The sequence below is a fragment of the Phaseolus vulgaris genome, chromosome 8 (assembly GCF_051622355.1).
Source record: "Phaseolus vulgaris cultivar YP4 chromosome 8, ASM5162235v1, whole genome shotgun sequence".
NCBI lineage: Eukaryota > Viridiplantae > Streptophyta > Magnoliopsida > Fabales > Fabaceae > Phaseolus > Phaseolus vulgaris.
The window spans coordinates 15916290-15988378 of NC_143505.1; the positions used below are offsets into that span (position 1 = coordinate 15916290).

Here is a 72089-nt window from a genome sequence, read left to right on the forward strand (position 1 = left end):
GATCTCCATGAAGAGGTATACATGACCCCCCCACCTGGCCTCTCTCTTCCTTCTCCCCAGCATGTCTGCAAGCTTCAACGGTCTTTGTATGGTTTTCGTCAAGCTGGTCGTCAATGGTACGCAAAACTTTCTACTTTTCTTTTATCAAATAAGTACTCTATCTCTGTTGCTGACCACCCAAAATATATAGTCCCACGCACGAGTTGGCAGTCTCGGCGTGAGGGGGGTGTGTTGGAGATCCCACATCGACTAGAGATTAGAGCCTTTCATTGTATATAAGTGGGTGCAAACCTCACCTTATCGAGCCGGTTTTATGGGGTTGAGTTAGGCTTAAAGTCCACTTTCGTAACATGGTATCAGAGCCATTTCGAGCTTATCCTAGCGAGTGTTTGTGTTGGGCCTATCATGTCACCCGCTATCGGGCCGCTATCGGACCACCCATAATATATAGTCTCACGCACGAGCTTCTATCTATCACTCTCGGCGTGAGGGGGGTGTGTTGGAGATCCCACATCGACTAGAGATGAGAGCCTTTCATAGTATATAAGTGGGTGCAAACCTCAACCCTATGAACCGGTTTTATGGGGTTGAGTTAGGCTTAAAGTCCACTTTCTAACATCGTTTGTAATATAGAGATTATTGTATTCTAGTTTCTGTAAAATATTTCATTATTGGCCATTACAATAAACTTTCATTTTAAATTAGGCCTTTGAAAAGTGTTTTAAGGTAGAACTTGTTACGGAAACTAAACTAAAAAAATAAAATCTCAAAAAGAATTGTAAAGATAAAAACAAATCACTATCATATATTAATATCATCACATTAAAAAAAAAACAAAAATACATCTTAATATGAATCTGCAAATTGCAAGCCTATAATTTAAACACGAATCTGCAAATTGCAAGTATATTTAAATGTTTATATCTGTAACCAGTCTAAAATATGAAATTAAACAAATCAAGCTGAATTAGTTCGTGTAACCAAGCTTCCTTTCATCCTTATACTAGATTATAGTAAAGAATTAAATAAATGCACGTTATCGAATGTTAGTGATAATAGTTCTCTTTTTGTTTTTGTATGCTTTAAAATATACAGAATAAGACTCATTTGGCCACTTATGGAAAACTTTAACCCCTATGAATTATTTACAATAATTTATCTTCAAAAAATGTTCTAACAATTTTTGTCAAATCGAACATGTCACGTATAAAAATAGCATGATGCTAGCATGCCTAAATTGCATGAAATGGAATTCATTCTAGTTATCACTATTTGTTTTTCTAGATGCGTAGAGAAACTAAGTTTCTAGAATTGTAACTTTTTCTCAAAAACTTGGAAACAGTAAAAAATGTGATAACGTGTGTTAAACGTTGGCCAAACTTTCTACAAATTTGCAACAGATATGGTTGAGTCAAAGTGGAGGGAGGGTTGGTGAAAAAAAAAATGAAGCTACATATAGGCAAAATCATTAGCCATAACATGATTTGTAACTGTGCTTAAAACCATGCAGCGGTGCTCTCCTTTTAATTAATGCAAGTTTCTACCGTTACCAACAACTAATCACTCTACCACGATTAATTAGCCACCAAATCTGAAAACTTCAAAAAAACAAAATCATCATTTCAATGATTCTCCTTCTTTGGTTTATTAGATTAATTATGTTTTCTAGGTTGAAATAGTTAATTAGTCTGGAACAGTAAGATTATATAATTGTTGAAAAATTAAACTAAATAAATTATTACAAAAAAATTATTAAATAAAATTTATTTTGACCGACAAAACTACATGAAAATCATTGAACAGAAATCAATTTTAGAGACAAAAACTAATTAATTAGTTGCTCATTAAATTAGAGATCATCTTAGATACTAAAATAATTTTTTTTTTCTAAATTAGTTTCTATTATTATTAAATAGTTTCTAAATAGGTATAGCTACAAAAGTTTTAACTACCAATAATTTAGATTATATATTTGGTAGCAAAGATCTTGGTAGCTAATTAGATACCAATTTAGAAACTATTTAATAATAATAAAAACTAATTTAGAAACCAAAAATTGCTTTAGTCTCTAAAATGGTCTCTAATTTAGTCAATCTGATAACTAATTATTTTTTATCTCTAAAATTAGTTTCTATTTAATGATTTTCTTGTAGTGTAATAAATAATTAATTATCTGAAATAATTTCTATTATTAGTAAATAATTTTTAAATTGGTATCTAATTAGTTATAAATATTTTAACTACTAATTATTTTATATTTTAAAACTTGTATCTAAAATTTTGGTAGTTAATTAAACATAAATTTAAATACTAATAAAAACTATTTTAAATATTAATAATTATTTTAGTTTATAAAATTGTTTTTAATTTAATTAAATAATAATTAATTATTTTAGTTTTTAAAATTAGTTTTTTTAATGATTTTTTTACAGTGATTTGTAAGTGTTATTGATGTGAAGCCAACTGTTTGAATCATAAAGAATGAAAAAGAAGCAGGAAGAGGTAATTAAGTTGTTTATGATGAAAACCATGCACTTTATTACAATGTTGGTTTTTGAGAGATTAAAAGAAATAAAAACTGAGTATTTGAAATTTATGAGGTTGCCAAGGTAGCTACTATAGATATGATGGTAGTTATATAGTATGTTAGGGGACAGCTATGCTAGCTTTGGAAGTTCACCAAATCTGAAATTGCTTCTATTTTCAGTGAAGGAATCCAAAGTCACCAATCCATGAATTAAGAGGAAGAATGGGGCACCATGACTTTTGTTTCTTTGCCTGTTACTCCAAGGCAAAGTAGAAAACGACGACTACAATGATGGAAAGAATCCAATACACAAACACACACAACAAAACTACATTGAGAACTACCTTCCAAGTAAAACCATACAAAATGAAAAATCTTTCAGGTGAAAAATCATACGTGAGCCAAATTCTTCATCTGGGTATCAGTAAAATTTCTAATTAGGGTTCCTCATTAGACTTTAATCAAGGTATTTATTTAATCTAGAACACACCAACCTATGAGGGTGTAGTTCTTTGGCCCCAGAAAAGGAAAAAAAAATGGAATATGTTCATTAGGGATAGGAGAGGTCATTGACTTAAAAAAAATCCATTAATTTGGTTAGGTGATGTCACAGAGAGATGTTGAATTTGTAGTCACATGATGTGATCCAACCTTGGATACTTTAATGATTGTTAAATAATAAATAATGAACAACCTCTTCCATGGCTTTTGTCAGTTTTTGTGTTTGTTTTCATTTTCTTTATTCATCTAACTAAAGAAGATGGCAGAAAAATGATGAAAAACAAATTTAAAACTGATTAAAAAACATAAGCTGATGAAAAAGTAATGTGATCGAATCTAAGTATCCTTGGAAATTGAGCTGGGGTTTCTGGAATGGTTGTAGTTTTGCTTTTATGTTTTTGCCATAAAATACAACACTTTGAAAAAGCCTATAAATGAATATAATGATGTAGACCTTCTATTAAAGTCAAATTTTGGGCACCTTTAGCTCTTCAACTATATTGCTTGCAAGTGAAACAAAGTATATCGGAGTGGTGATGATATATGTATCAAATATAGCAATGGATCTAAAGGGCATTCCGTAACAGTTGCAGAGTTGTGACTAAATGGTCCCAAAAAAAGAGAATCACGTGCATAGATGCATTAAAGTTACTATATATCAGAAAAGCAAACCAAAGTTTCACATTACAACTGTTATATCTAATTCAAACCCATGAGAACTCCATAAACCTTAACTGTCACTACTTTTCTAAGTCTTAATTTAGAAATCACATAGAAAAAAAATGTTACTAATTCAAACTAGTTATGTGTAAACATATATTAAAAAAAATAAAATTTAACCATATCATCAAAATTATCACTAAAAACTTTAGTCACAAATCACTTAACAACCATTTTCTTAATTAATTACAAATTTGTGATCGAAAATTGTAAAAAAATTAGTTACTAAAATTCAAGATGATAAAAGGTTAATAAAAAAAATTAATCACTAAAATAATAAAGAATAATGATCATGGTCACTGAAAAAGTTATCTAATTAATAAATCAAATTTTTATATGTATGTTAAAACTTTTTTATTTTGGAATATGTTTCAGGAGATTATTATTAAATTCTTTTCATTTATTTAATAAGTAATAAAAGTTTATTTAACTAAACTTACTGAAGTAGTTAATTTTAGCTACTTGTATCGTCATTTTATTATAGTGACGGTTGTTGAAATACCACATCAATATTGCATTTAAAAATTGTTGTTTTGTGACCCTTCTTTTATACAATTTTATCCCATTGTTTAACAATTAGCTTTTGCCAAATGTTTTTAATTTAGTTCATCAGTTTTAAGCTTTCAACTTTGACCCAACTAACTTTTTAATTTTTAACTAACTTATTCCCTACTTTTGTCAAATACACCCTCAATTAGCAAAATCAATTTGTTTGACTCAAAAGAGCTATGGACCAAACTCAAATATATATGAAATATTGTAATCTTTTTGCGCCAGTTATTTAACAGTTAATTTTTTAAGCAAATTCTCAAATCATAAGTTTATGTTACCAAAAAAAAAAAACAAATAGATACACTATTTTAGAATAAAATGTCATTTATCGATAATTTATCATTAGATTATAGTTCTGCTGGTAAAGCTTTTATGTGACTAAAATTAAATTAGTCTATATACTACACTACATTTACATCAAATTTTACTACAATATGATTACTAGATAATCTATAATTACTAACAAAATAATTTTGTATTAGATTAAGGTTATACAAGTAAATTGAAAGACAAATTTAACTATATATATACTATTATTTGTTTTTGGTAGTCAACCCTTGTTATATACTGCATAATCAAGAGAAAATATCCATTGAAAAATTGCAGAATAATTTGGTGAGAAAGAAGGAGCTGGTATAGTGAGAGAAAAAGATGGTTACATAAATCATTTATTTAAGTAGTGAGAGAGTGACATGGTATGAGTTTAAGAAGAGTCATAAGTTTGTACAAGTATCTTTATCCTTGAAGAATTGGTATAAGATCCAAGGCATATATTATAAAACTCACAAGGTTCACTCTTTGTGGGACACAAACCCAGATGGTAAGAGAAACACATCCCCAAAAGTGCATCAAAGAAGCTAAAGAGAAATCATTAAATGAAAAGGAAGAGATTGTGATTTCATGGTTATATTCCCACCGTTGGATTTCTCTATAAACACCTCCCTAACCCCTTCTTTCTTATCTGTTCTTTCTTCTGCTCTTCTTCATTCTTTTGTTCTTCAGCCGCAGCAGAATTAGTGTTAGCTTCACTTCATGCACTTCAAAAGGGAGCATCACACACTCTTGAAAATGTCAAATCCAGAGTTCCTCACCAAAGATCACAAAGAGAGCGATTTCGAGATTCTGAAGAGATCCATGTTGGAGTTCCAAAGTGAGAAGAACATTGAAAACCTTTCAAGCAGTTCCAACTCTAGGTATTCACAAACCACAAAAGATAGCAATCAAGATAAAGAAGAAAATCAACAGATCTGTAGAGTAACAGTTCCCAAACAAGATGATTCAGCATCAAGTACTACTCCATCATCAGAAGAAAAACTCAAAGAGGAGGAAGACGAAGAAGATGATGGTTTCAAAACTCCAACTTCTTTGGACCACAAGATTCTGGTGCCCTCTCAGTGCCCACCTGCACCAAGAAAAACTAAACCATCTCTGAAAAGAAAAGGATCTTGTTTCAATCACTGCAACTGCAGACACCCACTTGATCTGTCAAAAGAGGTGTTCGAATTAGTGTTCCCAACCCAACATATTAGTCCACTTTCTGGATCGCAACAAAGCACCAAGAAAGTTCGAAGACATGATCAGAAATGATGCAATAATTTTGGTGCAAAACCCACATGCACCATACAGTTTTTCTTGAATTTATTTATGTGTCTCAAAGATTAGTTTCTAACTCGAAGTGAAGGATACCTGGATACAACCAAGAAAATGGAATGCAGTTTCCATGTGCATAAGTCATAGCAGGTGCAAAATTTTGGTCAGCATCATCAATTTTCATTTTGGTATGGTTAATTGATTTGTCTTTGACCTTTTGTCTGTTTCTGTTGAGATCTAATAATTAGTATACACATATATTCTAAGAGCTATTTGTTAAGGTGTAAGCCGAAAAGATAAAGGGATTTGAAAAGATTAATGTGAAGTTTGTGTGAGTGGCAGTTGTAGAATTTCTAACTTTACTACTGTTCCGACCAGTTTACTTTTGTTCCAGTTAAGATGTTGGTGCTGCATGTTTATCCATCAGCCATGTTCTAAAGGAAGAGAATTGATTCTGATATTATTTTGAACACAAAAAACAAAGTCAAGATTCATCTTAATTAGTTAAAGTATTGAGTTTGGTTACCGTTTTCTTTCTGATATTCTTCCTTCTTGATTACACTTGGAGAAGATATCTTCGAATTCCAAAAAGAAGGGAGCAGAAACAGTTGTTATTATTGCTGGGAACATGAATAATTATGTTCTTGCACTGTCATGCAGTGAATTTGATTCTACATAAATGAATATAACACAATCTCTTTTGCTTTATTTTTTGTTTCATATGTATGTATTTCTATGTGCATGATTTGGTTTGAAAAATGAATTTATATGCTGAGATATAAATATTATTTAATCACTTTTAATGTTTTTAATAAATTTTAATCGATAACAAAACACTTTTAAAGAGTATCTTGTTAACTTTCCTCCTAATTTAGCTTAACTATACGCAATTAAACTAGCAATACTATTTTCATTTTATAGATGAGTTTAGTAGCGAAGACTTTGGATTAATTAAAACGAAGCTTCTTAGCAAATCATCTTTTCAACTAATTAAACTACATGATTCAATCAAATTAAACTACATGATTCAATCAAATTATAATGTCCTCTCTATATTTATTTGTATAAAATTTCCATGTTGCAATAATGAAAATTTAAACAAATAATAAACCTACTTATACAATTATTAACAATTGGTCAATTAAAGGGTTTTTTCTTTCCTTTAGTAATGAAGCCTCAATTTCTTTTTTCTCCCTTTAGACATAAATGTTTTTATATATAAACATGACTTAATCACATGAAAATAGTTAAATATGAAAGTGTGATATCTTAACCTTTTAGTGATTGTATACCCAATCCCTACCCAAGTATTGATCATGCCTTTGTGTAAGTCGTACAAAGGATTCTTAACAAAATATTGCATTAAAAATGTGTATAGTTTGAGTTCGTTTAAACAAAATTATAATGTGAAGTCCGACATACACTTCATAATATACACATTTAATTAATTAAATTCTAAAAGTGATATATATGTGACATATAAATCAAAATAAATTCTCGTGTTCTAATAATTATTTAACCAAAATATCTCTTCTTCTATCAAACACTTTATGGAGAAGTTATACTCATATAATATATCTCGTGGCTTTTATAATTTTCTTTAATTTATTATATATTTTGATAAGTTTGTCAATAGAATTTATTAATACAAACTCTTCTTTCTCTTGCTTTAACAAATTTCATAGTTATATTAATTAGAACAAATAATCAATTTATTTCCTGAAATTGTAACTCAATGTTATATGAGTCTTAAAATTAAGAAAAATGAAAATAGATTAATAAAATAAATTTCCATTTAAGTCATAAAATAAATATCTTTTTCAGCTTCGTTCCTAGTTCAGACACTTAATTTGTAATAATAAATATGGTTTTAAAATAAAAAAATTAAAGTAAACAAAATCTAAAATTTCCAAACATCACTACAAGAAAATCATTAAATAAAAATCAGTTTTAGAAACCAAAATTGATTAGTTACTATATTGACTAAATTAGAAATCATTTTAGAGACTAAAAAACTATAGGTTTCTAAATTAGTTTTTATTATTAATAAATAGTTTATAAATTGATATCTAATTAAATATCAAGGTCTTAACTACCAATTATTTAGATTATAAATTTGGTAGAAAAAATGAAAAAAACTTAGTAGCTAATATTATATACCAATTTACAAACTATTTATCAATAATAAAAATTAATTTAAAAATTAAAAAATATAGTTTTTAAAATAGTTTCTAATTTATTAATATAGAACTAATTGTTTTTTTTTAAATTAGATTCTATTTAATGTTTTTTTAGTAGATTTATGTTTTTTTTTAATTTTATTTTAGAAACTATTATAACAACAACATACACTTTCACGAATTATTTATTCTTGTACTTATGGCATAACCAGCTATGGTAAAAAAAAACTCATTAAATAAACATTTAGGGTTGAAGTTTAACAACTAGTGTTGTATTTTTCCAATAACCATATATATATATATATATATATATAAAAGAAAAATGTAAGAGAATGGTTTTTTAACCTAATTGCAAAGTAGTTGGGTTTCATTGGATCTCTTGCCTTGTACCAACTAAATCAATTAAACAACTTTAAGACAAACCTAACCAATTTATTACTATGTTCATCCTCACATTCATAACAAATAAAACACCATAAGATCAATTTGGTTAGGTTGAGAATTATCTTTACTGTCTTCACCTGTTGGGCTTTATTGCTAAAATGTAATATTCCTTCAACAACACCTACCAACACCAAATCATGTAAAGACATGCATTTCAAATTCAACTTTTCTTTTTATTATATTTCAATATCAATAATTGTCCAAATGATTCTTTTATTCAAATGGTCAAATGCTGCAAGCAGCTCATAACCAAATACCACATTCATTTTTGGGTTATATATTAGATTAGTTTAAGTATGAACACTAATCTTGTTTTTAGCTCAATCCAATTCTTCAAATCGTCTCATCTTTTAAAAAAATTAAACTCATTTTTATTTCTTAAAAAAAAATAGGATATTTTATTTGAAATTATATAGTATTTGTAAAAGTAATGCTAAAGTTTTATGAATATCCACTTTGCCATGATTCAAAGATCTCCATACTTGCATGTCTTGAATATACACTTTTGCACGTTATGAAGATACTATGCCACATCATGACATCTGGCACTATATAGCTGAACGAATATTAGGTCTTTTAGAGGAGGGAAATATAATAAAATAATATTTTTTTATAAACTAGAAGGAATTTATATACAAATTAAAAATAAAATTTTTAAAAATTATATGAGAGTATTATATAAATCAATACATAAACTAATTTTAACATGCAAAAGAATATTATTTTTTATTTTATTTTTCTCTTCTAAAAATATTTACTAAAAAATTGTCCACACTTATACTTATTAGAATATATGTAACAATTGTATGTGTTAGTTACCGCCACGACCCTCATTAAAAAAACTCAAATTAGGGTAAGACAATTACTTTTTCATCCTCATCGTGCACTCTCATGATGTATTGGAAGAGTCTAAAATATAAATATTTTATTTTATATTTGTAGATTGTAGAATAGTGGAACATGTTCTGCATTTGTTTTAGATTCCCGTAATCTAAAAATATATTTTAGAATACATTAATGAATTTATAAATTCTATAATTTAGAAATATATATTATCTCATTAGATAATTCAGAATATATTTTTTGATTACATAATCTTTATAGATTCATTAATTTAGATTGTATTTATAGATTTTGTAATCTGAAAATATATCTCAGTTCAAATAATTTAACATGATTTTTTAATTATATAATCTAAAAAATATCATATAAAATATATATGTTTTGAATTATATAATTTGAAATGTACTTTTAGAGTTAGAAATATATTTTGAATTATGCAATTCAATCTAAAATATAATTTTGAATTTATTGTATCAGATTTGTGAAATATCCAATCCAAAATATTTTAATCTGTGGATAATTTAGACTTTTTCTACACTTATGAAAGTGTAAAAATAAGGTATGGAGGTGGTAAAAGAAATATGTTATAGAGAAACTATTTCAGATTCGTCTAAAACCTTAGCCCAATATAAAAGTTGGGTCACACTTTTCACCAAGTCTAAATTCATTATCTCACAATAAAGATGTTTCTTCCTCTACCTCCCATATTTTTGTCCTTCATTCCATAAGTATGCAGATTTCTATTTTTTTTTTAAATTGTATAATTTGAAAGTTAAAAATTGTCTTTCAGATTGTTAAATCTAAAAAAAAGTCAAAATTATATAATCTTAAAATTATTTTTTATTTTTAAATTATATAATAAAAATATTTTTTTCTTAAAAAAAGTTTATAAATTGTATAATTAAAAAAAACATCAAATTTTACCATTCAAAAAATTAAAAATAACTTTTAAATTGTATAATCTATTATAAAATGAAAACTTTCATAATTATAATGAAGGACAAAATATATGGAGATTGAGGAAGTAATGACCCCAATAAATTTGGACATGTAACTTACATCCAGACACATGTCCTACATTACTCCTCCTAAGATTATTCTTGTGAATGTTATGCCTAAAAATATACTCTTTTCTATCATGAGCTATTATTTTCAAAATTGAATGTTTTGTATTAAATTGTATTATTACATTTATCAAAATATTATTAAATAATATTATTTCATAAATAATAAATATTATAAATTTCCCTATTCTTTTAGAACTGACAATTTTAAAAATTAGGCTTATTTACACATTTAACCACATAATTTGCTGAACTTTTCTAATTTTTTTCACACAGTTTACTATTGAAAAAAATATTTTGCCATATTTTACCAATTTGTAAAATGTCGGGCAAATTAATAACGTCACCATTTTTTAAAAAAAATCCATTTTAAATTTCTTTAAAGTTTACATTGTTTTACTTTATATATATATATATATATATATATATATATATTTTATATTTTATTTTTATATTTTATTTATTTTTATTTTTTTTTTCATGATACATCATCATCCTGTTAAAAGTTTAACAATCAGTAAGGTAGTAAAATTCACATAAACAACAGTTGAGTGATAAGTGCTGCAATCATTAGATTTATGACAAAAATAGAAGTAATGTCCAGAGAATTAATGTCTTTTTTTTCATATGAATTATGTTCTAATTTCATAAATATTTAAGTTCGTTAAAATTATATTATTAAGGTTAATTATATATTTAAAATGTTAATTATTTTAGAGCTTAAATTCTCTGTTATAATTTTGTTTTTAGTTACTATCTTTAACCTCGATTCTGAGTGATCTGAAATTATTTTATTAAACATATCAAAATAAATATTATAATCTAATAATATTTAAAACCGGATTTTGATGAAGATTATTTGGGTATGAATCTTAATATGTCTACTTAATCATATGACTAAGGTTGAAGTAACTAAGTTACTGGGAGTGTAAAATTCTTACTTTATTTTTCCCTTATCTTCACTGTATTCATTTATTTATATCAACTTATTTTGTTCATTTCTAGCAAACAGAGCATGTAGAAAAGCATCTATAAATTGACCATATTTCACCTTACTCTTCTAAATTAATGGAAACCTTATCTTTATATGTATTTGAAGAGAAAATTTTACCATTTCTAGAAAATTTAAATAAATTAAATTTAAATGTCTTTAATTTTTTAAATATTTTTTTATATATGAAGAGAGTTTAAGTTTATTGATTTTTAATTTTATTTATTTGGATAAAATATTTCAACTACTATTAAATATAAAATATCAAATACAAACATTATTGTTTCAATTTTGTAAACATTGAAAAAAAACACTATATATACTTAACTTGAAAAAAAATATAATTGATATCTATTGAAAAATAGCTCCATCATATTTGTGAAAACTCAGACAAATAAAAATCAAAAAATAAATTTAGCTTGCATATTGAATGATGACTAATCCAAACAATATCAAAAAGAGAATAATTATTTCAACGGCTAAACAACTCTAGCCAATATCATCCAAAACATAATGTTATTGATGTCAATAAAAACTCTTAAGAAATATCTTACTTACGTTTTGATCGATGTTAGTTGAAAAAAACTCTCAATGATATTAATAAAAAAATTATTCGATATCAACTATTAACATAAATTTGCACTTTATCCCTTAGTGGTTTCAATTTGTAAAAAGGTGTTATGAAGAACATATGTACTAAGACTATATATCATCACAGTGTTGGAAGGACAATCCATTTTTGGTTATTTCATTCAAACAAATTTGCATTAATTCAAACAGAACATTTGAACAAATAAAGATATATTGTGTTCCAATATATCTTTCACATTCACAGGTAATGTCAACAACATGTGAATGTAAGTACATGAAATGTATAAATAATTCAAACAATTAACAAAATGCATTCCAAACTCAGATAATATTATGGAGAACAAGAAAGTATACCTCAATAGTTGGCTATATAAATTTTATGACATGGGTTCAATTCTTAATACTGAAAAAATATAATTATATAATCATTTGTCATTTTTATATAAAGCTAAATTGTATCTATCAGAAAGGTTATTAAAAAACCTAAAATTCATTGCAGCTTTTACTCACTAACATATTTTACATTTAAATAAATTTTAGCTCTTAAATTAGTCTTTATTAGTATTTTAAAAACTAATTCAAAATAAAAATATTAGTACTTAAAATCTTGGTAGCTAATTTAAAAACTATTTTATAATTTTTTATTAATAATAGAAACCACTTTATATACCAATAATTTTTTAGTCTCTGAGATAATATATAATTTAGTTAATATAGTGATTCATTATTTTCTATCTCTAAATGTAGTTGTTGTTTAATGTTTTTCTTGCCGTGCTCCTTTAGCTAATTTGGTTCACCCACCCTTCTAATTCCAATGTGCATCCCTCTAAACATATTTTTTTTCCTTATTTTCTAATTTATTGTCTAACCCCTCTAAACATATTTTTTCTTATTTTCTAATTTATTGTCTAATGAAAGTGTCTATTCCCTCTAAACATATTTTTTCTTTATTTTCTAATTTATTGTCTAATGAAAGTGTCTATTCCCTTTAAACATTTTTTTCTTATTTTCTAATTCATTTTATAATGAAAGAATTGAGAGTAATATGTTCAAACTCTTATGTATTGAAGTGGATGTTTATCTATAATATTTCGTTCTTGATTGATGATTGATATTGTACCGACCCGTCCCCGGGCGTTGACCAAAGTCAAAGTCAAACATATGGTGGGACCCACCAAGGGGCCCCAAGGAAGAAAGGCAATAGATTGACCACTTTGGGCGTCACCAAGTGTGGGCGTCGCCAGGTTGAGGCGTCGATAATGTCACCCCCCGATACCCACGGGTAGGGAAGACCGTGGAGGGGGCGGCACAGTAAGAGGCCACGGGCGAGGAGGCCTCGGGCCCCAGTATCTCATAATAGTAATAAAGAGAAGAGAGAGGTGGCTTCAAGGCCATAGTCCCAGTACCAGTAGGGGGTAACCTGACTCGTGAAGTACCCACGCCACCTCTAGAGAATCCCTGGGATAGATACGACCCAGGAGAGGGCCACGAACAGGGGTGAACTATGTGCGTGGTACGAGAGGAAGGCAGATACGCTCCCAGGGCGAGTGACTAGATAGAGAGTTTTATAACATTTGTTCGTAATGATAGAGAGTTTTTATAAATATGCGAGGAATTGATATATAGGAGACTCTATTAATAATTTTGTATGTGAGGAATCGATATGAATGATTTTTATATGTGCATAATGTCAATCAATATGGAATGTTATATGTTTAAAACTGCAGACGAGTAAGAAAGATTAACCCATCCCCAATTTTCTTAATTGATATCTTTTACTCATTTACTTTGCTTTTATTTGATTTTCATGCAAACTATTGTCAATATCAAATTAAATCAAATTATTGTACATATTCTTATACTTAGTGAATGTTACTATTAGGATTTTAAATAATTGTTCCGTGTGGGTTCAATATTTGTCCTTAGGGATAAATTCATCATAAGACATTATGCACATAGATCATCATAAGACTCAGTACACTTGTCGTAAAAAAGATTCATCATAAGACATAGATCATCAACCATACAACCTAGGCCATCAATCGTAAGACCTCATGATCGTCGATCCTACAAAAAAGGTCATCAACCATAATAACTCATAATCATCTTAATGATCTTACTCAAAAGATCATCAACTGTAAGACCTCATGATCGCCTCAACGATCATACAATAAAGGTCATCAACCATAAGACCTCATTATTCACATGTAGAAGTTGTCATCACTAAATTAGTATATTTTGAAGCATGAATTATCCATGTGAATGTTGTATAACATTTTTAGTTGGTACACATGAAAGCATTATAATTGAAATAATTGGTAAATGTTCAATGTACTTATGTTAAAACTTGATACATTTATCTCCTTAAATATAAATATAACTTTTACAATGCAAAGTCTTAATAGTTGGAACTCCACACAACAAATAAAAAAAATACAAATGACGATGTGAATGTTTTTTGTTTAGTCTTTTTCATCAACATTTTGACTACCGATGACTACTTTGAAAGGATCAAAGACTTGATGTGTCAAAGGTAGGCGTATTGGCTAGGCCGAAAGGTCGAGAGGACGTCAACATGATGAAAAACTAAACTAAAATAAATAAATAATTAAATAAGGAAACATCGTACCACAACCTAATAAATAGGCCCAAAACATTTACAGTATATTTAATAATTGTAAGGTGCAAAGAGTAAAAGCCCAATTAAGTCAAAAGCCCAACAAGTGAGTGTTATAAATAGGTGATCTTCTTAAGAGGTAAGTAGAGTGATTTTATTTGATAATTTAATAAGTTGATTCTGATTTTATCATCGAAGCCTCTTGCAGGTACACACCCCCACCTACCCGAGAGCAATCATGAGCCCAGAAGCTGAGAGTTGAATTAGTCCAGGCCCAAATCAGTGAATTCAGTAACTGAAAGCCCAAAACAACAGAGAGAGATCGCCCGAAAGACTGAGAAGAGAAGAAGAATGTTAACTGCTTCTAAGGTCCTGTAAGAACATTTTAGCGCCCACAGTGGGGCCGAGAAACGAGTTAATTAGAGAATGGAAATTCGAGGAGAAGATCATATGGGAGGACAAGAAGAGAACCAAAATACATTATTAGTTGCTATAATGATGAGACTGCAACAAGAATTTGAAATTTTGAAGAAAAATAATGAAGAAGAATTGAGTATGTTGATAGCAGAGAATGCGTACATAAAGCGAAAGTTGAATGAAGAAATAGTTTTAAGTACAACATTGTTTGAAACTATTCAGCCGAGAGCACGTATCCTTCAGAGAACATATAATGAAGCAAGTTTTGAAGCGACAAGGAGGAAGCAACCTAAGACATCAGGCACTCTTTTGGAATATCTGTGAGAAGACATCCCTTCTCTGAGGCAATCATAGAAACTCCACTACCAGATAATTGGAAGAATCCGACTATGGACAAGTATGATGGAAGCATAGACCCTGATGAGCATATAGCAGTCTATACAACACAAATAAGCTTATACACCTGGAATGATTCCATTTTATGTCGAGTATTTCCAACAACTTTAAAATCAGCAACTTTAACTTGGTTTACTTGTTTATCGCTGCTATCCATTGATTGTTTCGATACACTTGTTGAGAAGTTTGGAGTCCAATTTGTTACAACTCGACCACATCACCTAACTTCAATAGCACTGGTGAATATAAGGCATGAAAAGGGAGAATCGCTCAATGTTTATGGAGCGTTTTGGGGAGGTGGCATTGAGTATTCACAATCTAATCCCAAAAGTTATGATGCATCATATGATCACGACTTTAAGACTGGGGCCTTTTGCTGATAGCCTTTGCAAAAAACCAACGACTAATCTCGATGAGTTAAGGCAAGGTGTAGCGAAGTTTGTGCAAATGGAAGAGTTGAGGGATTTTCAAAATCATGTGAGAGTAGATGGTGGAGTTGAAAAGAAACATAATGAGAGGGAATGAGGTCAGTTGTATAGAAGGATTACAGAAGGACCTTGTGGACAGAAGTTTCCACATTATATTCCATTAAGTACCAACAAAGCAAGAATATTACAAAAAGAAATGACTACATAGATAATACTAGCACCTAGGAAGGAAAGAACACCAGAGAGAGTTGATCTAAGCAAGCATTGTCAATATCACAAAAATCACGAACATCACACAGAAGAATGTGTAGCCTTGAAGGATTGAATATAATAGTTGATTTAAGCTGGACAATTGAGACGCTTTGTGAGAGATGAAGCTATAAGAAATAGAAGAAGTCCATAACTGAGAGGAAGGGTGTACACTAGTAGAAAGGAGGAGCGGTTTGAAATGAGAGATGAAAGAAGGGAAGGAAGGATGGAAAGACAAGATTAGAGGAGCCATCATAGTCCTCAAAGAAGAAGAAGTTGTGAAAGAAGTCTAGGTAGACCTATTAGGGGTTTTATTAATACCATTTCTGGAGGGTTTGCTGGAGGAAGAGTGTCATCATCCACAAGAAAGAAGCATTTGAGGAATGCTCGAATGGTGAATTTTGTTTTCAAGAAAAGAAGTATGCCATCGATAGTATTTACTGATGAAGATTTTCAAGACATTTACCCTAAACAAGATGATCGAATGGTGATTATAGTGGAGATAACAAAGTATGCAGTTATGAAGACTTTGGTAGATCAAGGAAGTTCAGTTGATATTTGATTTTGGGAAACTTTTCAGAAGTTGAATTTAAGGGAAGAAGGTATGACACCATACCGAGAACAAATCATCGGATTCTCGAGTGAAAGAGTTGATACAGAGGGGTACATAGATTTGAAAACAACGTTTGGGATGGGAAATGTAACAAAAACAATCAAAGTTAGATATTTGGTGGTTGATGTGTGCACTTCATACAATGCTCTTTTGGGAAGGTCTTCATTAAACAAGCTAGGAGCCATAGTGTCAACAACACACTAGGCAATGAAATTTCCAAGGAAATCGCAACTATTTATGTTGATCAAAGGGTTGCACGAGAATGTTACATGGCGAGCCTTAGGATGGTCCAAGAACCAAGGATGTCGAGAAGAAGGGTGGAGGAAAGAAATATCGTTGCAATGGTGGATTTGGATCCGAGGATGAATGACGAAGAGATTAAAACATTCATATTAAAACTAACAAGGCTAAAACAGTTGATAAAGATTGAGCAAGATAAAAAAAAAACTAGTAATTAAAAACCGAGAGATACTTCAAAAAGAAAGAAGAAACTAACTTTAATCATTCAAACATCTACATTGTCATAAGCATTCATAGTTTCTTCTTCCTGACCTTCATCATACGGAATGCCATCAATCAGAATGAGTTTGTCATTATGAAAATCTTTGCGGACATCAAAGTTCCCTTCATTCAAAGGAATCTTATAAAAATATTTAGCTTGTTAGTGAGCCTTAGAAAAACCCAGTTTATGTTTTTCCACTACAAAATTTTGAGCTTCATCTAAGTCCTTCTCTATCTGATTTATCTTCTTGAAATCAACTTGTTTATAAGTAGATAAATCAGCCCAACCTCCTTTCAACTTTTGAATTTCAACTTGCAAAGATAATCTTTCGGCAGTCAAAGCATCAATTTCATCCTTCAGAGATTCCTTCTCGACATTGCAATGTGAATGAACATCTGAAATCTCTTCGATTTGATTGGTCAAAAAACGTTAGCTTCAAGTGCAGACTCAAGACTTTTGCCGGACTCAACAAGCTCCTTCTTTATATTTTCATGTTCGATGGTAGAAACACCGTTAACATCCTCTTCTATGAGTCTTTTTCAAACCAGCAAACATTAAGTTAAAAGTTCAATAGCTGCATCCGCCAAAGAAGACACATTTTCTTATAGAAACATATGCCTTAATAGTCCATCCAAATTAGTGTGAACAAAATTGGAAAAGCGTGTAGAAGCACCGAATAAACTTTCTATAAGTGGTTGAGAAGAATTGCCTACACCATGACGATGACGTCTTAACGAAAAATGAGATCGCCTACTACCCTTGTCTCTTTTTCTACTCTTCTTTGGAGGTTCTACAACAACAACATTAGTATTATCAAGAATGGCTTCAACCCGAGAGATTGACTCTACAACCTTAGCTTCCTTTCTTGGTTGAGGAGCGGAGCTACCAGGTTTATTGAGAAGTCTTTGAAAATAAGCTTGACCTTTAGGATTTGTGGCAGCCATTAAACCTGAAATCCGAGAGGAAACTTAGCAAAGTTAAAACTCTCTTATTAAGGAAGAAAAACTTGAATAAAGCACCGATAAAATCCCCTTCTAGTTTAAGGGAAAGATAGATTCACAACAGAGCATGAGTGGGAAGCTTTTGGGACAAGTGATCGAGAACCAAAAGGACTTGAAGGTCTTCCGGCTTCATTGAATGCTGTGACTAGGAGTTAAACATTAAAGGACTACTAGTCCAGTAGAAATGACATTTTGGGACATTTTTGTCATAAAAATATTTATTCCCGATTTTTCCAATAAGAATTTTGAAAAAAAAACCCTTTAAAATTTTTGTACAAAAAAGTAAAAAGAGAAAGCAAACATGCCTTCGACCGGCTAATCAAAGATATCCAACCAGAATATTTACTAGGCCGAGAACTATAGAAATAAAGAAAGACTTTAGGGTTAGGAGATAACGAAAGAAATTTACATACAACATGAAAGGCTTGCATAGAAGCCCAACTATTAGGATGTAATTGAGTAGGGGCGACATTAAGAATACAAAGAACACCCATTTGAAATTCATCAAGTGGAAATCAAATGTGAATTTCTGTAAAAAGACATTCATATAAATAAATAAAAAATCTCAAGTTTCACCTTCACGGGCATGACAAACATTGTCAATAGCTCGATAACGCCGAAAAGAAATAATTTCCTCAGTGGCTTCGGGAGAATAAATTAAGATATTCGATACAAAAACTACGAAGGGCTACGATACCGAGAGAAATACTCACGAACTCTATAATCAACCCATTCATAGCCATGTCAGAGACTCTAGTTTTCTTCTGCCCTTTTGGCCCCTTCTTCAGCCTTAAGATCCTGAGCTTCATCGCTTGAACTTACACCACCACAAGCCTTATTATTTACAAGTGATACATTGGTAGCTGAAGCGACCGAAATATTCCTAGCTATGTCTTCAATTCTCCCGACAGCTCCATTGCTCGTGCTCGAAAACCCCAAAATCTAATCAGAACCGGAAACCGAGCATGAGGAAGACATAATGCCCTTTAAGAATGGTTACTAATATTTCTCGGATACAAAAATACAAGTAGGGTAAAGTGATTAAGAAACAGATATTTATAATGGTACAAAACCCCTTCAAACGAAACGACACAAAATCTGAATTGTTGAATTTTAATGCATCCAATGGTCAAGGATTAAAAACCCTTCACGTCAACGACACGGTAATCATCATTCACGCAAAACGATACAATCTTTTCGTACAAAGTGCATTTAATACACCGAATCTCTTAAAGATAAGAATATTAAATGTCAAGTTAAATTAAAAAAAGCTCATTGTTCTTATCGACATTTGTCTTTTCCAAATTCTTTATACCTAGGGGGGCTAGTGTACTAGCTAGGCTGAAAGGTCGAGAGGTCGTCAGCATGATGAAAAACTAAACTAAAATAAATAAGTAATAAAATAAGAAAACACTGTATCAAAGCCCAATAAATAGGCCCAAAACATTTATATTGCAAGGTGCAAAGAGTAAAAATCCAATTAAGTCAAAAGCCCAACAAGTGAGTTTTATAAATAAGTGATCTTCTTAAGAGTTAAGTAGAGTGATTTTATTTGATAATTTAACAAGATAATTCTGACTTTATCATCGGAGCCCCTTGCAGATACACACACCCACCCGAGAGCAATCTTGAGCCTAGAAGTCGAGAGTTGAATTAGTCCAAACCCAAATCAGTGAATCTAGTAACCAAAAGCCCAAAACAACAGAGAGAGATAGCCCAAAAGACTAAGAAGAGAAGAAGGTTAACTGTTTCTAAGGTCCTGTAAAAATAGTAGGCATAAGAACTTTCAATTATTCTATTGCTCTTGCAAAATCAACTTCAAATGTTTTGACAATTTTGTTTGTTACATTTTCTTCAACTTCTTGGAATGAAGTTTTTTTCCAGCCAAATAAAGTTATCCTATAAATGCTTTTCTTTTTTTTTTTCTTTCAACTCTTTTTGAAGATTATATTCTAGTTTGGTCATAATGTTTGTCTTATTATTCAAATCTTCAACTTATTTTTAGTTGGACAACTTCTCTCTCTACAAATTATATAAGTCTATATGCCTTTTAGACTTGAGATTGGGGGATTGTATATTGGTAATATGAGGGTGTTACCGATCTCATGGATCATTTAGAGTGTTGATTAAAGAATGATATAACAATCTAGAAAAACCACCCAAAGTCCTTGGTGTGAATCAAGAAAATATTTGTTTGAGGTACTAGGAAACAAACTATTATGTCTATTTGATATTCATGTAAGATTTAAAGGCAACAAAATTAACAATTTTTGACTTATAAAATACACCTTTAGCCCTATGCAATGGAAATTTAACTTTGAATGCTTTAGTAAGAAAACCTAAAAATCATATCAAGGAACTTTTGGCTAAAACAATTTTAGTTAACGGTTAGAATTGTTGCTACATGTCTCTCCTTTTTCAGTACCTCCTCCTCCCTCACACTCATCTCATCCTTATTTTTTATCCAAATTGTTCATTTCCTCCATTACCTTATTGCAAAATGTTTTACAATTGATTTTTACCCTCCTCTTTTAGTGCAATCTTTAATTTTTATCAATGTTTATTTTAATACATATCCTCCTAACTCTTCCACTTTTATGTTATCCCATATCTATTGTATAAAGAGTTTAAAATTATTTCCTTAAACCAACAATCTAGCACTCTAAATGATTTTGGACCCAAATCACGAAGCTCATTTTTCCTAATAATAGGATAATAATATGAAATTTTACATGCTACCATTCCAAATCCAACCATTCTTCCCTTGCCACTACTATATCAAGTCTACTTTTTGCTTTTGCATTTGGTCTACACCAAATGAACTTTTTTCCCATCACTAGTATATCCTCCAAATGCTTGTCACTAATTATTGAACTTCCTTATTTCCCTCCCTCCCACCACAGGCTCTTGTGATTTGTCCCTTTCTTTCATTAGTACTCCTAACAATGATGAAATCCCACATGAGACATCACAACCTTGTATTACTCTTTTGTTTATTCCTCGTGATTTCCCCCCACTACTTTTCCCTTTTTCCCATCTCACAAGATGAGTGTATGTTGACTATGACTATGTTTCTTTCATTTTCCTTCCCTTCACCTTATAGTCCATTGTAACATTCTCCCATGAAAAAGTTATCCCTTCAAAATTTTCTTTATCCTATAAACATAACCTCTAGTTAATTTTGATGTTGGAATAGATTTTAACTCACCTCTTTGTCCACCACATTGCTTTATCTAACATTGTATCCTCTTGCTCTCTTTTTTATTGACATAGAATAATTGTAACTTCTCATTTACAACCACATTTTGATAAAAGTAGTGATAGCTTGTGGTAGTCAATTCGGGTTGTAGTTGGTGATTGTAGTAAACAAAATTAGGTAACCATGATTATAGGATGAAACTAGTTGGTGACTAACAACAAAAATTGGTATTGTTTAAAACAAACAAAAAATAACCATATATATCAACTTGGGTAACCACATCTTCAACAGTGTAACAATTGAAAGAGTTCTTATTCGTGTTACAATTGTGGTGATCGATGTTAAGGTTGTTTGTTGACATAGTGGTTGTGGTCACCGAAACTGGATAATCGTGGTGATAGGCTGAAACTAGCTAATGACTGACAACAAAAATTATTGTATTATGCAAAACAAAAAATTTAAATGACAACATATAACAACCAACCTAGGTTTGTGGGGGCTGAGTTGACTTTCTATATAGTGTACTTATGGTGTCCTTGGTACTAGAAATGAGAGAAAATAAATTAGAATTAGGAGCAATATGTGTTGGAAAATTCTTAGGATAATGGAGCAGGCAAAGGCAAGATAGGTATAATACGATTATGATTTCCAAAACGCGATGAGGAAAAATACAGCAGCACCAAAAGTATACAAGCAATCGGTGGTGAGCAAGAGAAAAAGGAAAAAACGAACGTGAAGAACACGGGGAAAGAGTGTAGAGAGATAAAATGGAATAGTAAAGTAGAAAGAGATATTGTATTATTATTATTGTTGTGTGAATAAGGTACAAAAAAGGTAATATAAAGGAAAATGAAAAGAAACAAAAGAGGCATGGGCTAAAAGAATGAGGCCCAGAGTAAAAGGGTTACACAAAGTAAAAATAGGGCCCAAGAAGAAGCCCAACAATAAGATTAACATTCTCCCTCAAGCTGGGAATATATATTCTTCATTCCCAGCTTGGACTTAAGATTTTTGAAAACAGTAGGTGTCAGGGGTTTAGTTAGAATATCTGCAGTTTGCATGGCAGAAGAAATAGGAAGCAATTTGAGGAGATCGATATTAAGTTTTTCTCTTACAATATGACAATCGATCTCAATGTGTTTGGTTCTCTCATGGAAAACCTGGTTGGATGCGACTTGAATGGATGTCTTATTATCGCAGTAGAGAGTGGCTGGTGAAGTAAAGACGAGATCAAGGTGTTGAAGAATGTAAGTTAACCATTGAAGCTCACAAGTAGTAGCTGTTACAACTCTATATTATGCTTTAGAGGAGCTCTTAGAAATTGTTTGTTGCTTCTTAGATTTCCAGGAGATCAAAGACTCGCCCAAAAAAATAGAGAAACCAGTTATAGATTTTCAAGAGTCAGAACAAGTGGTCCAATCTGAGTCACTATAAGCTTTTAAATGAATAGGACTACTGCTAGAAAGAAAAATACCAGAACCAGGGTTGCTTTTGAGATACCTTAATATTCTGAAAGCAACTTGTTGATGAAACTTGGTGGGTGCAGAGATTGTTAACGCTCAAGGCAATGTCAGGTCTAGTGTTTGTAAGGTAGATTTATCGCCCAATAAGTTTGTGGTATGCTGAGGTTTCGTCTTCATTGAGAGGAATACCTTTAGTTGACGAGAGGCGGGAAAAATGTGTCATATGTGTAGGCATAGGTGCACAATCTTGCATACCCATTTCATGAAGAAGATCAATAGTGTATTTTCGTTGACTAAGATAAATTCTAGAACTGTTGCGGGCTACCTCGAGGCCTAAGAAGTAGGTGAGATCGCCCAAATTCTTGATCTTGAAGGTCTGGTCCAGCATGTTGGCTATATTGAGAATCTTAGCACGATCATTCCCAGTAAGCACAATATCATCCACATAAACAAGAATGATAGTAATGTTAGTGTCATGACGTTTTAAGAATAAATAATGATCAATTGAAGATAAAATGTAGTTTTGTGAAATTAAGAAAGTTTACAACTTTTCATACCATTGTCTTCCAGCTTGCTTAAGGCCATAGAGAGACTGTTGAAGTTTACAAACACTGTTGTTAGGAAGAAGAAGCCCAAGGGGAGGCTGCATGTAAACCTCTTCATGCAAGTCTCCATGTAGGAATGCATTATTAACATCCAATTGTGTAAGAGACTAGTTATGAGCAACAACAAAAGCAAGAAGGAGACAGAGAGTAGTTAATTTTGCAACTGGTGCAAGAGTATTTAAGAAATCAAGACCTTCCAACTGAGTGTAACCTTTGGCAACCAAGTGTGCCTTGTAACGGTCTACAATCCCATCTGATTTGTATTTAATTTTATAAATCCAACTACAACCAATAGTCTTCTTACCAGGTGGAAGAGTAGTAATTTGCCATGTTTGATTGGTGTTAAGAGCATCTAATTCAACTTCCATTGCTTGCTGCCAGCAGGTTTATTTGGAAGCTTCATTATAGTTGTGTGGCTCCATATGCGATGAAATAGAAAGAATCATATGCTTAAAACTAGGTCATAAAGCATGGTATGAAACATAATTGCTAAGGGGATAGTGAGAACTTACATTGTGTACAATTGGAAAATCAGTTTGAAAATCTTCTAAATAAGCTGGAGGTCTCCTTGATCTTGTTGAACGCCGAGGGGGAGAATCAACAACATTTTCAACATTGGTGGTGGTAGTAGTTTCAACAGTATAAGGTGTAGTGGAAAAAGAGAGATCACATTTTGAATCATAATTGGGAGGCAGAGGTAAAGACAAATTATTTGGACTCTCTTGAACATCAGTAGTCAATTGATATGGAAAATTAGTTTCATGAAAAATAACATGCCTTGAAACCTCAATTTTATGATTTTTAAGATTGAGAAAAATATAACCTTTGGTGTGATGTTGGAAACCAAGGAAAACACCATGAACAGAACGTTCATCTAATTTCTTTCTATGTGAAGTGAGAGTGTTAGAGTAGCATAAACACCCAAAAACATGTAAATTTGAAAGATCACAGAGATTATCGTTTAGTTTTTCATAAGGAGAAATTTTTTTGTAAAAGGGGAGTAGGAGTACAATTAATTAAGAAAGTTGCATGTTGTACAACAAAGTTCCAAAACAAGTGAGGTAAATGAGCTTGAAAAAGTAAGGCACGAGTCACATTTAAAAGATGTTGATGTTTGCGTTCAACAATGTCATTTTGTTCAGGGGTTTCAGTTAGAATGTATGCATTTAAACTAGAGGGGGGTGAATGGTTTAAAGAGGAATTTCGAAAACTTTTAAGCCTTGAATGAAATTACTTTGAGAATATCTTGATTAAGAAATCAGTTTTTCAAAACACAAAGCAAAAAGCACAACACCAGAAAAACAATTGGTTGTTTCGCAGAAACAATCGGTTGTTTATACCAGTTTACAAATATCAAAACTGGATTTAAAGAGTTAAGGGATAGAGAAAAAACACACAGAGATTTATACTAGTTCACTCTAAACCCAGAGCTACATCCAGTCTTCTCAGAAACCACTGAGGAACACCACTAAGCAATCAAACCTAGATCACTTACAGCACAACCAAGAAAGTGACCTTGATCCCCTCAAGACACACACTTCTCTTGGCCAACACACCTACACTAAGAATGTTGATCTTGATCCCCTCAAGAACACACAACACTTCTCAGCAAACACACAAAGATTCTTGTTCAACAGATACAAGGATTACACTTGTTACAGAAGCAATTCTGAAATCAATACAAGCATAAATCCTATCTCACACTCTTTGATCAATCTCAACTCTTTGAAAATCTCAAAAACTTGTGTAAAAACATTTTTTTTTAACTCAAATCTGTTTTTCTGAATATATTCAAAGATGTTGTTTGTTATCAAATCTTAACAAACTATTTATTTCATTTAAAGATTGGTCAAAGCATTAAAGACTGGAGCGTGTTAGAAAACCATTTAAAGCTCAGTCAAAGCACAAACTATTTTTCTGTTATGGTACTAAAACAAACAATCGGTTGTTTCCACGAATCAATCAATTGTTTTGGTTTTAACAGCTCAACCATTTGAAAAACAGTTTTCAACCTTTTCTAAAAACTCCTAAGTATAAAACAATCGGTTGTTTCGACAAAACAATCGGTTGTTTTTCACTTAGTTTGAAAAACACTTTTCTTTTAAAAAGATTGAGAATGCCTATGTTTTGGATTCAATCAAGAGTGGATTACATAAACATGTTGAACCAAGTGGTGTTCAAGCTTTGAAGAATCCAAACCCTTTGAAGGATGTTGAAGGCTTGGCTGTGCTTGCGGTTGCTGAGCTGTCTTAGTTAGGATCTGGGGCAATTTGAGTTTTGTAATCCACTCTAGATTGAATCCAAAGCATAAACATTCTCAATCTTTTAAAATAAAAGATTTTTTCAAACTAAGTGAAAAACAACCGATTGTTTTGTCGAAACAAGCGATTGTTTTATACTTAGATGTTTTGAGAAAAGATTGAAATTTTTTTTTCAAATGGTTGAGCGGTTAAAACTAAAACAACCGATTGATTCGATGAAACAACCGATTGTTTGTTTTGGTACCATAACAGAAAAATAGTTTGTGCTTTGACTGAGCTTTAAATGGTTTTCTAACTGTTTACGCTTCAGTCTTTAATGATTTGACCAATCTTTAAATGCAATAAATAGTTTGTTAAGATTTGATAACAAACAACATCTTTGAATAAATTCAGAAAAACAGATTTGAGAAACAATCTTTTGAATACAAGTTTTTGAGTTTTTCAAAGAGCTGAGATTGCTTAGAGTTTGTGATTGATCAAAGAGTGTGATATAGGATTTCTGCTTGTATTGATTTCAGATTTGCTTCTGTAACAAGTGTAATCCTTGTATTCTGTTGAACAAGTTTCTTCTGTGTGTTTGCTGAGAAGTGTTGTGTGTTCTTGAGGGGATCAAGATCAGCATTCTTAGTGTTGGTGTGTTGGCCAAGAGAAATGTGTGTCTTGAGGGGATCAAGGTCACTTTCTTGGTTGTGTTGTAAGTGATCTAGGTTTGATTGCTTATTGGAACTCCTCAGTGGTTTCTGAGAAGACTGGATGTAGCTCTGGGTTTAGAGTGAACCAGTATAAACATCTGTGTGCATTCTCTCTATCCTTAAACTCTTTAAATTCAGTTTTGATATTTGCAAACTGGTATAAACAACCGATTGTTTCTGCAAAACAACCGATTGTTTTTCTGGTGTTGTTGTTTTTGCTTGTTGATTTGGCAAACTGGATTCCTTATCAATTGTTTCTTGAGATAATTTCATTCTTGTCTTAAAAGTTTGCGAAAACCCTCTTTAAACCATTCACCCCCCTCTAGTTTAAAGCCATCATCCATTCTAACAAAACAATCTATCCCAGATCCTATCTAAGACAGCTCAGCAACAGCAAGCACATCCTAGCCTTCAACATTCTTCAAAGGGTTTGGATTCTTCAAAGCTTGAACACCACTTGGTTCAACAGTTTCAACATAGGTGGTTTGATGAACTATACCTTTAGCAGAAAAAAAATCTTTCATAGCAAATTCAGCACCATTATCATTTCTAATAGTTTGAATAGTAGTTTTAAAGTGGTTTTCAATATAAGCAACAAAACTGACTATATGATTACGAACTTCAGATTTATTGTGCAAAAAAAATGGTCCAGGTAAAGCGAGAGAAATCATCCACAATAGTTAAAATAAGGAAAACCTTGCATATAAATAACATAACACAGACCCCAAATATCAATGTGAATCAACTCAAAAGATTTTGAAGAACAAGAACTGCTTAAAGTAAAAGGAAGCTTTTTCTGTTTGGCAAGATGAACAAGTATCACAAACATCAAACTTCTTAGCAGAAATATAAGGGTATTTAGTGCTCAAAACAATCAATCTTTCATTTGAAACATGTCCCATTCTATGATGCCACAAATTTATGTTAGTACAATGTAAAGCAGGAACAATATGAGGTGCAACAGTATTTTTAAAAGTAGAATGTTCAAAAACATACAACCCAGCTCTAGCGTCAACTAAACCAATCCTCTCTTTGGTTTGAGTGTCCTGTATCACACAGTTTATGGATGAAAAAATTAAATTACAGTTAAGATTAGAACACAATCTAGAGGTGGAAATCAAATTAAAAGAAAATTAGGGAATATACAAAACATCAGTAAGGTAGAATTTGAGATTAAAGACAATAGTGCCAGAATTTTTAGCAAAAACATTTTGGCCATTTGCTAAACTAATTTGAACAGGTGTTATACTTTTATACGTATTAAAAGAAGATAAAGAAGTGCAAACATCATCTGTTGCCCCTAAATCTAAAATCCAGTAATTTCCAGTTTTCTTTATACTATTGAAAGCATAAATGTTACCCGTGGGAAATTGGTATGTTGCTTTGTGTGTGAGATCAACAGTGAAGGATCCCACCTGGTTCACATGAGCTGGATTTACTGGATTACTGCATGAATGTTGCCTAAAGGGTATCCATGTTCTTTGTAACAAGTGTCAACCGTATGACCATTTCTACCATAGTGAGTACACGCTTTTCTATTATTTTTATAAGTTCTATTATCTTATCCAAGAAAATTGACTTTATGAAAACACACATTCTTAGTGTGGCCATCTTTTCCACAAAAGATACAAACACCAAGAACACTATTTCGATTGGAATTAACACTATTAATATTGGTCACAGAGAAGTTGTTAGCCAGTTGACGCTCTTGTTGAGCCACCAAAGAAAAAATCTTGGGAATGGGTGGTATAGGTTCCATTAAAAGGACATGAGACTTGATGTTATGACCCTGTTCATTTAACCCACGCAATAATTGCATAGCCTAATCCTCACATTTTCTTTGACTAATAATCGAAGCAACAGAACAAGTAAATTTTGTTTGACAAACACACACAGGATTAGGTCTGAAATTGTCTAGTTCGTCCCAAATTATTCTAAGTTTAGTAAAATATTTTGTAACCGACAAATCTCCTTGATTTAAAGAGACTACTTCAGATTGCAAGTCAAAATTTCTAGAAAGATCTCCCTGGGAATATCTAGTTTTTAAATCGATCCATACATATATGGCCAAGTTCATCCATATTATACTCTGTCTAATAGGAGTGGAGACAGAATGCACTAACCAAGAAACAACCATGTTGTTACACATTTGCCAAGCCGAATACGTTGGATGGTTCTTTGCTGGGCAGGGATGTGAACCCATAATGAACTCCATTTTGTTCTTCGCACTCAATGTCTTCACCACTGATCTACTCCAAGAATGATAGTTTGTAGGGTCAAGCACCGGTGACACCAAGGGGGCATCAAGATTTTCACTGGGATGTAGGTAAAGAAAACTATTCGCCGATTGGCTCTGTTGATCGGACTGTGTTTGTTGCTCTGAATCTTCTTCCGCCATACCTAAAGAAAAATAAAGAAAGAAATTAGGGCAAGAAATCAATTAAGAGAAAGAAATTTCATAGTGCACAACAAAGCTCTTCAAAGAGAAGAGCTTTGATACCATAATACGATTATGATTTCCAAAATGCGATGAGGAAAAATACATCGGCACCAAGAGTATACAAGCGATCGGTGGTGAGCAAGAGAAAAAGGAAAAAAAAATATGAAGAACACGGGGAAAAAGTGCAGAGAGATAAAATGGAAGAGTAAAGTAGAAAGAGATATTGTATTATTATTATTATTGTGTGAATAAGGTAAAAAAAAGGTAATATAAAGGAAAATGAAAAGAAACAAAAGTGGCATGGACTAAAAGAACAAGGCCCAGAGTAAAAGGGTTACACAAAGTAAAAATATGACCCAAGAAGAAGCCCAACAATAAGATTAACAAGGTAAGGTGAAACCTTGATGATTATGCAATTCTACAATGCAAATTGCAGTAATAATTCAGAGTTTTTACTATGTTAAATGTAAAGAACTAATACTCCTCTTAGCCTAAGAGAGGAATGATTTTGTTGACTGTGATGCAGGCAAAGGAAGAAGAAAGTTGAGAATTTGGAATCGACAATGTTGATTATGCAGAGATTTGTTCCACTGTGGCAGTAGAAGATCAATGTTGTAAAGCAGCTAAGTCAGTGAAGACTTAAGAACGAAAAAAGACAGAGGAAATTGGACATGGAAGGCTAGAAGCAAAGTGCAGGTTAAAGGATCCATACTACAATAACAAAGATGGTTTAAGACTTTGTTGAAAAATGCAAAGGAGGAAGAGACTGCAAGGTTATCAAGGGCAATACGACAAAGCTAATGAATGATATTGAAATAGAAGATGCTTAAAGTGTATGTACTAAGAGACCAAAGAAGGTGTGGTATACAACAGAAGGACTTTGGGGTCTACAGGTTTTAGGAAGAAAGGAACAAGGCAAAAGGAGTGGATGAAGGGAATCCATTAGTGAGCAAGCACGGCAACAGGAAAGTAGTTGGTGCAGGGGATGTTGTCAAAAAGGAATTAAGCAACGGACAATTTTAATTTGACAATAATTTTTTCTAAGAAGAAATTGTTATATGTTGTATAAGGATTGAGACCCCTTAAAATATCTCTTTTAATTTTTATTTTTTTTTAATAAAAAATAACCACCAAAAGGTAACCATGTTTTCAATTTTTTAGGAGTTAAAAATACATATAAAATTTAAAAACTTTATATTATCCTCTATTACATCTTTTAAATGAAATGTCATGTCACAATTGTTATATGGACGTGAAATTCCTGCCAGTATTAACAAAATATTTTGCTTTTGATAAAGGTTTTTTTTTTTACTTTGAAAATTAATACTTTAACATTCTTAGAAAAGGTTACCTCTTTTTACAACCCACTTTAATGATACAATAATATATATTAAAAATTTAAATTAAAAAATAATACAAAGTTTATTGATATATTATTGTTTTGAATTATCAAAATTAGTGAATTTTGTTTGAATAGCTGTAAAACCATTCCACTTTTTTGTCTCTTTGTTCCATCTTAATAAAAATTTCAACCATATTACTCTTCCTTCGCGGTCATCCCTAATTCCCTTCCTATTTCCCATAGTTTCTTTCTCTCTACACCCTATTGATTCAAAATAATTTGTTACAATTGGATAACATAAATTGAGACTATCATATTTTTCAACTTTCATTTCATAACTAAATTTTAAAATTTTATTTCTATTTATTTTATTTGGTTAAACATAATATTTTATTGTTAAATAAAGTTCTAAAATGAAAGTGGAAAAAAACCTGATACTGTCAACGTATCATTACCCCATTAAATATAGAAAAAATAAATTTGACGCTATAAAATACTTTCATTTGAGAACCCTTACAAATAATATAATAATATTATAAAAAATTAATTTAATAAATTGTTAAGTGTGTATTTTTATTGTGATGAGGCCATAAAATATTACTAGGTTGGGGTTATGTCCGTTGATAACTAACGTGGCCACCACTTACCATGAAAGCACGTTGACAGGTAAAGCAAAGCATGCACCAACAACACAGAATATAAAAGCTCACATTTATTGAGTGATGAATTTTTAGTTGTATGATGAAAATCTATAATTCCAATTTAAGATCTGATTGATCCAACGGCTATAAAAGAGTCCTTGGAGAAGGTGTGTGATTTCAGGATGCAGCAAATCCTTTTTCCTTTTTTTACGTAAGAAGCAAAACATGTGAGACAGAAATGGAAATACGTTGACTTTTTCTTAGCCTCCAAATTCCATAACGGTAACCGACCTCTCTATTTATTCCCTTCATTTCCTCCCAAGCCTCAATCCACAAAAACTATTTTTTTCAAAAAATAGCGTAGCACTAGTACTAGTAATTAATTAATTATTAAAAAATAATTAATATATTTTTACTAGTACTAGTAGAAATAACAAAATAATAAAAAAAACACGATATATTCCATTTAATTTTACGTTTTCATTCATTTCCCATTCCTTCTCCACTTCATCCGAACCTCGTCTCGCCGATGGCCACCATGGAGCGCCGTAAAACGATGACCATGAACTGGGACGGCCTCGGCGACGACGATGACGATGAGCACTTTTTTGAGTCCTACAACCGCCTCTCCACTGCCGTGCCCCGTCACTTGATCGACGACGACGACGAGGAGCTAAACGATTTCGAGGAAAGCCGTCTCTCCTTCACCTCCACCATGTCCTCCATGCAATCCATCAATCCCCGAATGTCAAACTTCACCGCCAACTTCACCGGAAAACCCAACTACGACATCTGGATGGCAGCACCGGGATCCATCACCGAACGCAGAAGACAGCTGCTTGGCAGCATGGGCCTCGATGAGAACAAGGAGCTTCTCAAAGCCACCAGTGCCGCCATCGGCCGTGCCATCACCAAAAAATTCGAAAACAACCACGACTACAACAATCCCACCGTCGTTAACAATAACAACTACGCCGTAAAATCAACAATTCGCGTCCAGAAACAGAAAACAACGAGACAAAAAACAGCAAAGCACAGACCATGTCCCTCTCAGCCCGTTTTCGTCCTTGTCCGGTCACGTTCGGAGAACGACATTGACATCTTCTCCATGGAGAGATCACGAAAACACGATTTCATCGGAAAGGTGTCAAAGCAGCGATTGACCAGAACCGCTACGGAGATTACTCGGCGGCGGCATGTTGGCGCCGACAAGACTCGCCTCATCCTGAAGGACGGGGGCGGCAATGCCAATACGGGGAATCGCCAGGTGGTGACGCAGGCAGGAATGTCAGGAGTAGGGGCATTTTTCTTGATAAAGAATCTGGACACGGGGAAGGAGTTTATCGTGAAAGAATACGGAGAAGACGGGACGTGGAATAGGCTAAGCGATTTGCAAACGGGTAAACAGTTGACGATGGAGGAGTTTGAGCGCACCGTGGGGCATTCGGCGGTGGTGACGGAAGCAATGCGGCGAGCGAACGTGGTGCGCAGCAATAAGAAGCTGTCGTCGAGCATTTCGAAGAGTTTGAGATTGAGCAAGAGGCGTGGGGCGTCGCTGCTGAAGAACATAAAGGGCGTAGCGAGCGGGTTCGTTGGGGAGCGTGAGCGAGAGGCTCCGTCTCCAGCTTCGGCTGTGGTGGAGGCAAAGGAGAAGAACGAGTGGGTGCGCGTGCGGCAGACCGGGAAGTCGCAGAAAGAGCTATCGGCGCTGCACTTGTGCCAGGAGTTTCAGGCGCACGAAGGCTGCGTGTGGACGTTAAAGTTCAGTTTGGATGGGAGGTATTTGGCGAGTGCCGGAGAGGACAAGGTCATACACGTGTGGGAGGTGCAGGAGTGTGAAGTCATGTCCATGAAGCCCGAGGAGGGAAACTTGACGCCGATTCATCCCTCGCTGCTTTCTTCCGCTGAGCGCTCGGAGACGCCGCCATTGTCGGCGGATAAGAAAAAGAAAGGAAAGAATGGAAGCAAGAGAGGGGACTCTATTCCGGACTACGTTCAGGTTCCGGAAACCGTCTTCACGCTCTCAGAGAGACCCTATTGTTCTTTCACTGGCCATTTGGATGAGGTCTTGGACTTGTCCTGGTCCAAATCTCAGGTTCCTTCCTTTCATTTCAGCAAGAACATCAACTTTTGTAGCAAAACACAAATTTTATACAAAAGTTTTAACGTGGATTTCTCCTTGCAGGTACTTCTCTCGTCTTCCATGGATAAAACAGTGAGGTTGTGGGATTTGGAAACTAAGTCGTGCCTGAAATTCTTTGCACATAACGACTATGGTGAGATCTTGTATACATCTTTCTTTTATTTTCTCTTGGGAGATACATATGGCACATTACTTAAGTGGGTTGTTTTGGTTTTTGCTATCTGTTGTTGGATTGGGTGTGGCAGTAACCTGCGTGCAGTTCAACCCCGTGGACGAAGATTATTTCATTAGTGGATCTCTTGATGCCAAGATCAGAATGTGGAACATCCCTGCACGTCTCGTTGTGGATTGGACTGATATACATGAAATGGTCACTGCTGTTTCTTACACCCCTGATGGCCAGGTATGTTATATGCATTGTTGTCTCACATTGCTTCCTCGTTGCATCGCATAAATTTCATGATCTACAGTGCCTTTCATGATTGCTTATTTTTCCCTTTTTAATTCTTATAGGGTGTTCTAGTTGGTACACAAAAAGGGAACTGTCGAAGTTACACCATAGAAGGTACTGTTAATTACTTCACTACTCTATTCTTTTGAGTATATCTCATCCTCAATTATTTTGGAATTTAACAATATCTGCTATGTTGTCAATTCTCATTTATATATCTTCACCAGATTACAAGTTAACTCAATCCACCACAATCGAGCTTCGAAACAAAAAGAAAAATCTGCTGAAAAAGGTTACTGGTTTCCAGGTAAATTCTTCTATCTGTATTAAAAAAAATATAGCTCTTATGGATGTTTTTATCTCATGAATGAAAATTAAGGGGCTTTTCATCTTCTTCACAGTTTTCCCCAGGTGACCCATCACAAGTGCTTATTACTTCAGGCGATTGTAGGACAAGAGTTGTGGAGGGCACACAAGTTGTCCAAAAGTTTATAGGTGATGGATGATGCATTATATATACTGTCAATTTTTTTTCATCTGCTACTTGAAAAATTACTTGAGTTTTATGCCTAAATCAACAGAATAGTGTTGTTGTTATTTATTAATATGTTGGTGGAAGCAGGTTTTCGAAATATGAGTAGCCAAATTTCAGCTTCTTTTAGTCCAAATGGAAGGTACATCATAAGTGCAAGTGAAGACTCACAAGTGTATGTTTGGAAGCATGAAGAGATGCATTATAATGGAAAAGGAAGGAATGTGATTGCAAACCAAGCTCATGAACATTTCCCATGTAAAGATGTTTCAGTAGCAATACCTTGGCCTTGCAGCGTTAGGGGTGATCCACCACCATCATTGGTGGCAGGGCAAAACCCCAAAAAGAACTCAAAACGTCCACAAGATGACCCTGCCCCTAGTGCAAACGGCAAGAAAATGTTGCCACCCCTCCCAAAGAAAAGTAGCAACCAAGCCACAGAAAGTAGCCTGGGCTCCCCAGAGAATGAGCCTGCAGCAATCACACGCACAGAATCTGGAGTTGGAGATTCAGTTAGGAACAGTAAGAGATTGATGTCATCCACTTCTAAGAAAATTAACATCCAAACAATGGAAGGTGACTACACTCCCATAGAAGAAGAACTTGAAGCAATTTCTGGGACAGACAATGGATTAGGTGATTCTCTTGCTTCAGCCTCCCCATCAGGTAGGTATGGTGGTGATTCAGCTTCTATATCTGCTGCAACTACTCCATCAAATGCATCTTGTTCTTCCAATTACTCATCAAGTGATGGTTCCAATGGTGCCTCATCCATGCTAAACCAATCAGCATGGGGAATGGTAATTGTGACAGCTGGGTTTGGAGGTGAAATTAGGTGTTATCAGAATTTTGGGCTACCTAGGAGGATGAGACAGAACACTCTCTTCATGGGACCTACATAATGATAACATAAATTAACTTAGCGGCTGTTTCCCTCTTGAAAATCTGGAAGGAAGGAGTGGAGTGTAACAAATGTAGTAAATTCATTTTTTTCTCATTAGATCGTTATGTGATGTGGCAATTTCAAGAAATTTTGTTTGTGTTTACTTGAATTAATAGCCTCAATCAGGTAACTCATAGAGACAGTGTTGAGGGGTTTAAGTAGTATACATCATGAGGTCATATTCTAACCTCATTGCAACAATTGTACACAAAAATTCAGTAGCCTGAGTCTCTTCTTTATTTATCATCTCTGTAGAGTGATTCAGTACTTAAGTGTTAGACCACTCTGCCAAAACAAATCAATAAATTTTCTAACATAAGCAAGAACATCCAGAAACAGAAAACCATATCTGACTTTTTTTTCTTTTGAAAAACATTTATTTAACAGCACACAGTAAAAACATATAGACACCATATTAATATAATAATATTTAAAATTATAAATTATAAATAAATAAATAAAATATAATTAAAATATTATTTTATTAGTTTGTGAAATTGATACAAATCAAGTAGCTATGAAGATGACCAAAAGACAAAGCACATGGTGAACAGTCATCTAATCAAACAATTCAAGACCCCACCAAGAATCTCATGGACCCGATCAGATGAGATGGACATAAATCAAAGCACCAAGTGTTTCTTCCTTTTGGTCTTCTTAAGAGATAAAATATGTTGTAAATAATTTTTGGCTCACTTTCGGGGTCCAAATAACAAAGATAAGTTAGAATAAGGTGTCTTTAACATAATATGAGTGTATGTATCATTTTAAGAAATGATTTTGATCTAGTTTATAGAAGGACAGACCTAGGGTGTAGATTTAACTTAGTCAAACCCTAAAACTGTCCATTTTTTCCCTTTTCACATCTTACTTTTCTTGCTTGTTTTCTAAAGCTTCTTCACCTATAAATTGAAAGTCTATCCATTGTATTTTTCATGATGAATTTTGATAAGTAAATAAACTTTGCACGTGAGAGATTATAGTGAGGCTTCTTTCCTCCTTACATTGTTTTATCTTGAGGAGTTTGAGCACATTTGTAGTGTTAACATATCAGTATCCTTTTCTTTTTTACTCAAATGAAATGCAACAAAACCATGAATTTGTGTGGGAAGCTGGAATTTCTTTTGGTTTTTAGCTAACATCCAGATATTTATAGAAATTGTTTATAGAAATTTAATAAGTGTTCTCTAAGTTTAAAGAAATATAGTTATTAAAATAATATAAACCCTAAACCGAAATTCAAAGCACTTAAAATCTTGGTTATTAATTTTGGAGTAATTTAATAACCAGTTTAGAAACGTTTAATAAAAATAGTAAAATATAAAACTAGTTATCTTCAATATGTAAAATAGTTACTTAAATCAATTTCTATTTAATAAGTTTATTGTAATATTGTCATGTTCCCGGTTATCTCTTCCACAAAATTACTTATAATTAATTCCGAAACTTCAAATTGAGGTCATCTCAATAAATGAAACACAATATAAACATCAAAATATATACGTGAGGTTATTACACTCTAATTCCACTTTAGCAAGACGCAAACAATTATTATTTTTTAATTTAAAAAGTATATTATTTTTAAATTTAATTTTATATTATATAAAATGTATACTTTGGTTAAACCTATGGTCACTACAAAAATAGAGGTGATTTAGCTTTTTTAAGAAATAAATCTTTTTATATTTATTTTCTTCATCTATATTAATCTCATTCATCTACACTTATATCTTTTTACACTCATCTTCTTCATTTATACTCATCTTCATGCACATTCATCTCCTTCATTCATACTCATCTCTTTTATCTATTATAAATGTTATTTGTTTGCATTTTCTTGATGAAGATGGAGACATTAGCATAATTGTTACACCAATGTAAATTAAATTAATATTAAAAATATATTTTATTTAATATTAATTTAGTTGAGATTAAATTAAATTAAATAAATAATATAAGCTCACACTACATTAATAAAAATTATTTTAAAAATTAATGATTAATTAACATTGATTTATAATCCAAAACTACTTAGAGTGGTCTTTAAAAGTCGACACTAATAAATTAACATGTAAATTTTAGAATATGTAAATTTTAGTATATATGCTACATGTGTGATGCAAATTCAATATTATTGATTAATGTAAATTTTAGAATATGTAAATTTTAGTATATATGCTACATGTGTGATGCAAATTCAATATTATTGATTAATTAACATTGAATTTTACTTTTTAAAATCATCTTTTATCCAACACAAATTTTATATTTTTAAGTGATTTTATGATTTATAACAAAAAATTCAGAACATAAACATCTGATACAAAAAGAATGGTCAAAAACATCATCTACCATAATTGTCAAAAAGCATCTTTTCATTTTTTACATTATCTGAAGACTATGATGCCAAACCTTAAACTTATATAAGAAAACCGCTTGAAAAATAGTTTTATTTATCCCTCACTATTGCACTTTAATGGAGTTTGGAACAATTCCGTCTAGTTGAAGTTTTTCCCATTTCATGTTCGAGAAACTCATCAAGTAAGGGAGCACCCAAAAAAATCATTAAATATCCAAAAAAAAATTTGCTGATAAAAAAAATAACTAATTTAGAGATAAAAAATAATTAATTATTATATTGGTTAAGTTAAATATTATTTTATAGATTAAAATATTATTGATATGTAAAGTAGTTTTTATTATTAATAAAAAAGATTATAAAGTAGTTTCTAAATTGGTATTTAATATTAGCTACCAATGTTTTAATTACTAATTACTTTAGACTCAAAATTAGTATTTAACAAAATCTGTGACTAATTTATAATCTAAAGTAGTTAGTAGTTAAAACCTTGATAATTAATGTTAGATATTAATTTAAAAACTATTTTATAAACTTTTATTATTAATAGAAACTACTTTAAATACCAATAATTTTTTATTTTATAAAATAATATCTAACTTAGTCAATATAATGACTAATTATTTTTTGTCTCTAAATTAGTTGTTATTTAATATTTTTCTTATAAACACTAATTTAATGATTTATGTGTTGACATTCACATCAAGACAACTTCATAATTATTTTTCTTTAATAAAAATGTCTCACTACAAGAAAATCATTAAATAGCAATTAATTTAGAGACAAAAAATAATTAGTCATTATATTAACTGAGTTAGATACTATTTTATAAACTAAAAAATTATTGATGTCTAAAGTAGTTTCTATTATTAATACAAATTTAGAAAGTAGTTTCTAAATTGGTATCTAACATTAACCATCAAAGTTCTAGCTACTAACTTCTTTAAATTATAAATTAGTCTTTACTTAAATTAGTGACTTAATGTAATTTTAATTATAATTGATGTAAGTTCAATTCTAATTAAGTCTATAATTGTCAATTGCATTTAATGTATAGGACAAAATTCAATCATATGAATGAACCTCATCATCATCCTTATAAAAAGAAATATCAAGTATCGATTCCTTAGCTTATGATTTTAAAAGTTGTACCGATCAGGTAATCGGAAGTAATGACGTGGCAGCAAGCGATAATATAGGCGTGTTGAATGGGACACCTGGCTGACGGAAGGGAAGTACATCGGGAAGTCTGTGTAGTCGTCAATTGTTTGCTTGGCGTTCTCCGATCTCTAGTATATGTAACCGGCGGTCACCAGGCTTGCGTCATAGTCGCCATAACATGGGTGCTAGGAGATCAGATGGTTAGAGACCGCCGAAAGGGGCACATCGCCGCAAGATCAGGAAGGCTTGCTTAAGGCTTTCAAGGGGTACAAGTATGAAGGACGAGGTTATCAGGTGATCATTCCCTAGCCAGAGGTCGAGGCAAGGGAACAGTTTACCAGAACATGCATGATGTGCAAGTGAAGCAGATCGTGATAGCGGCAAGCGAGACCACAGAGAAGGTGTGCATGGTGACACCCCGTACTCGCCGCTTAAGGGGTCGCGCTCCAAGGAAGCTGTAGTTACTCCTCACATGGGTAACTTAGTCGAATAGCTTGAAGAAGTAGAAGTGACGCTCAAGTGGAGAGGGATCCAGATGGTGACACGTGTACAGTTGGATGTGAGCCACGTGTCCAGAGGTGTAACCGTCAGGAGAGAGAAACGCTCAGGTATATAAGGAACTCTTAACAGATTTTGAGGGACGTTTTCCATAACACTTGCTACACTGAGATTCACTGCGCACGGTTCCTTTAGTTTTGAGATTCTCTCTTAGTATTTGGTGATTCCGTCACTAACTTGAGCGTCGGAGCGCGATCGGCTGCAGCGGCGCCACTCTGTCTTTTTCAGGTTCTCGTGAAGATTTGAGGCGTGAGGGACAGAAGCTAACGTGGTGCAAAGCCGATCCAGGAGGAGAAACCTTTGACGTGACAAGGCTCTTGCGCTCAGGTCAACCGGCAGGATCAAAAGTCATGAACATTGTGGACGTGTCAGAAGTTTAGGTTTGTGTTCTTGTCAATCTAAGTGTTTGACTTTAATGCTTATTCATATAGTGGACATCTTTAAGTTATCCTTCCTATACATAATTACAAAATCAGTTTCATAATTTTTTATTTTTTATAATTTTTTTAACTTACACCTATTAGCAATGTAAGTCACATTTTAACTATTTCCTCTCCATTCAACTTTGAAAAATCAATCATTGAAACTACCATTAGATAAGTAAATGTTAGTATATATTAGATACATATAGTCCTTTAAAAGTAAGTAGATGTTAGAATTAAGTCAAAGACAATGATACATTTAATTAAAATTTCATGTGGCAATGCTTGCTTTGGGAGTTACTACTTGTTTCTAATTAACAAGCATATTGTTGTGTTACTTATAGGTCACTCAAGTTAATACCTTGACTTATATGACTATATTTCTAGTGTTTCTTTTAAAAAAAATCCATTGTAGTTTTGTCACATCTTATACTATAAATTTTGAGTAATAACATTCATTTTTCCTTGTGCCTTTATGATTTAAGTGAAAAATAAATAAACATATGCCTCAACGTACTTGAACTCCTCCTCAGTTGGTCTTGAAAGAATTTAAAAGTCTACATCCTATATTTTCCTTAAATGTTCTTTCCATTATTAACATTTACCAAAATATTAGTTTTATTCTCCAAGTGTCATTGATGCAATTATGCTTACTTTAAGAAATGTATTTAAAGAAGCTGCATTAACTATATTTCCTAAGACTTTTTTTCAAAGAAAGTTGTCATTAAATTAGTTATTATGAAAAATCCACAAAAAGAGCCATAGAAACTTGGAAGAAGTGAAAGATAATGAAATGCATTTTTATTCAGTGTGCCTCTTTTAAGAAAGTATGAGATTTGATTAAATGTTTAATGGTGGTACTAAATTTGGTGCTTGTGGATAAGGCAATAAGGTATTAACTCGTTATTTAATTAAACGAGTAATTTCCTTATTTGATTTGTAAGCCTCAGTTAAGCAGAGTTATGTTAAGGTATCAAATGCCATGCATGCAGGAAACTCAAGTAGAGATTGGTTCAGTCAAAACTAGAATTATTGTATAGTGAATAATTGAATACTTAGTGCATTATTGGGTCTTGATTTGATACCAGATGTTCGAATGTTAGGGTACATTTTTTAGCAAATAGGTGATATTAAGGACTTGGATTTTACAAGCTTAACTCATCCATTGTTGTACTTTCAATACTTGAGCATCTCAAAAATAAAAAAAAATTGATTGAGATTGCATTAATGGCATGTGCTTTGAAAGTAAAATATAAATATGGACAGTCATATTCTAATTAAGGCATGTTCACCTTTTGATTTATTTTATGATTGAATGTTTTTTTTTGCTATGTAAGACTCAACCTTGTGAAAAATATCTTTTTTTTTTAATATTATTCAATTTGATTAATTTTATGTTCTAAAATAGGTTTCTTCATAAATAAGTTAATGAAATGAAGACAATGATGTTGTCTAAGAGAATTATCTCGTGACTTTGCTATGTTTCATGCATCACTGATAATATTTAAATTTTAATTAAATTAATATATATTTTATATTATAATTTGGATGTTACTAATTATGATTGTTTTTTTATATATTAGGTATCTAGTCAAAGAAGTGTTCCTAAGAAATAAATGAGCAACTCGAGAACATTAATTAAAGAATATGTTTAATTTTATGATAGAAAATAAATAATATTGTAATATTTCACTAGTTTTAACCTTTAAACTTTGGTGTTTACATTATTATTTTACCTTGAAGTTATAAAATTTATTATTTGTTTTTTTATTAAATGTTATATTCAATTATAAAGACCAAAATTTTAAAATATTGGTCTTTTACCATTTTTTTTTTCAGTTGTTATGTGCATTAAAAACACAATCCACTAAATGCAACAAATGAAATTAATGGGGATTTTGAAACCACGAGAAGTATTAGGGGTTTGAACCCCCCTGAAAGTAACAGAGGTTTAGGAATCGTTAGAAGTAACAACGAGTTTGGTAACTCTCGAAAGTTACAAGAGTTTGGTCGCCCTCGAAAGTAATAGGAGTTAAAAGAACCATTGTAAATTAATTCATCTTCCAGGGGTTATTAAAAGTTGTCGGTAATCCGATAGCGATGTTGGCTCTACCTGGAGAAGGACAAATTGTGGGTAACACACTTAGCGGAAATTAAAAATCGTTGGTAACACTAAATATAACCTCAGTTAAATTTAATTTTTATCGCAGTGTATTAAACATTTAAGGTTTTCCATTATTTTACTATTGTGTGTTTATAAATTATAAATGAGTTAGTCATACTTAATTATTAATCATATTAATTCCTTCTCCTTTTCATTTAATGACTAGAATCATATTTTATTAATTGTCCTAAACAACTATATTTTATTAATTATCTCACTCCATCATATCCTAATTCTTCATACGTATGAATCTCTTACATTTTGTATTTGGATTCTTGTATATTTGTCCTTATTAGTTATACCTCAAAAGTGTAAAAAATAAGGTTGAAAACACGAACAGGTCGAGATGAGACATAGATTATCATTGTCTGTAAGGATTTATTTGTGGTGTGTTGCGTAAGTCGCCTAAGATACAACAAAAACTTCTCAGATAAAACTAAGAATCTTAGAACTAGCAAGTAAACTCTAAACGACTAAGAGTAAAAGAACGTAGGACACTGGAAATATAAGAGAAGAGAAAAACAAATAAGTGTATTTTGGATAAAGTAGAAAAGAGAGAACATGAAAAAAAATGTGTGTTTTTGGAGCAACCAGAGACTCCTATTTATAGATGAAGAAGGAATACTTGAATCTACAGAAGAGAGGAGTCATTCCACAAGATTTGGAATGACCATCGAAAAAGGAGAAGATCATTGAAAAAGAAAGAGACCATTATAAAAGGAGGAGAAAGGTGAAAACGTGGATATGCAAGTTCCAAAGTCTTGCTTTCATCACAGCGACACCATATCTAGAACCATCCAATGAGTTCTTTTTCTAGATCTAAACTGAATCTCAAACTGATGAGTGTGTCTGATAGTTGCCTAACAATGGTTTAAATTTTAAATAATAAAAATTGCATATTAAAAAAAGAAAATAATAAAAATATTGATGGAAAATGTATATTATTTCAAAGAGCTTAAACTTTTTTAACACAATCTTATAATAATAATAATAATAATAATAATAATAATTATTATTATTATTATTATTATTATAATAGCAGTAATAATAAATAATTAAAATTCTATGACACGTTATTATTACTTAAGTTCCAATAAAAAAAAGTTGAAAGAGAGTAAAACCATCTTAACTATACAAGTTTTGTGATAACCTTGAAATATAATACGCACAAAAAATCTATAATAACTTATAATGAAAGATAAACATGAAAATAGTTATTTTGATTTCATCGACATTTATTAACAACTTGTTTAAAAAAAGCGTAACGAAAGGATTTAGTGGAATATTTCATATTGGTTAGTAACTTGTAAAATTTTAAAGATTTTGGTATCTTTATTATTACCATTTGTTTCAAATTTCAAACACAAATAAATTTATGACTAAATCCATCACTTATAATTATTGATTCAAAATAATATAGAATGACGTACACAAATGGCTAATAAAATTGAAAAAAAAAGGGAAACGTGAAAAGCAACAAACGTTGAGGTTTCTAGCTCCTATGTTAATAACTAGACTTGCTTTTTATACTCAAATCACCATATGTTCAATTATGACAAACCTTTTGAATCAAATGTATGTATTCAAGTACGATGTTAAAACAATATAAGAATTTAAAAGAAGACATGAATCCGTTGTAGTAATAAAAGAACTTACTAGAATTAAACATAATGACCACTCAAAATAGTTACTATAAGCACAACAAGCTTATTTAGAAACATGTGTCTCTACGTGTTCAATAATTTTGATGGAACTTTTTTGTGAAGATTACTATTGTTGAAACATGAAAATTTAGTAAAATTGATATGAAACTCTATAATGCATTAACATCAAGACACATCAAGGACTACACCAAAATAGTCTTGGAAAAATAGATATTGTCATCCTTTTCATCTTTCTAATTCTTGGTACGTACAAACTCTTACTTTTAGGCTTCATCCCTTTACATATATTAGGGAAGTGTTTTTAAACAAAAAAATAAAGAAGTAATTTGAGTGGTTGTATGTTGTACTTATATTCAAACTCCATTTCTTTCTTGTTTTTGAATTGTATAATCACCGAGCTGGCAAGGTTGTGATGAGTCTTAGTTTAAGAAACCTCTTTCAATCCTTATATATATCGGGGTAATATATAATACTATTGGTTTGTTAAGCTTAAAATAGAAATTGTTGGAGATCTTATATGATTAGAGATAAAATATTTCATAATATATAAGTATATGTAAACTTCATCTTATATGTAAACTTCATCTTATAAGTCAGTTTTATAAAATTGAGTTAGACTTAAATTCACTTCTTAATGTGGTACTATAGATATTTAAAGTCTATCCTAATGAAAGTTTATTAGTCTTATTAGGTCACCCCCTCTTATCGGATCAACCATAAATATATAATCATCCACAAGTTGACAAATCTCAACCAATGTGAGGGGTGTGTGTTGGAATTAGACTTAAAGTTCAATTTTTAATAAAAATTAATGCTAGTATAGGTTAAAGAGGTAATGAAAAATATTTCTATTATTACTTGAGATAGTAAAAAAAAATCTCATATAATGAAGAGATTAAACTAAACCTTGTTAGAGTAGAACATGATAAATAACATGTTATATTTATCTATTTTTTCTTTGTTTTTATGATCCTCATTGAATTTTTTTATGAAAATTGAGAAAAACAGTTAAAAAAAACTATTTCACTTAATACATTATTTTTATTGATAACCTATTATATAAAATATTTCATTCAGACGCACAAGATACTATTATTATGATAATATGAATATTTAATTCATGATGTAACACTAAAAAAAAATCTAATAATTACAATACAAGTTCTAGTGATTTTTATATAAATTTGGAGTTTTTAAAAATATTTTTATTATAAGATTATGACTTATAGAAATATTAATATTAACAATATAAGGTTCAAAACTACATCCTAAAGCCCTCCGGAACCTCCAACTCCTGTATGATCAACTACTCGTGTACATAGTACAATCATCGCAATTCACAACACATCAAGAAAACTAAGGGTAAGCTAATGAAAATAAATTTTTATAATATACACAATTCAATCAAAGAGAAAATCAATTAATTTAAGGATTATTCAATCTTCTTCAAATCCCAATATAAAAGATCACATAAGTCTCATATGGATCTACACATCCAAGATATTCAACAAACATAATAACAACTAATGTCTTCCGGAAGACCCGTATTAAGTAAGTCATACCAGAGACTAACACCTGATCCAAAGATTACCAGCGAATCCAAGAAAAAGGACAAGGGTAAGTTCAATACAATACAAGTCGTGCATCTCATATGTCACGGTGTGCATGAACTCTTTCACCACCTTCTCACCACCTGATATCTTAGTCTATGTGACTTAGATCATCAATAAAACTCGGAAATCTCTGATATCACACATGCATCAATACTTAATACACAAACAAACATTCGTCCATACATTATCCAAAATGTATGAATTCAATTTCATACCATTTTCATCATACAATATCACTCAAAATGCAATCTACAACCTCTAAAATCCTATTTAACAAAAAAAAAAATAACACTTAAAATACTAAACCATAAAAATATAATATTTTTAACTTTCAAATAATATATAAACAAACAACACAATATATAAACAAACAACATCCCTGCAAGATAAATTGAATATTGGGACAACGTCCCCTCCACATTCAGATCTTCTAGCCTAGGGTACTATTGAAAGCTAAAATTAGCTTCTCTTACTTGAAATTCCTTATTCTAATAGAAATTCTACCTCAAAGAGGAGAGTCACTCCAAAATTTAGAAACCTAAAGCAAGTTATCCAAAAATTATCAAATTTTAGTATGAGTTTAATCAAGTTGAGAGAAATATCTAATTGAGTAGAAATGTACCTTGACTCCTAAACATGACGTGATCAGATTTTGAAATAGATATGGTATAAAAAAGAATTTTGAAATAGATATGGTATAAAAAAGAAAATAAAGAGAGAAGAGAGAAAGGATAAATGGTAGAGGTCTCTTTCCTTTTTTTTTTTTTTTCTACAGCTGTTACACATGACATATTTGTCTACTATATTACCTAAGGCCTCCGTTCAAACCCTTTTTTATGACTCTCATGTTCACTTCATAACTTTGCACTTCAATAGGCATATAAAACACAATTGATAGAACATTAATTGAACATGTGACATGAGCCCAATGTAACAGGAGACAGAGAGATATTGAAAGAGCAAATATGCATTAACAACTTCAAAGTAAATCTAAAAAAATGACAAGAAAATACAAAATATAAATAGGGAAAATAAACAGCAAAGTAGGGAATTAATAGTTAAGAAGTTTCATATTTATAATTTTGTATTTGTGCTTATTTTTTAAAATAAGTGATTCTTAATAAATTAAATAAATTAAAAGAAATTGTCTAGTATGATTATTTTACTATTTGATAACAAAGAGTTTTTTAATAAATAAATCTTATCAATTTCTCAAATAACTTATTTTAAAACTATTATTTCAACATTTTTATTTAAAGTTGAACAAGTCTACCATGGTTAAGTTTAATTACATATTTAATTTTGTAAACGAAGTAAATGAAAGTTATTTTTTTTCTCAAAGGGCACGACGTCGTTTCCTCTTTCTCCACGCCGGTTCAAATTGCGCCTCCCGCCTGCTACCATCTACTGTTCACAAAATTCGCATTCTTTCAGACACCCGAAAATGCACCTTCATTTTCTTCACTCCGATTCCAACTTCCCAAATCTGAACCTCACAGAGAAACCCTAGCTCAAACCTATTTTCCTCCTTTGCACAATTCAAAACCCTAACTCTCCCAAAATGTCCTCACCGCTAACGTACCCTGTGGTGGTCGACGACAAGGATCTCGACGACGCCGCACTTTGGGCCATGATCGACTCCGCCTCCGCCTCACACTCCTCCTCCAAGATAAAGGCCCTCGCCACCGCCAAGTTCCCAACGCGCCAGCCCCCTTCCCCGATCTCCTACCCCTGCCCGCCGCCGTCTAAGTTCCGGAAGCTCCTCCGCGACTCCGGCGACAGCGGCGAGGTGGTGCAAGACCCGTGGCCCTACCGCCCGCCGCGGAAGGCCCCGAGGTTGTGTGCCTCCGAAGAGAGCAGCCCGCTCGCGCTGATCAGGAGCGTGCAGAGGACGCCGCCGCCGAAGGAATTCTCGTCGCCGGATGCGCAGGAGCTGAGCTGCTACACGGAGGTCTCGCCGCGGCGGTTCTTCGTGAGGAACGAGGCGGAGGAGAAGGAGAACGGCGTCGGGAATAGCTTGCTTGGAATGTTTCCTTCGGTTTCGTTGTTTAAGGAGTACCAGAATACTGCTATGGGGGTAATTGTCTCGATAACTTTGTTTCAGTGTTCGTGTTTTGGTTTTGTGGAAACTTAGATGTAGGAGATGTTACTCTGTTCAGAATTGAAGTTTATGTTTAAAAGTGAAACTCTAATTGTGATAAGAAAACAATAAGATCATTAACTGTATGTAAGTTTTAAGTGAAGAAAGATTTGAAGCATGGAACTTGTGGTTGAGGGGAATGGACTGAGTGATTCTTTTTGTCCCTTGTTTTTAGAATTTAATACGAGTGTGTTCATCACAGTGCACTCTTTCATTCACTTATGGATAGTAATAGAATTTATAATTATTGATTTATTTTATAGGAAAAGCAATTTTACAGTCGCATATGAGGATTAAGGAGATTTAATTAGTTTTGACAATTTAAATATCTATACAATGATAGTATTAGCAAAATCAAACTTTTGTCTTAAAATCAGTAGAATGGAACAAAATTAATAGAATTTATTTTATTTAATTTTGATATGAGATGATACGAATTTCGATTTATGAGGTGATACTAATTTGTTGTTTGTGAATATCTTTACAAATTGTTTACTTTAAAAAAAATAGAAGACTGCTTCAACAATAAAATATTTAAATGATGAAATGATCATTTTACTTCTTTCACAATTCTAATCCATTACATTTCATCCATCTTTAGCTGTTCAATTGTCGACCATGTAATAGGTAATGAGAAACATGTAAAGAAACATCGTATGGGGTGGTGAAGTAAGTAGACAGTGTAACTAGCCGTGTTTTTAGAGTTCCATTACATGAGATTTTATTTTATTTATTTGATTGTTTGTATTTTGGGTTAAATGATGGAAAATAGGGTGCGTCATGTGCTTTTTGTTGGTTCCCTCATATTATTAGGGGTTATATAGGAGGACATAACATTGCTCACAGCACCGTCAGGACATGTCTTGGCCTTTGTATTTCTTACCTCGTCCTGAAAATGAATCATTAAATGAGTGGTTGCTCTGAATTTGGTTTGGTCATTAAATTTAACACTTGGTAATACAAATTTTTTCTAAATCAAAGGATAACATGAATCATTTACTTTATGGTTTCCTTTAGTTTCATTGTTTCAGGAGTATCAGTAGGTCTGTGGCTACTGCCCTGTGTAGTGGTTTTCAGCTTGAACCTATACCTATAATATGCTGTTTATAATGGAAAACTTTGACCTTATATTTGTAGTGAAGAAGTGAATTTGCTTATCTGAAATTTATTTATCTTTGATATCTTTAGTTTTTTTATCACTAGATTAGCTTTGGATTAATGCGAACTTTGTGTCTGAACATTGAGAAGCAGTTTTAAGAAATATTGACCTGCACTGTACAATTATCAATGCATTGAGAATTTTATTAATAATTGGGTAAGTTTTACTAATATTTCTTTTTTGCTATGTTCAGTTTTTTGAACTATTTATTGCCAAGAGTGCTTAGAATCAAATTAGATTATAAGAAAGGAATTTTTCCCGTACTTTCTGTCTTTTGTCTGCCATGAACAAATCATGTCAGTCTTTTCATGGTTGATTCCTATTTTTGACACTTTTTAACATCTGTGGTTATCCTGAACAAATCAAATCATTGCATGATTATTGCTGATTAAAAAAAAATCATTGCATGATATTAGCCACTTTCTTTATTTGGATTTCCTAGTCCTAGCTGCTGAGGAACATGTTTTTATTACTTCCATAACTTATTGGGTAGGAGAATATGGATAACTTCAAGGATAGTCTTTGATATCCTTTTAATATTTTTTGATTATTCCTTGTTACCTGATGCTCCAAGTTTGAGTTTTGCTTTTAGTTGGTGTAATAAATTTCATAGTTTTGCATATAGCAACGCAATAGTATCTATATTCTCCATATTGGATATCATAACATTATAGTAAATTTACACAAATATATGAAAATATGAGAGTTGCCCGAGATGCTGTTTTTTTCTTTTTTCTTCACTCAGAAGGATTTACCTAATCAATTCATTGTTGCTTCGATGTTCAGATTTTGGAGAAAACTGATTACACTTTGATTTCGGGGAATCCTTTCATTAAGAAGTCAGGTAAACATAGTTTCTCTTCTCTTAACAGTGAAAATGATTCAACTGATGCAACATGGCAGGGCATGTCTTTTTTTAGGTTGGAGAAAGATATCTTGTTACTTCAATATTTCTTATGAAATCAGGGACAAAAATATTGAGTTTGATGAGAATCGCAATGTTCAGCGTGCTGAGTTTGTGATTCGTGCGCTCATGCAGTATGTGTCTCGTTTGGTTGTTTCAATTCATATATCTTCTAAATTATGTCTTTTGTCACCAGTTTCTGCTGTTTCTGTTGATTTTCATTACATCAGGGGCGGCAGGTTCTCGGATGGATGGGGCTCTTGTGATCGACGTGAAAAAAGATTCCAGAAGCCAAATCATGATGTTCCAAGCACTGCAGAGACTAGAGCAAAAAACAAAGCTTGTCAAGTACGCCGCTTTTATCATATTATATTTTTCTGATTCATTATTTCGATTCAACTGTGATTAAATAAAAAATCGTGAAATTAAGCTAAGACTTCTTTATTTATAAAAAATAATATAATTAGTCTGGTAAAATATATTTATGTTTTAAAATGTTAGGAGAATGTTATAGCGTAGAGTAAGTAGCAAGTAGGTAGCGATGCATTGGATGGTTGAGGGTTGACTACCTGGAAGATTCTTTGCCGCGTGTCACACTCTTTCACCCATAACTACAAGTTCATCCTCAAACTTTTGCACCCGTACACGTCAAGCCACGAGTCATGCACCACCACCATTCTCAAACTTCTAAATCCATCATCTTCAGTTCCCACAAACAATTTATTGAAGCACCATTCCCGTGTCACAAATGGACAATAAGAATATTTTTATATATAAAGAAGTCGTGCCTTCTTCCTTTTTATCCGGTGAAGTCGTGTTTTCCTATAAACGAACAAAAAAATTCACGTACCAATTAACTCTTAAAGAAAGGGTTTGTGACAGACGACTTTTGACCACATACATAAAAGTCGTTATTATCAAACACATTGTAGTTGAATCGAGATACAATGTACTATATTGAAAAGCTTACACATACATAAAAGTCGTTATTACCAAATATATTGTAGCTGAATCGAGTGAATCGAGATAAAATGTGGTATATTGGAAAGCTTATATTGTGAATTGTAAAATTTATAAACATTAAAAATATAACATATGCTTAAATAATAAGATATATAAATATGTAAAGATACAATTAATAAAAAGATCTAATATTTTATCTGAAGTGTTGTGTCTACTTGTATTTATTATACAATTTCAACAACACAACTTAAAAAAAAATGGTATGGTTGCTGTACAAGATTCCTATAACCAATACTGCACAACAAAATTTTACTCCAATTGTTCTCTAACTTCAAAAGCCAACAATCCTAAATTTATCTGTTCAGGCGCAGAGTTGATTTCATTTTCTTTCTCTAGAAGTTTTGTACAGAAATTTCTTGCAAACAAGTACTAGAATGATCCATGTCCATCTGCAATTGGCACAGCTATATAGACTTGCATCCAAAATGTGTTTCTTTCCTCAGATGTTTTTTTATGCTTTATGGGAGGGGAGCGGTATGACTTGTGATCTTTGGTTCGCAAATGTTGGTGTCTTTCTCAGTGCCATGCTTAGAAAATTTGGGCCATGCATTAGGCAAAATTATTAGAAAGAGTTATACTAAGGATAAGAGAGAAGAATGGGAGAAATAACAAATTTTGAAGAGAAAATGGTGAATCAGAAGTTTTGTGTAATATAAATAATATTAAAAAACAGTTAAATAATTTTGGAAGTGGTCAATATTAACTAACAAGAATGAAATTATCCTGATTCTACTTCCAGGTAGGTAGTAAGGTCTTTTCTCTATATTTCTTGCCAATTAATTTTAACTCTATATTTCTAGGCGTTCTTTTCATAACATATTTCCTTTCCTTATTTTAAATGAGATTAGAGAAAAAAAAAAGGAGCAATTGAGTGAGAAGAATTTGGAGTTTTAATAGAAAATTGGCTTATTTGCTTGTAGTTGTTAGTTAGGTCCTTGGTTTATGTTTGACATACTTAGATGCTTGATCTCTTAGTATGCTTCGCGTTACTATTTCTCACCATTTCATTCCCTGGTTTCTAACGACACTAAAAAACGATGAAAATCTTCCACAAGTAACAGTTGTTTTAATCTAGTTTCTGTTTTTGTGCCATCCTCTTTTCTTTTTTGTTTCTTTAATTGCTTCCTTTGGATGGTTGAAATGAAGAGGTTGTTTGCTATAATTTTACAGGACTTGCTAGGAATTGGAGAATACCGACCTGGTGCAACCAGTCAATTTCATTGATGTTATAAATCACTTTTGCAATCATTTAACTTCCTCTAATATTTGTTGAGGGATCAAATGTTTCCATTAATGTATCTCATTCATGAACAATAACCCTAAATCCTAATACTCATTGTAAAAGTTGTTAAATGGAGTAACACTTGTTATTCGATGCGAATAGCCTCACAAATTTAAACTGAGACAAATTTTATCTTTACCAAATTTTATTTTTAAAAGATTGATTAAATTTATTGTGCTCCCATCTCAAGATTATGTCTTCACTTAAAGAAATCATCACTTTTTAATATAAATTCTAATATTTAAGTCTTTGCAATTAGAATTATACTTTTTTCAAATGTTTCCATCGGCATGGGTAATTCTAATCAAATTTAAATATACTTTTAGTTTAAAAAAATCATTTGCTCTAAATATTTAAAAATTATTACTTTTACCACTTAAAATAATTTTTTTACTAAATATTCAAATTAATTCGTGAAAGATTGACGGTGATATGTTTCTGATATTAAATTTTGATGTAAATTGATTATTGAAAATCCATTTTTTTTTCTATGTAAGTTCTTCCGTATCAAATACAAAAAGAGCTACATATACGTATCAAATATCCAAAAAATAACTTATATGCAAATGAGTTTTTGAAAGACTCATTTACGTCAAATTCATTCTTGATCAAAACGTAATAGAGCACCTCTTCTTTGATAAACCAATTTGAATATTTAATCTTAATTCTTTCAATTTGGATATTTAATTAAATAATTTAATTTAATATTTTATTAATATAGAAGTTGTTAAATGAAAGTAAGTAAGAGAAAAAGTCTTAGAATAGGACCACTCCGTCCCACTAACTAAACACCCACACATTCATTTCGTACATAAGTTCCTGTCTTTATCTTATTCATCCCTTTTTAAATAAAGTTTGTTTGACATCGAAAATAGTAAAAAAAATACTATTTTTAAATAAAATAATAATTTATTTAAGTAGCAACTGAAGGTAACGGTGTCAAAGTATTATTTTTTTTCTTCTTTTATTCTAATTTTGAATGATGACAAGGAAATGCATTTCCATATTATCAATTCTAAATAAAAACCTTATTTCATTTCAAAAAATACCACATCGATGCTGCTCTGCTCTGCATTATGTCTATATATTTATTTTTTTAACATTAAAACAAAATTTATATTATTTTTAAAGTTATAAACTCATTCTATAATACTTTTGGTATCATAAATTTTAATTTATATTAATATTTTATATTATATTAAATCGAATCTGGAACCCAAAAAAATAGTGACGAAAAAATAAAAAAATTATTAGAGATAACAAAATTTATTAATTTATCAGAGACGAAATGCATATTTAAATCATTTTTATTTTAAAAAAGTAAGTACAATATTATTTATGGAGAGATAATAAATGGTTGTATATATTACAAATAGTCAAAATAGTTAGTTATTTTAATTCTAAAATTTAATTGCTATCTTAATTATTTGGTGAGGACTAAAAAAAGACATTGTAGGAACTTAAATCATATTTAAGTCTTAAATAAATAATAAAATAATTAAAAAAAAATATTTTGTTTCATATATATTAGGAATAATTTTTAAAAAAACACGTAAATTTTTAACGAATTTAACTTTACTAACTAGATTAATTAATTAATTTTCTTATAGAAGATTCCATTAGTTATATAAGATTTATTCATTTTATATTTAATTTGTATTTAATAAAATTCAGTTTATATAACTATATATATATGAAAGTACAATTACCCAAGAATGATTGTATTAATTTTAATACATAAACTTAAAAAAACTGAAGCTTATAATAATAGTATTGAATATTTTGTTACATCAAAATATTTTTTATAAACTAATATTTCAAATAATAATATGGTAATAAAAATCAGTAGTAAAAAATGTATAGACACACGCAATACTTTGATACACATTTCAAGCATTAAATTTTATATTAATTAATATTGAAGTAATGACTATTTTTAGCTGGCAACTGAGAAAGTAATAATTTCAGTAATTAATAATTTGTATAAAATGTCAAATATGTAATAAATGTATATAATATTTAATAATAATAATAATCGGTTTCCTCCGTTTCTTTTATCTGTCTCAAATCTTTAAAATAAATTATTAGTTTATCTTTTATTTTAGAATTTCAACAATATGGTTATAAATTTTTTTATTATACTTTTATGCGTCTTTCAGTTTTGAAATAATTTACACATGTCTGAGATCAGAATAAAAGAATAAAATATTTCATAACTATTTTATTAAAATTAAGAAAAACTATTACATTTCTTAACTAATGGAAAAACCCTTAAAATATACATGAAGAGAAATAAAAAGAATAATTGTATTTAATGAGTGTACACGTTTTAAGTTTATTATTCAATTGGAGTGTATATATATATATATATATATATATATATATATTATATAAATTAAATAATTTATTATTTAACTTAGGTTTTACTTCATCATTTTGTTATTGTTACATATTGAGACAAAAATTAGAGTTTCAATATAAAAAGCAAAGAAGAAGAAAGAATTCATACCAGAAATCTTCACAAAATGGTCTTCTTCTTTCAACTTGTTCTTTTGGGAATTTTCTGTTCTGCTTTGGTCCTGACATCAGGTAAGAATTCAAAATCTGATTTAGATCTCATGTGTATGTGTGTGTATGCTTACAAATTTTGATTGAAGAGAGAGTGATATAAGCAAATTTTATATGAATGCAGTTCTGAACTGGTCTTTTATAGTGTCATAGGTTGTGCATGGTTCATAATTGAAAATCTGAAATCCCATTTGAATGATCTGAAATTATTTCTTTCTGTAAAGATCTTTTTAGATTAGAGATCAATTTATAATATATCAGTAGGGAGAATCCTGTTCTAATCACTCCTTAATATTTAAAAAAATGATTTGAAGTTTGTTCTTGTGACAGGGCAACCTGTGATGATGAGTCCATGGATAGACTGTGCTGGACCATGCGTGTCTTTCGACAATTGCAACTTTAACTGTAATAATTTGGGATATACAAGTGGGGGGTTCTGTTCATTTTTCACTTGTTGTTGTTTTAGAACTTGACCACATTGTACTCTGCAGCAAGGCATGCACTCAAATAAAACATATCCATGAATCAGAAACATTTACAATAGTTTTGGAATGGTTCTTTATCTCAATCATTACTGTTTAATCAGAATTTGTTTTACTTGATAATCTGAGATCTTCCTCTTGATTAACTTTATATCATAAATATTTTGTTTTAGACAACTTATAAATATATTTTTATTTGGAGTAAATTGAATCTTTAGAGGTCACCCAACTAAATCATTAGTAATCTAAATCCTAAATCCGAAATGAAATGAAATGGTAACATTATTTTTAAAAACATTGATAGATATTAATGAAATTTGAAGTATCAGATATTAAATTTTATAATAATAATTTTTTTTAAATAATTGAATCTTTCATATAGTTTTATGATAGTTTAAAGTGGTATACTGTAAATGTGTAAAAGTTCTATAAAATTTTGAAACAGTTATAAGAGAAATGCTTTTTTATTTCTTAAAGTGAATGTAGGATGTGAAAAATAATAATTTTAAAATTTGAAGAGACAAAGAAAATATTTTAGACATGTTAAAATCAAAATTCATTGTATGGTTTTATGTCCCACAGGTTTTGTACTTTTCTTTCGCTTTCAATATATTTAACTCTGTTGTAGGTGATAAATACATAGAACAGTGTCAACATAGTTATGTTTCAATGATGATACAGTTGCCAAGTTTCTTAAAAAACACAACCATTTTGAGTTTCAACTGGGTTTTAAATTTCTTAAAAACATAACTTTGGATTTCAATTTAAAAAAGTAAACCCAAGTCATTATTGTAAAGTCCTTCTTCACGAAGGGATACAATCAACTTGCTCTCTATGTGGCTGAAGTTGAAAAAAAACATGCTCTGTTTCTTACCAAGTTCAGAACCTTCATACACTTTTTTTAAAATACTTGAATATTTGGTAAGTATTTGACTAATTAATGTTTTTGAGTAAACTGAATATATCTCATGTTTATATGACAAAATCTGTTTGTGCCATGGCTTAGATTTAATTACAGTATTGCTAACTTTGAATTTATGATCATAAATTAAATTCCAATTGATAGAAAACTTTTTTTTTTTTGTAATCTCTCCTTCAAGTACCATCAATATAAATAACTACACACCTTTCTTTCAAAGTAACAAACAATAACCAACCATTTGAATCTATTAGTTGTATAAACCCGCACATCTCATTTATCCATAATGATAAATTTGTCTCATTTTCAATCTTCACTAATCCTCTTTCAAGTTTAAGCTTGGAAAAAAAATCTAGTTCCTTAATTATGTATTGATTGCAACCACTATCAATCATACAATCAATTATTTCCTCTTTTGAATTCTCGTTCCTTAATTATGTATTGATTGCAACCACTATAAAATCAAGTATTTACTCTTTTGAATTCTATGTAGGTTCATAAGAAATATATTGAGTTCCAACAAGGTTTTTCTTTTAAGAATTTTGGTTTTGTTGATTTTGTTGCTTCTAAGCATACAAATTTTTCTACATGACACTTTTTATTGTAGTGATTATTTTGCATATTCCAAACTTTGGAACAAAATTTCTAACATGTTGATGAGTTTTTTCAAAGTGATCTTTAACAATTTTCTTCTCCTTCTTTATTGCAATTGCCTTCCTATTGTTTCTTGAAAATTTGTTTTTGTTTCTTCATTTTTTAAGGTATTTCTTTTTTCAAGCTTAAAGGTATTGAAAACTATTTAGAAGGTTAGGTATTTTACAGTAGGTGGTGACTTTTTATGGCAAGTGCACTGCATTATCAGAAGTAATAATTTGTTCCTAAGGATAGATATCAAACCCACAAGAAACAATTGAATAATCAAGTAAAATATTTACTAAATATAAAACAAAATAATAAAAGTTTGTTGGAATTTTTTGTGAAGGCAATTATTAACAAGAAAACAAGGCAAAGAGTTATTGCTTTAATTGAAAAAATAGGGATTGAATTTCATCTTTCTCACTCTTATGTATTTTGATTAGCATTGATTGATATTGATATAAAATTCATTTATATTGATTCCTCGCATATAAAATTATTATTAAGATGCTTCCTAAATATCGATTCCTTGCATATTTATAAAAACAACTTATAATCGAGCTCAGACGTTGATAGCAATTAACATTTATAGCAATTAACATTTAAGTCTATTCCTAACACTCAAATATGTTAAGTATTATTGTTTAGGTCAGAACTATAAAAATACTTTCCAGTCAGATTTAAGATTCTAGATTAAAAATTAGAAGCAAAACAATAATACCAATAATCAATCAAGAACAAAATATTATATTCAAATATCACCTCAATACATAAGAGTTTGAACAAATTACTCCCAAATCCACAAGGTAGAATTAGTCACACATCTTCTAACACCTTCTATTCTCCCAATTGGTTTACAGGTCATTCAGTGGTGTTTTCCTCTCAATCTTGCATGTTAGGTTTGAGCCTCAAGTCTCCTATTTAACCTAATTTTCTAGGGTTAAGTGACTTGCGTGGCATTGATGGGATCATTTGGACGAATAAAACATAAAAAGACCCAATGTCTCTGACGCTATCTCGCTCAAGCGAGATATAGCTCGCTTGAGCGAGCAAAGCGTCGATTTTGTCCAATGCTTTTGGAGCTTCTCGCTCAAGCGGAGAATGGGCTGCTTGAGCGAGATGCTTTAATGCTGATTTGGGCTTTTTGTGCACTTGTGCATTCCGGGGCCTTCCAGCTTTCTTCTTTTAGCTTATTTTATTCTTCTTTAGCCCAATTATTTCTATTCTTCCCTAAAAACCTAAAATTAACACCAAATTTGGGAATAAAATGTTCTTATTCAAATAAAGATAATAAAATATGTAAAAGGGTATAAATTCATAAATTAGAGATTATTTTATATTTATTTTAGCAATTAATACTCATAAGTGTCTATATCAATTAAAAAATACAATTTATTCATACATTCATCAACATGTTAACTACCTCCTGATATTTTATGAAGACTATTTTTATCAATAACTACCTCTATCCCCTTTTTTTTATTTCCATTATTCCCTAAAAACCAAAAAATAACACCAAATTTGGGAATAAAATGTTCTTATTCAAATAAAGATCATAAAATATGTAAAAAGGTATAAATTTATAAATTAAAGACTATTTTATATTTATTTTAGCAATTAATACTCATAAGTGTCTATATCAATTAAAAAATACAATTTATTCATACATTCATCAACATGTTAACTACCTCCCGATATTTTATGAAGACTGTTTTTTATCAATAACTACCTCTATCCCCTTCTTTGTTTATTGTTTTTATATTCCAGTCCCTTTCCCCCCTCTCTTCTAATTTCTTTATTATTATTGTCTCGTTGTCTTTATATGTAAAACCTATCTCATTTCCAATATTCCAAAGTCTAATAGCTTCTATATACTCGTGTTAATACAAAACAATCTATTGGAATTGTCTATGCCATTATCGAAAATTGAATTGCTTAAATTGTGTATTGCTAACCTTTTTTTCTCCTCTCACTACAAAATAAAATTATTAAATAGAAACCAATTTTAGAGAGAAAAAATAATTAGTTATAATTAGTTATTATATTGACTAAGTCAGATACTATTTTATAAACTAAAAAATTATTTATATCTAAAGTAGTTTATATTATTAATAAAAAAAACTTATAAAGTAGTTTCTAAATTAGTATCTAACATTAACTACAAATGTTAAAGGTAGATTGAAAGACAATGAGGAATCAATCAATTAGAAATCAATTCAGCCAAGTTCAAAATTGTTTTTAATGTGATTAGAGAACATCAACCGTTATTTTTGCGAAACAATCAGTTGTTTATACCAACAATGTTAAAAACAAAGCAAAAACAATTTTAAAAGAGATAAAGGATAGAGAAATTAACACAAAGAGTTTTATACTAGTTCATTATTTACCAAGAGCTACATCCAGTCCTCATCAACCATTGAGAATTCACTAAGCAATCAAAAACCTTGATTACACACACAACACACCAAAGTGGTGATCTTGAACCCTTCAAAAACACATACCACCTTTGGCAAATACACCACAGATTTTAGAACAACCTTTGAATTTGCACAACAACAATTCTCACAGAAATACAGTAGTCAAGAGAGAAGGAATGGAGTACACCTAGGTATAATCAAAGATTAAAGCAAACTTGATACAACACAATCCTATTTCACTCTTAGAAAAGATCGAAAGCTTTTAGCAATCTTGGAATAACTGATTTGAATGATTTCTCTTGAATTAATTAAGACTAGGAGCGTAAAACAACTTATTTAAACTCCAATAATGCAAGAGCCAAAACATTTTAAATAGTTTAAAACAGATTAAAGTCACTTAACAAAATTTTGTTAAGGTTTTCATAAAAACAATCGATTGAAAACATGAAACAATCGATTGAATTGGTTTGACAGCAAAGTCAACTAAAGTCAAGTTTTTTCAAATCCTTTTCAAAATACACTAAGTGTAAAACAACCGGTTGAATCAAAATTTCAACAGGTTGATTTTTCACTTTCCTTTGAAAACACGTCTTTTTCAAAAGGATTAAAATCAAACAACCTGGGATCATCAATTAAAGTGGATTAACAAATTCAACTACTCTAGACACACACACAACCAACACCAAAGATCTTCATGCATTCCACTTAGATTCAGAGACATCAAAGCACCTTGTTCAACAACATTGTCTTGATTGAAGTTAGATATGTTAATATAACTGAGCCTCAACTATAATTTGATACGTAATTCATAATTTGATACGTAATTCAAGTAAGCCAATAATAATAACAAATTCATAAGATGAACTCTACTAGTTTATGTATATGGCATCAATAAACTTTCAATCTAATTAGTTCTTTCTTTTAAATTTACTTTTTTCCTTTTTATCAAATTTGTTGATTACTTCTTATTTTGAAAACCTAAATATTTATTTGGTTCTTTAATATATATATTTTTTAACTTTTATGCTGCATGCTTGTTAAAAAAAAATATGTAATTAATTTTTCTCCAAATTAAATAGCAAGTCTATGTGAATTTGATATTTAGACTTTTGTTCATTTATTATTTGTGACAAATTGTTATGCTTCTCAACATTAATTAATGAGCATCACTTGAACATGGATAGAAATACATCTTGATGGTAAGCTTAAGAAAAAACATTTTTACTTGACTCCTAAGCACCAAAATAAGGCTCCAAAGAAAGTTTATCACTTTCATAAGAGCAACTCTCAGTTTTTACTAATTCTAATATATCATCTAAATTTCTTTATAAAATGGAGAAGTGACTATATATAGCCATCAAAGATATTCTTGGACAAAAATTTAATGTACAAATAGAAGAATAATTTAAATTTTAAATTCAAAACCTAGATTTAAATCAATGGCTGAAATGAGGATCATGCTTCCCACGTTTGAGTCATACTTTCCATGCTAATGTCATACTTGTCATACCTAAGTCTTCTCCCTTAACTTCGACTTGATTTGGAAAAAAGATGAATGACTTCCTATGGGCATGGATGACTTCCAAATGCTCCTTATTCTTGTTTGACCAATTTTCATGCCTCTTAGCCTTATTGGCCCGTTTTGCAAATGAAAGGGAGTAAATTTTTTTTCTAAAAAATTATAATAAAATTAAATTCTAAATAAACACTTTTATTTAGTTAAACCTAATAAAGATATTTTCCATTCATGCACTTTTTATTTTTCCTTCTTGGAGAGAATTCATCCTCAAATTTTGGGAATACCTAAAAAATAAAAGCAATCTAATTAGCATGTCTGAATCAATGTTAACAAAGCTACTATGTTTAAAGATTTACTTTCCAACTAACCATGGACTCTTTAATAGTAAACATATAGCCTATTATGAACGGTGTAACGTTTAAGTCTACAAAAAAGTTTGAGTAAAAAAACTTTATTAGAGTACATTATGAATCATCCTTGAATAGAATTTCAATGTCTTCTTCTTTTTGTATCTTAGAATTCGTTTCATTGCATGTTAGTGCTCCTTCATAGGATTTCTCACATATCTACTCACCAAACTAAGGTTTAGTCTAATGCACAATCACATACATTAAACTCCTCACTACACTAGCATAAATATCACATGACTTGTATTGCTTCTCCTTACCAATTTGAGTAGTATATGACTTAAAAAATAAAATATAATCATGTGGTAAATCTAACTCATATACATTGTTATTGATTCTTCTTAGAACTTGGAAAGATTCATCATTCCTTGATTGTAGTTTTAAATTTCTATAAGAGGAAAATGTTTCCTTTCTTAAATGAAGTGAAACTTAATCTCTAGAGTTAAAGATGACTTACTTTTTTTTCTTTTATTTGTGTATTTAATATATTGATCAACTTTTTTTCAATTGATAATTTAACTTTAATCTATAAATTCAATTTTTTCAAAACCATCATTTCACATTATCAAGTCAAAGTTTGAAAGAGGTAAATGGTAAAAAAAACGTTAATAAATTACACTCATATACAATCTCAAAAAGAAGAATGAAAAATTCTAGTGTTAACTCTCTCTTATACACAAATTTCATATGTAATAGGAATTTTTTCACTCTCTTAAATTCTCATATACAATCATTATATTGTAAATATTTTTATTAATATATATATATATATATATATCATGAATTTTTTTTATCAATGTTTATATTTTTTATAAAAAATAATTAATAATAAATTAAAATATTTGACTTTTTTACTCATTCTATTCAATTTTAATTTTTCCCTATGTTTCTCTTTATTTATTTTTTCTTTCACTAGTTACTTTTTCATCCCTAATCCAAACCACACATTTATGCCATACCACTTCTATAATTTGACTAAGTTGGTTCTTTTCCTATATAAGTTTGATGGAACAAATCACATCATTATTTGATATAAATAAATGAGAGATTCAAAACACAATTTATAAAAAGAAAATACACTCTTACTTGACATCATTACATTATATCTACATCTAGTAACATTATTACATAACAATTAAAAATTAATATTTTTTTAAGATTTTTTTTTTAAAAACATTAGACTCCTAACTTTTTTTATGACTAATGTTAATATTAACACATTAAGAAATTAAAAAATGTATTTTTTTTTTATTATTTCCACTGCATTTCCATAAAATTCAAAACAAAATCTTCTTTTCACATTTTCATATATAAGATTTTTTTTTTTCTGAATCGCTATTAACCATTATATTGAAGTCGCCATCTTTTGCGTTTCTGAACTCTGTGAGTGATAGCAAACTATTCTGCCTCCCTCAGATTCTATGCAGAGCCTCCCAATCCACCCTGAGAGGTAAGATGTCACACTCACCTCACACCCTTTCTCTCTCCGATGTGTGACTTTCAGAGCTAACATTAATGTGCTTAATTAACCATTCAAACGGCTTCAGTTTCGACCAAAGAACCTCTTTGTTACGTCTAAGTCTTTTCTCCTTGCTTCAATGTCAACTTTATACCACTTCTGTTCAATATGTCGGTGCCACTCGTTTCTTGTTTTTCCACTTTCTTACTAAATTTTGACTTTAGTTTATTTGTTTTATGGTGTTTTGGCCATAGGGTACACAATCTGGAGGTGATACTTCTTTGTCTGAAGTGACACTTGTTTGGATACTTTCCTAGTATTTTGTTTCACTGTGTTGTTACTCACTTCTGCTCCTCCATTTCATTCAGCAAACACAGTAATGGCTCAACAGGTACCCTTTTCCCTTCTCTCTCTCTCTCACACACACGCGCGCACTCAATACACTCATAAGGTGCAGACTCATATTGATGTTCTCTGAATATAAAGTGGGGTGCTTTGAAATGATTTTGAGGGTGTTGTTTACAGCAGCTTGTTTATCAGATTCAGTTTTTGGTTTTCACTTTGCTGCTGCTGATGCAGGAAGAAGGGTGGCCTTTGGGATTGAGATTCTTGAATTCTAGACTTGGACTGGTGAGAAATGGTTCTGGGTCAGCCTCCTTCAGCACTGTGCTCACTGCTTCTCATACCCCTTCAACTGATTCTTCCTCAGATCTTGACATGGAGGTTCGAAATTTTCTTTGAACAAAAATTCAAGAACTTAAATTATTATTAGGGTACAATGTGTTTTAGATCCTCAATTTTCAAGTTTAAAGTTTATTTTAGTTAGTTTGATTGTTTTGTTTCTTGAATTTGTGATAATGGATACATTTTGTTTTTCTTCGTGGAACATGGAATAGTAGGAGGCACAAAATTCACCCATTATTTAAAATAGGAGTCAAAATTATTGTTTCTAAAGTACAGAGGTTAAGTCCAATTTTAACTTAAAATTGAAGTGTAAAACGTATTTTGTCATTATTTTTTATTATTGATATTATCAATTATTAATGCAAGATAGTGTTGTAACGACCCTTTTGTTTCGTTGATGCCATTGCTACTTACTGCTACCTGTTCCTTTGTCCTAAGCTGCTATGACCTTCCTAGCATGTTGTCATGTCATTGTTTCTTTGTTTTTGTGGTTTCATTTTGTATTTTTACTGCTATGATGACAGCACTTAATTCTTTTGGGTATTATTTATAAAAGTGTTCGTAGTCACAGACAGAGACATCTCAAATATTTTGTACGTATATGTATACATCTTGGTGCAACTTTTTTGGTCCGAAATAATGACTGTTTCACATCCTGCAATGGTTAATCAAGTTTGATTGTGACTCTTGCTCTTCTCAGCTTCACACAGCAATGTTCCCTTTTCGGTTCTTGAACCCTTGCCTATTCAGCTCGTCTTAACTTAGACACGCTTTACTCTTTTTTGCTTGTTAGAACACTGGCTTTTGACTACGTACTTTGTGTTTATTTCACTGACGAAGATGAAGCTTTTCAATTTTTGAACTAGTCCAAGCCAAAAATGAATAGGAAAAAGAAGCTCCACGTAATGAACATGCCCATAAAGCTTTGGATTTCTTCCCCTGTCGGTCTCTTTTGGATCCTTCGCTTCTTTTGTGTGTAAATAATTGCTTGGCGCTAATGGGGTCCATGCCATGGCCTAGCACATAATTGTTTGACAGAGTGACGTTCATTTCACTTTAATTGCCATTTTGTTGGTATACTGTTTGTCATTTTAAGATCAATCAGAAGCACGCTTTGTTGAAATTTGAGTATTTTATTAGAGGGTTTGGGGGAAAAAGAAGTAAACAGCAGAAAACCACCCTTGAACAGTGTCAGAAAGGGACAATCATATTGTAAAACAGATCAAACACACAAGACTGTATGAGTAATATTTTTCATAGATGATTCTTTAGTAATGATTGAGAGAGCCTTTGGCATAATGATATCTGGTCAAGGATTCAAATCTTGGACATAGTCTCTTAGGGAATAAAACTGTGCACATTTACCCTCCCATTCATTACTGTTTTTTTTTTTCCAATCGTGTTAGTGAATGTGAATTGAAATTTGGCATATATTTTATTTGTTTATAGAAGTATTCATGATCAAGCCATTTTACCTTAACTCACTTGACATGGCTTGCTATAGTCCACTGGATCATTCTTCCGTGACAAGAGCATGACACTTGGCAGCCTCATTGGTATTTCTAGCTTCTTAGAACTCTCAGGGAGATCAACAAGAGGAAGAATGGTGGAACCGTCGAAGGACAGCAAAAGGATTCACAAGCTGAAGCCTTGGTTGTTTTCACTTTGCTCAAGGCTAAGTACTGATGCAGTGAGTGGGAATGATGCCCCCTCTCTTGGTCACTACCTTGAAGCTGAGAGAAGAGTAGCGAGTACATACAGAAGGAACCAGTGTCCTACGACTTACGGACCCAATGTTTTCTCCCCTATTCAAGATTCAACCTCACTTTTAGTGGGTACCCAAATTGATCATTGGCCATCTGCTTCATTGGGTGATGATGGTGGACATTAACATGATTCTAACAGTGAACTAGAAGACTGATGGATAAGGAACACCAATAGTTTTTTTTCTTGTTAGTGTGGATATTCAACATGTGATGATCCCTTTTTATTGATTTATATTTCATTTAGAGGTCATGGAGTTCTTTATCTGTTTCAGGAGATTCTCCTGCTTGGTAATTAAATTTCAAGGCATTAGGATGTTCTATTCGTACTCCATTCTGCCCCATATAGTCTCCAGTTCTTCATGATAGTAATACAACAATAAATACATGCTGCAGACCATAAATTTGAAGCCTCTTTAAGTTACTGAAGTTGCATATCATTCTGGAGTGGAAGAAGTAATTACATATTGGTTTGTGTGCTTGTTTCTATATTGGTGGGGATCACCAGTGATGATTAGTATGTCAAGTCCTTTCTCCTTTATTTCAAGGGGAAACAAAATAAAGTTGGTCATGCAAAAGTGCTTCACATAAAAAATAAAATAAAGTGTTGAAGTTTGGTGATTAAGGCTTCCTGGTTGAGTATACAGACTAAAGTAAAAATCTTTGAGACTAATCAAAACTAATTTTGACTTTTCCATCAGATGTTCACTATTCAAATTATGTGAACCAATTACTCTGCTTAAATAAATGAACACTCACATTTTAATGAAGGTATAGTCTTTCTTTATTAAGAAAGAATACGTGCTTGTGTGTGTGAATCCATATATGTTTACCATTGTTAAGGCAGTAAAGAAACTTACCTTTAACTCTTGCATACTATATTTCATATTTGGGGGAAACATTACACAATCGTTCTGTCCTCCAATTCCAACAAAGAATCAGATTTCAGAAATCAAAACTCAAACCAAATACAAACTATTGTATCTCATGATCTTAGTGATCTTTGAACAATTGAAACAAAATGAATACAAGAAACCAATATAGGCAGCCATTCCACAGAAATTAAAACCATCATTCATATCAATTTCCTGCCGGTTTGGAATGAAAATAACCACCAACAATTATCAAGCCTCAAGAAACCTCCCATTGCTTTTCATCTGTAATTTTCCCTGAATTGCGGCCCGCAATCCTTCCAAATGAGGCCGACAAACTCTTGAAGCTGCTGCTTCCTTCACTGAAATTTGATTTTCGGGATCTCCTTGGCTTCACAGGGCTAGATTCCACTTCGGTATCACAGCTCTTGTTAATCTTAGCAACTAGTAATTGAATAATGGCACCACGGCAAAATGGACAAGATGGTCCAGAAAGGGCAGTAGTAGCAGGATCAGGCTTCTTGTGACAGCATAGTGCTAGGGTGCAATGAGCACACATTTCATGGCCACAGGGTCTGACCTCGATTGTGCACACTTGGTCAAAGCATATGCAACATAACTCCACATCGTTGGCCTATACGAAGAGAAATAACCAACAACTAAATAATTTATCATCTTTTAAAGACAAAATGTCTATTCCATGTTTCCAGAGAAACAGTTAATCACACTCATGCATTGGCATGAGATACTAATAAGGCTATTGCATTCTAAATCCTGGAAGTCTCGGAATGAAGCATTACAAGAAAAAAATACAGCCATCAAAAACCTACCAGAGTACATTGCAGATAAAATAGTAGTGTGTAGTGTTATTGTGTCCTAAAGAACACTCTAGGGACCTCTACCAAAGCATAATCTTTAACCATTCTAAACTGAAAAATGCATTGAAGTAAAACTACTAATCTAAATCCTACAGCAGTCAAGAAAGGAAGATGTTGTACCTCAGAGGCCATATTACTGTCTTCACTCTCAGAATGCAGAGGGGATGGAGGCATGTCAACCTCCTTAAGTATGGCCTTTTCCCTCTCCCTGTTAGCTTCAAGCAAGGCATTTTCCAGTAAGGCCTTTGCTTCTTGACTGAGCTCACTGATGAACTTTAACGGGGATGGCCAAACAAGGGGTGCTGCTGATGAAGGATCCAGCAGGGCAGCACATGCCTTGTGCTTGTGCTTCAGGGCCACTGAAAATGGTATTTTTCTGAAAAAGAATATTTAAGCCAGGTCTTAACAGATTTGCTTCGGGTGAATAAAAATCCAGATTTTTTTTAGAATTATGGAAAGGACAAGAAAAGGGCTGAAGAAAGAAATCACTCTCTGTTGACATTAACTGAGGAAAAACAAAAAAAATTTACGTCTCTTGAGATATGTAGGCGCACAACACAACATAGATATCAAGCACAAAGTATAGTTAAATAGTCTGGAAATAAGCTTATGTTTTTCAATTTTCATTAATAAATTTGTTTCTTCATCTGATAAGGTTCAGTTTTTAAGTGTAGAAATCCCGTTCAGAGACTTAAAAAATTATTTCTTAACCAACAAACAAACTTCAAAGTTTCAGTCAGTTAACAAATTCACTTTTATGGAAAAAAAAAACTGAAGCTTGTCACTTGCTTCATTCTTTCTTTTTATTCAGGATTAAACAAGTTTTTGGTACCTCCAAAATTGGTCTGTATTAAAATTGGACGACCAAAATTTTTCAGTGTTTTGGATACCTAACATTTAATAAATATGCTGATTTAGTCTTGGTAGTAACTTTATTACTCTTTAGCTAACGATGTTGACATGTAATCATCCTAGTAAGATATTGTAGGTATGCAAACATGTAACACTATCAAAACTAATATGTCAACACTGTTATTTCGAAAGGAACAAAGTAATTGTCATGACAAATTATCATATTTATTAGATGTTCAATATGAAAAGCCCTGCAAAAAATTTGAAAGTAGCAATTTCAATACAGGCTGGAGGTACCAAAAAATTATTTAACTCATATATTTATAAAGAGAAATTAGTTAGCAATTAAAGAATTAGATATGCATATTTAGCAACTTCACACTATATACTGATAATTCATGAGTGATCCTTCAAGTCTTTTCCATATTTTCAATGGTGATCTACACTGACAGCTATAATAGATCCTTAAACTGTAGAAAACATTTACATACCCAGAAGAATCTAATTGAAGTCTATCCGCTCCATAAGCAAGCAACATCCGAACACAGTCCAAAGAACCACCACGGGCAGCCATATGTAGTGGTGTGCTTCCAGGGTAACTGCACATGTTACTTTCATCAATCTGAATGAAAAGCCATCAAAACTCATACAATACTGACTAATGCATAACTTCTAAGACAATTACCCATATCCACCGGTTGAAGCACAAACAAGAGCACCATTGTCAAGAAGGGCATGAAGACATTCAGACCGTCTATGGCGAGCTGCAAGATGCAGAGGGGTAGCACCATTTCCGTCTCTTATGTTGACAAATCTTGCAAATCCCCTGACAATTCCATCGAAGAATTAAGCATCAAAATTCTTGTTTGTATGTGCTTGGATCCATAAGACTAGTGTGTGTACAGAGAGAGAAAGAGAGAAGAAAATTGTATGTCTAACCAAGAATCTGCAACAGGTGTGGAATGAGCAGCAGAAAGAATAGCCTTAAGGCAATCTATATGTCCATAATAAGCAGCATAGTGTAAGCAAGTTCTTCGACGTATAGAATCAAACATCAATATCTGGAACATCAAAAACACATACCACTATCATTACCCTAACAAGGAGAAAACCAAAAACAACTTTTCTCAAAATTACAACAAACCCAAACTATTGTACTACAAAAACTAAACAAAACAAAAACCATAACATACATTTGCTCCAGCATTGATAAGCTTCTCAACGCAACCAGTCTTTCCATGCATTACAGCCAACATCAACGGGGTCTACACACAAAAAGAAAACATAAGTAATTCAATTTTAGCAGTTAACAAAACTAAAACAAGGGTACAACATATAGTTTGAAACTCACAAGAGTAGGGACTAGTACTCTCTTTAAGTAAACTTCTCTATAGACAAAAACAAATAAGAAAGTGAAAAAAACTATTGCACTTTGAATGAGAAAACTCATATGAAGTGACAGTATACATGGATTAATTTGAAATTATAAAACCCAACTCATTTTAAATTCTTATTTTCTTGTCCATAATGTTTATCCTAAAGCTTAAGAGTTGAATTGCAGTTACAGGTAAACATAAACATAGACAAGAGAAACACCTGTTTCTGGCGATTCAATATGTCAACATTGGAAGACCTGTCCAGCAACATGGAAAGAACCTGCAAAAAACACAAACACAGCACCATGATCAAAAGGACATAAAAAGACATAGAAACAAAAGCACACAACAGCATTCAGCTCCAAGAGAACAACCTGGATCCGACCATTGGCAGCAGCTACATGCAAGGGGGAGAGCCTGTCATGGCCAGTGGTGTGTTCCAGTACAGTGGGGTCTTTCTCCACCATGGTCTCAACAACCTCCAGTTCTCCGGTTGCAAGTGCAGGGAACAAACCATGGTCCTCGTTCTGCTGTACGCAACTCAGCCTCTGACCCATTTCCTCGATCACCACTTCGCACCGAGAGAGGTGGCCGGAAACCGTTTCACGCGCCGCCTCCCATGGTGGTGACGTGGTAGTGTGTCTGGTTCAACTCTGAGGGTGATAGATAATAATGTCAGTGTTGGAGTCTTCTTGGAGTTTGGACCTGTCCGTTCAGATTTCGGGCAGCTTGACCATACGCGCATAAAGATTTCGGGCAGTCACCGGATATTTAGGCAGAATTAATATTAAAAGTTTCGGTTGCTGTTTCTTCTCCTAACACTCTTTTGCAAAGCGTGCAAAATTATGTATCCTTCAATATTTTACATATCAACTTATCAACGTGTTCATATTCAAGTCTTCTGTAAAATTAATTAATACCTGCTAAAATGAAAAATATCTTCTATTAATAATTAATTATCTACTAAAATTGGATTTAGTCTTGTAGACTATATACTACATTATAAGAGTAAGATTTAAATTTTATAAAATATATCTATTGAATATAAAATATGAGATTTTTATACTAAAATATAAATTAAAAATAATACAATAAGCAAGATTTATTAAAGAAATAAATCAAAACTCAGTAAAATAACTCTTGGAGCATAAATAAACTTATATACATTAATTTGTCAAATTTTAATCTATTTGACTAATTAATGTGAATAATATCTTAATGTTAATCAATTTTACCTGTTAATATTAATATCATGAATTATATAGTTTAAAACAGTAATAAATATATTTTTAATGTTTGAAGTAATTATATGAATGACTGCGAGTTTGTTATGGTAGCATTTATTTATATGTTGTACGCGTAGGTTTGAAAACTTATAGACTATAAAATTTAACAACCAACCAACAAGAAAAAGTAGAAAATTAAAATAATATTTACAAATGCATGCGTCTTGACTTGTTTTAATGGGTTATTTTTATACTTATTCTGTGATGTGACAGAAATATTTACTTTAGATATTTATCTGAATTTATCTGAATTGAGTGTATTTATCTGAATTTGTTAGGAGAAACTGAAATACGAAAATAAAATTATTTACATTATTCTTAAAAGGTATATTCTTTATATTATATTTATTTATAATTTTATTTATAGTAAAATAATCATTTTTTAAGAAAGGTAATTTATTAGAATTAACATAGTTTAATTTTTTTTAGATTACCTTTTGAAACTAATTTTATTTTTTATTAGATTTATTCTTAAAATTTATAAAAAAATATATGATATTTTAAAAATAAAATTATATTATATTTCATTAAAATATTTTATTTTTATTATAAGGTTGATTTGAATACTTTGTGGCAGCTGAATTTGTCATTGTGGATTATGTTTGTATTAACATTAATTCATTTAAATATTTAAAAATATCATTTAAAATAGTTACACATTAATCCAAAGTAATTTTTCATCAGATAATTACAGAAACACATTTCTTTATAATATGATAATAATAATTTTGATATTTCTTTATAATATGATAATAACAATTTGACACGTAGATATCTAGATATTTTTGTTTGTTGAACATTTAATAAGTCTTCATCCTCACCATTAATCATATTATATCTCCATGAATTCTTATGTAAATTTGGTATAATTAGTATATACCAATTTTAGTAATTTTTTCTATTTAATTTTACCTATTTTATTTTTACCTTTAAGTATAGAGGGTGATCTCAAAAATTATAAATAAAACTTTGTAAATTTAATAAAATGTTAAATTTTCTTTAATTTCCACCGATTTGCACTTTTTTGATATAGATATCTTTGCACACCTTTTATAGTAAACAATATTCCACTGTAAACTTTGCTTTCGACCTTAATATGACAGCTATTATTTAAAAAAGAAAATTGTATGAAAAGAAAGGTATGCTTTTTTTTTTTATATCTTTTTGTAAAAAGTTTTGATTTATTTTAAAAATTCTATTTATTTTTTTACACATTTAAACTTATCTGTTTATATTTTATTAAAATGTTCTATTAGCACCCCACTACAACACTTAAAAAGTAAAAAAAAACAAAACTGAGCACACATCTCCAAGTAATTTCTAATTTTAGGTTTTTATAACCTATGTTCTAAATTAGTTATAAAAAAATTAAGAAGGTAGCAAGTATTTGAAGTATACTAATCCTTTTAAATTGAAATCAAGAAATTAAAAATCAAATAATAAAATAACTAAAACACACAATTATTTAAATAGTATATAAATTATTAAATAGTTAGTTTAAATTTAATGAATTTTACATTGATACCGTGTGAATAAAATTGATAGGAAATTATCAAACTTGTGAAAGTCTAAGTTATTTGGTCAATAAAAGACTGCTATGATGTCATTGTTGTGTATTACTACTTGTGACCAAAATGACTGCAAGAAATGCACCATTAGAAACTAAGAAAGTCACATTGAAAAAATGAATTACACAGTGAATAATTAATTATAAAGCAAGACCCTTTCAAACTTATGAGGTAGAAGGGTCAAATGTATTTACCACTTGTGTTTTATAAATTTATTCCCTCCAACCTTTGTGTTTTTAGTTTAGAAGACAAAAAAAAAACTCCTTCAAAACTTCACTGTTTTTTTACCTTTAATTTAATTCATTTATGTAACTTGTACACAAATGTGCAGGTTATGTGTTGTTATTGTTTTGCCCACCATTTCAAGACAAAACTACTTGTGGGACAATATAATTATCATTAAGATATTTTTCTTACTACTATTTTTGCTAACTATTTTTTTCCAATATTTTTGTCTTATATCATGATTATGGTATATTATGATTTATCATATATCATGATTTATCATGTTACCTTAGTTAGTTAAAATTTGTAAATATCTTGTACTAAATTATTTTCATCAACCTATATTTATTATCTCATCAGTCTTAGTGATTCAATCAATCTTAAGGATTATGTGTAATTTATATCTAACTGTTAGTTAGTTAATTGTTTAAAATAAAATTAGTTTAAATGGATTGAGAGATGAATATTTTAATATTTAAGTAAAAGATATATAAATAGAAAATTTGAAATGCTCAAACTTTATTTTAGAAAAAAATATAATTCTATAAAACATTTTTCTTTGTTTTTTTTTATATTTATCTTTTTTTGATCTAAATTCACTTTAGAGATCCAAGTGGAGAATAGAACAAATTTGTCCAATCAATGTGAACATGTGATTTTTTTAGGAAAAAAAATTGAATTTTTGTCAGTTCAAGGTCATAAGGGTATGTTTAGATTCTTGATAAGAGACATAAGGGTATGTTAGATTCTCGATAAAAGACTTTTAAGTATATGTTTAACTTTTTTTTGTG

At 31.1% G+C, this 72089-nt stretch overlaps 5 protein-coding genes and 1 long non-coding RNA gene across 7 annotated transcripts; 5 read left to right on the top strand and 1 right to left on the bottom strand.

Annotated features, from left to right (window-relative positions):
• Positions 1-5023: 5023 nt before the first annotated feature.
• Positions 5024-6596, top strand: LOC150025450 (uncharacterized). Its single transcript, XM_090293440.1, has one exon. It carries the CDS (start codon positions 5333-5335, stop codon positions 5885-5887), a length of 555 nt encoding a protein of 184 aa, XP_090149566.1. The 5' UTR covers positions 5024-5332; the 3' UTR covers positions 5888-6596.
• A 24600-nt stretch (positions 6597-31196) lies between these two features.
• Positions 31197-35181, top strand: LOC137826881 (uncharacterized). Its single transcript, XM_068633036.2, has 7 exons — positions 31197-32964; positions 33055-33145; positions 33258-33415; positions 33526-33577; positions 33691-33770; positions 33865-33958; positions 34086-35181. Exons 1-7 carry the CDS (start codon positions 31399-31401, stop codon positions 34895-34897), a joined length of 2853 nt encoding a protein of 950 aa, XP_068489137.2. The 5' UTR covers positions 31197-31398; the 3' UTR covers positions 34898-35181.
• Positions 35182-46199: 11018 nt separating this feature from the next.
• On the top strand, positions 46200-51498 carry LOC137827028 (peptide transporter family protein). Of its 2 annotated transcripts, none has more exons than XM_068633221.1 (5): positions 46200-46956; positions 48965-49022; positions 49099-49216; positions 49313-49430; positions 51276-51498. In XM_068633221.1, the coding sequence occupies exons 1-5, from the start codon at positions 46441-46443 to the stop codon at positions 51327-51329; spliced, it is 864 nt and encodes a 287-aa protein (XP_068489322.1). In that variant the 5' UTR covers positions 46200-46440; the 3' UTR covers positions 51330-51498. The 2 variants fall into 2 exon arrangements, 1 of the variants encoding a protein (XP_068489322.1); XR_016514497.1 differs by having other exon boundaries at positions 46275-46956; positions 49145-49216.
• Positions 51499-53845: 2347 nt separating this feature from the next.
• Positions 53846-54523, top strand: LOC137826137 (uncharacterized). Its single transcript, XR_011083416.2, has 2 exons — positions 53846-53976; positions 54286-54523. It is a non-coding gene; the product is annotated as an uncharacterized LOC137826137 (long non-coding RNA).
• A 7342-nt stretch (positions 54524-61865) lies between these two features.
• LOC137827030 (uncharacterized) lies at positions 61866-64665 on the top strand. Its single transcript, XM_090293389.1, has 5 exons — positions 61866-61903; positions 62049-62064; positions 62163-62245; positions 62374-62517; positions 63983-64665. The coding sequence occupies exons 3-5, from the start codon at positions 62174-62176 to the stop codon at positions 64367-64369; spliced, it is 603 nt and encodes a 200-aa protein (XP_090149515.1). The 5' UTR covers positions 61866-61903; positions 62049-62064; positions 62163-62173; the 3' UTR covers positions 64370-64665.
• Positions 64666-65097: 432 nt separating this feature from the next.
• LOC137827029 (E3 ubiquitin-protein ligase XB3) lies at positions 65098-69107 on the bottom strand. Its single transcript, XM_068633222.2, has 8 exons — positions 68594-69107; positions 68440-68499; positions 68037-68108; positions 67783-67904; positions 67529-67669; positions 67335-67442; positions 66112-66367; positions 65098-65747 (listed from the first exon to the last, which is right to left on the bottom strand). Exons 1-8 carry the CDS (start codon positions 68774-68776, stop codon positions 65373-65375), a joined length of 1317 nt encoding a protein of 438 aa, XP_068489323.1. The 5' UTR covers positions 68777-69107; the 3' UTR covers positions 65098-65372.
• Positions 69108-72089: the final 2982 nt, after the last annotated feature.

Bases quoted from the DNA above. Each gene is read 5' to 3' on its own strand.
- LOC150025450 (XM_090293440.1), top strand. From the start codon at position 5,333: ATGCACTTCAAAAGGGAGCATCACACACTCTTGAAAATGTCAAATCCA.
- LOC137826881 (XM_068633036.2), top strand. From the start codon at position 31,399: ATGGCCACCATGGAGCGCCGTAAAACGATGACCATGAACTGGGACGGC. The intron at 33,578-33,690 runs GTACTGTTAATT...TATCTTCACCAG, and splicing joins TCGAAGTTACACCATAGAAG to ATTACAAGTTAACTCAATCC. The intron at 33,959-34,085 runs GTGATGGATGAT...TGGTGGAAGCAG, and splicing joins AGTTGTCCAAAAGTTTATAG to GTTTTCGAAATATGAGTAGC.
- LOC137827028 (XM_068633221.1), top strand. From the start codon at position 46,441: ATGTCCTCACCGCTAACGTACCCTGTGGTGGTCGACGACAAGGATCTC. The intron at 49,023-49,098 runs GTAAACATAGTT...GTCTTTTTTTAG, and splicing joins TCCTTTCATTAAGAAGTCAG to GTTGGAGAAAGATATCTTGT. The intron at 49,217-49,312 runs GTATGTGTCTCG...TCATTACATCAG, and splicing joins GTGATTCGTGCGCTCATGCA to GGGCGGCAGGTTCTCGGATG.
- LOC137827030 (XM_090293389.1), top strand. From the start codon at position 62,174: ATGGCTCAACAGGTACCCTTTTCCCTTCTCTCTCTCTCTCACACACAC. The intron at 62,246-62,373 runs GTGCAGACTCAT...CTGCTGATGCAG, and splicing joins GCACTCAATACACTCATAAG to GAAGAAGGGTGGCCTTTGGG. The intron at 62,518-63,982 runs GTTCGAAATTTT...GGCTTGCTATAG, and splicing joins CCTCAGATCTTGACATGGAG to TCCACTGGATCATTCTTCCG.
- LOC137827029 (XM_068633222.2), bottom strand. From the start codon at position 68,776: ATGGGTCAGAGGCTGAGTTGCGTACAGCAGAACGAGGACCATGGTTTG. The intron at 68,109-68,439 runs GTGTTTCTCTTG...TTTTGTGTGTAG, and splicing joins TATTGAATCGCCAGAAACAG to ACCCCGTTGATGTTGGCTGT. The intron at 67,905-68,036 runs GTATGTTATGGT...TTGATGTTCCAG, and splicing joins TTATCAATGCTGGAGCAAAT to ATATTGATGTTTGATTCTAT.